Source organism: Panicum virgatum, chromosome 6K (assembly GCF_016808335.1).
Source record: "Panicum virgatum strain AP13 chromosome 6K, P.virgatum_v5, whole genome shotgun sequence".
NCBI classification, from domain to species: Eukaryota; Viridiplantae; Streptophyta; class Magnoliopsida; order Poales; family Poaceae; genus Panicum; species Panicum virgatum.
In genome coordinates this window covers 25,144,492-25,215,761 of record NC_053141.1, presented here as the reverse complement: position 1 = coordinate 25,215,761, position 71,270 = coordinate 25,144,492, and the positions used below count along the sequence as shown (strand labels likewise).

The following is a 71,270-nucleotide window of genomic DNA, read 5'->3' as shown; positions in this document are numbered from 1 at the left end:
TCCTCCTCGATGTTGAAAGGAAACTCTGGATGTTGAATTTCTTCTTCCTCCATTGTTTCCGGTTGGGGGGAAGGATCGGTGGTTGGTTCTATGGGAATTGGTCTTGGGAGTGTAAAATCAACCAACGGAACTTCCTCATGGCTTGAGGATTCTGATGTCGGAAGGGTTTCTGTGAAGGATGTGTTCTCTAGGATACGATCTAAGAGAGCTTCTCCTTCGGCTGTGGTTTTATGTGTGAACGACCTTCCAGCGGAAATGTCAAGCTGTAGGGCAGATTCCTTGCTAAGCCCTAACCAAAAGTGTTAAAGCAACACGTGGTTGGGTATAGACTATCTAGGCCGGCATGAGTAAGCTGTGAGAACCTAACCTAGGCTGCACCTAAGGATTCCTTCTCATCCTGACGAAAGTCGAGAATTTGTTTTCGTAGGGAAGCAGTATGGGAAATGGGAAAGAATGCAAGACAAAACTTGTCTCGTAATTTGTCCCATTCTCCATTCACCTTTCCTACGTTATGGGTGTACCATTGTCTCGCCTTCCCATTGAGAGAGAAGGGAAACAACTTCCACCGAAGTGTTTCTTGAGCCATGCCTGTGATTTACAGACATGAGCACAATTGCTCGAACTCTCGTAGGTGGTGGTAGGGATTTTCATTCTCATATCCCAAGAAGTTTTGTTCCCGAACCATGGCTATAAAGTCGGGGCGGAGCTCAAAGCTGGAAGCTGTGATTGGTTTTGACGATTGTGATGGCTCTATGAACTCACCCTTAGGAGCAGAAAGGTTTTGGATAGACATGTGTTCCATCATGATAGAAGTGGGTGTAAAAGAAGAAAAGATAAAAGAAAGGATACACGGGCAAACTAGGTTCGAAGATAATTACAGCAACCGATACCCGGCAACGGCGCCAGAAATGCTTGTTGGTATTTCTTAACGTTCACAGATAAGATCCGCAAGCGCACGGAAGATACCGTTGTAGCACTTCACCCGGAGAGTATTCAGGGTATCGTAATTTCACAGGGAACGGAGGTGTACTGATCTTCTAGCTAGAATAACCCATGAAAACGAGAAGTAGGAGAGCTTCGGGTAGTGTGGTTTATCTAAGGATAAGAATCTAGGTAAGGTAGACTTAGGTTCGTCTCTCGTTTACTTTGGGCACCGGTCTAACCCAGGTATGTTAGGGCCCTCCGGCTTATTGTTCTACGCCAAACCCGGACAGGGGGGAGTGCACTAACCACGAAGCAGCTTCACAGCAGACCGACGGGGCTGTCACCACCCGCGGTCTACCCCGCAATACTGTGGAGCACGAGGCAAACAAAGGTAATCTAGAGCCTAAACACCACGCTTAAGCCTTCGATTGCTTACTCTAGCGTTGCGCAGGGTTTACCCGTCTTTATCAGGGGCCCTCTACTAGAGTATCCGTTACGAGAATGGACGATGAACCCGTAAACGAGAGAATAACTTAAGAATACTAAACCAAGAGCTTAACAGAAGATGAACTCCGGAAACTTATTCAATTGCTCGTATCCGTTGAAGTACAAGACGAAGAGAGGCCGACACGTCCGGCTCTTCTCCGATCCTCCACCTCGCACACTCCCTACTCTAATGATACAAGTGGAGCACTACTACTACTTTTCCTCCTTGTGTATGAGAATGAGAGGGAATGAGATATGTGAGAGAGTGTGTGGAGGCCCTATTTATATCTTGAAAGGTCGGTTCCCACCATTTTTTTAGATGTGGAAACGTTGATAACCGCCTTTGGGAGGATAAGGGAGAATCACCGGCCAAAGTGCACCTGGACTGGTGCCAGTCCAGGTTCGGCCAAACTAGCGGTTTGGCCGGCCCCCTGGCACTGCCTCTCGCCACCGTCTTTGGCCGGGAGACTGACATGTGGGTCCTCTTCCCTGGTATGTGTGGGCCGAGGTCTTGTACATCGATTTGCTCTGACGAATGGGCCCTTCTTGTAAGTGTGATGCAGGATGAAGTCTTTCGTGTGTTTATGTTGCGTATTGTGCTTGTTTTCTCTTTATTCCGCGTATGGGTGCCTGCAAACCAAGAATCACCAAAACTCGTGGAATTGATTAGAATTAAGCCCTATAACAACTTTTGGTGGTTTGAAAGTTAAGAAAAGATGTAGGAGTTGACGGCTTCATTTCTGACTTAAGGACTGTCAACACATATCATAACCCACAACAACCTAGATTCGGATTTCTACTTTTCGTTACCCACAAGTTTCAAGTTTAAGGTTTGAACAACTAGCCACCAAACTCAAAACTTAGGCAGAGCACAAGGTTGTAACTAGGCATATGAAAGGAACCAACAGAGCAACTATTTATCATCTCAACAAGAAATCTACACATGCTTACTACACATACTGGAAAGCAAGTAAATATTTTTGTATTTTTTTAAGTTTTGCCTATTTTTATTTGATTTTAGTTATGCAAATTTTTATGGATTTTTAGAATTTTGCAAATTATTGTTTGGTTTCATGCAAGGTTTTGAAAGCGGTAAAGATATAGTTTGATACAAATTACCTCTCGTGGGGGTCCACCCCCAAGTTAGCTTCAGGCTCACTGCTGTTGGTTGGGGTTGAACCCAGCCCAACGGTAGTAAGCCCTCCACTCCTCCTGGGTCTACTGCTGTTGTCGCTCCAAATTGTGGATCCTCTTGCCTGTGTATCGCTGCCAGTTTTGTGTTGACTCGATGTGCTGGCCCAGCGACTCATCGATGTTGGTGGTGTGCATGTTCAGCTCGCCTATCTGCCGCGTCAGAGTGGCGAAACCTATGGATGAAGCTGAATGTCTGGCGGAGATCGGGAGTCCACTGGAACTGGAGCTGGTGGACTGGTGCCCTGGGGCCTGCCGTGTCCACTCGGTGGAGCTGGCACTCTGCCATGACGAACCTCCAACCTCATATTGCTGTGGTTGAGGCTGAGGTTGTGGCTGCATGAATTCTTCCCTTCTGGCCCTGCTTCTTGTAACCCTGCCAGGAAGACCTGAAACACTTTGCCTGCGGCTATCCTCTTGTGGGACAAGAGGAGGTTAGCAAATGGTAGTTATACAAGTGATACCCCGTGTTTGGCAACGGGATTTCATTTGTATAACAAAGAGAAAAGAAAACCAAGGAGTCATCCGGGCCTTTCTTGAGTATGTGGCCTTGAACCAAGTACGCCTCATCGATCATAACACAGGGCTCCTCAATGAAGGGAATAGGGTTCCCGTCTAAGATTCCCATGTTTGATGCAATGCGGGTAACCAAAGAAGTGCATTCAATAGGACCCGTCATCCTAAAATTTGTAAACCATTGCTTATCCATTGCTCTTGTGGGAGAGACTCGGATCTTGTTAACCATGGTGTATAATAGCATCAACTCACTGTTCCACACTGGTCGTGGATCATCTCTTGGGAAGAGAGTGATAGCCACCCATTTGTGCATCAAGCGAAGAGTCAGATTTTGAATGTCATTGCACCGAGGTGCAAACTTGCCATGGACAACTTGACCCGAAATCAAACCCCAAAACTCAGGTGCAAACTTCATGCTTGCAACAAGAATGAACAAGAACGAACGAGAACAACTCGATTCGGGTTACATTAGTGAAATGTAAATGAAACTCTTACCCGAAAGTTATTCCTCCAAGTGTGTGGACAATCTTGCAGCAAAGAAATGAGAGAGAGAGAGATTTCTTGCAATCAAACTTGAGCCAAAATCTAATGAAAATCCAAGCAAGAATGTGAGAGGGAGTGTGAGTGGGTGCGTGAGCATGAGAGAGCTCAACACCCCTCTCTCGGCCTCTTTTTAAATGGAACTTGGCGCATGCACCCGAGGAGAAGCCAGGCACAACGGTCATAGAGCCGTTGGAGAAGGTGGGGCCCAGGAGCCGTTGGCCCTGGGTCGGCCGGCCTCAGGGTGGGTCCCCGGGTGCCCCCCTTTGGACAGATGCTTGCTCAACGGTTATAAACTTTGAAATTCTAGTGCATGGCCAAAGTTTGCTCGAAAATGATGTCCAAATTATTTTCCAAAGGATTTTGAAACTCAGAAAATATTTTTGGTATTTTTGTAAAAAGGGAAAAGTGCTAGTAAAATTCCAGCATGCAGAAAATGATTTTGAAAATTTCAAACATGCAGTGGGGAAAACAAATGAGGTAAAAAAAAGAAATTGAAAAGGCGGAGAATGCAAATATGAGATAAACACCAATTTACCTTTGGCAAGGGCGCGTCATTTATAGTCCGATGTGCACGACTTTTCTCCATCATACTTACCATTGGTCGGCTCGTCCTGGAGAACTGGACGAGGCTGAACTCTCAACCTTCCGCCACACCTTCTTTGCTTTCTTCTTTCTTTTAGGTGTGGGGGGTCGGTGTTCTGGCTGGGGTTCTGGTGCACCCCAGAGTGCTTGCCCTTTGCTATCTTGTTGCATCATGAAGCGATGCTCTTTCTTGTGCTTGAACCTGAAAAACATGTCCTCCTTTCTGACACGGAAATGGATTTCTCCCCTTCCGACATCGATCCTTGCCTTGGTGGACCTTAGGAAAGGTCGCCCAAGAATGAGGTCAACTTCGAGGTCGCCCTCCATATCCATTACCACAAAATTGGCAAGGATGAAGGAATCTTGTACTCGTACAAAGATGTGCTTGGCTATCCCTTCGGGATATCGAATGGTTGAAACTGCAAGCTGTACGAGCATGGTTGTTGGGGAAAGAGCAGGATATTGAAGTTCTTCATATATTACCTTGGGCATAATGTTGACGCTCGCCCCCAGATCGCAGAGACATTGCTCGAAGTGTTTGACATAGATCGAGCAGCTGATCATGGGGACCCCTGGATCCTCTTGCACCTACCTGCATGATTAGTGCGTGGTGGCCTCCGGGACGAGTTACACCATCCGGTGGACACCATGCTGACATTTTCAATGGGAGTCTCGGGTTGCCCCGGGACCTTCCCGCTTTCAACAGCAGGTAACGAAGCAGCAATTTGAGCAAGTTGTGTTTCGATCATTTTGTTGAAACTTAATTGATTTTTAAGCATGGAAGACAAAATTTTAAGCTTTACATTTAAACTTTCCAGGGTTTTATCATTGGCCAAAAGCTTTTTATTTATGTTCTCATTGATTTTAGCTTGGCCAAGAACAAGATCTCTTAAGTCAAGATGGCAATGGGTACCCGAAACCCGAGTACCCGACGGGTTTTACCCGATAAAAAGACGGGTATGGAATGAGTTTTCTACCCGTGGGTATATTATTGGGCAAAATCTTGTACCCGTCGGGTATGGCGGGTACGGGTGCGGATGTATACTACCCATACCCGCCTACCCGCGGGTAAGAAATACCCGCACAAAAAAATAAGCCATCTTAAGTGTCTAACTCATTTTAGCCCACATGGCCCATGAATTTGGCCCAAATCCAATTAATCCCTCCTATTATATATATTGTTGAACTCTCCTTCAAATCCTACTCCACACTCACTCCAATTTTAGTTTGAAATGAATTATTTTTCATATGAATATGTGATATTTATATGTAATTCTCGGGTATGTTTTTCGGGTACGGGTTACCCGTCGGGTATAAATTACCCGCCGGGTACGGGTATGGAAACATTTTTCTACCCGTGTACGGGTACGGGTAACCCGACGGGTAAAACTCAGTTCTAGCGGGTACGGGTATGGGTGGCCAATACCCGACGGGTATGTACCCGTTGCCATCTCTACTCTTAAGGGAGGTTGGTTCGAATTAAAATTTGAATTGTAAGAAGGATTGTAGTTATTACCTCCCTGGAATGGTGGACGTGGCTGGTTCCACCCCAAGTCTTCACGGGTTTCGGGGCAGTCATTCTCCGAATGTCCATCATTGCCACAGACTTCGCACGTGAAGTGCGAACCCATGGCGTAGACGGGAGCGTTAATCGGTTGCTTGCTCCCTTCCTCCATCTTCTTGATTAGGAGGTCCAATTTCGCGGCAATCATATCCGTCCCTTTGACAGTATGCATGCCCTTCGTGCGGGGTTGGAGTCATTCATCGCTCCACCCCTGGTTGGAGACCATTTTCTCGACCAATTCTTCGGCTTTGGCGATGGTTAGGTCGAGGAAGGCTCCTCCAGCAGCAGCGTCGATGTTGGCTCTGGATATCATCATGAGCCCATTGTAGAAGCTTTGAAGGACGAGCCACTCGTCCATGCTGTGATGGGGACAGGCCAGAATGTATTCCTGCAGCCTTTCCCAAGCTTCTAGGATGGATTCCATCCCTGTCTACTGGAAACTTGATATCTTCCCGCGCAGGGCATTTGTTTTGCTCAGCGAGAAGAACTTTGCGAGGAATGCCTTGGAGCATTTGGCCCAGGTGTCGATGTCTTTTTCCTTATAAAACCAATGTTTCGCCTTTCCCAGCAGGGAGAAAGGAAACAGACAAAGCTTGATAACATCGGCGGCGACACCCCATATGACTATGGTGTTGCAGAGCTCCAGAAAGTTCTGCAAATGTGCATCAGCATCCTTATTCTGCTTGCCACAGAATGGGCTAGCCTGCACCATGTTGATGAGGCTTGATTTCAGCTCGAAGTTCACGTACCCAACATTGATGCTGGGTCCGGTAGCCACATTGTCAGTGGAGGGGATGGAGAACTTGCAGAGAGTCTTTTCAGCCATAGCCTCAGGAACAAGTGGTGCTTCCTGAATGGGTTCCTCTGCCTAGAGAAGAGCGAGAGGAGGAACGACGCGAGATCGTGCCCTTCTTACGAGCCTCTTTGGATTGTCTGTGTAGTTTTCCGGCAGGGAGAAACCAGTCATACAGTACCCCTGTCTTCTTTCAAATCAAAAATAAAAGAAGACATAAAGTGACATTAGCCTGAAAGAGTAATGACTATATCCTAAGTACAAAGCCTAGATTAATATCAGTACAATAACTTTGTTAACATGTCATCCCTGGCAACGGTGCCAGAAATGCTTGTTGGCATTTCTTAAGTCTATACCGAGTTTGCGAAGACCCCAGCAACGACCTCAGAAATTGCCTGTTGGCGGTCCTTAGTGCAATCACTAGAAATGAGGGCGCTGAACCCATCCTAGCAACTGCACCCAAGGGGTGTCACTCTCGTGGTATAATCTATACGATTACAAATGGATCCGCAAGCGCACGGATATACCGTTATAGCATTTCACCCGGAGAGTAAGGGTATCGTCATTTATTTTGTCCCAAAGGATGGCAGTGGCAAAGATATTGTACTTAACATTAACCATGACATTGTGCCTCAAGAAATAGGCAAAACTCTAACAGGGAAGTCCAGGTAAAGAGATAAGCAAGGGTAATGCGACACAGCACACAACCACACTCCAAGAGGAAGGAATAAAAGAGAGAAACGACAAAACAAAGGACTACTCTATCCTACGTTAAGTCAGCTGGAGCTTAGGCTAGGTTAGATGTCCTAGTGCTTCTATCCAAAGCTGGGATCATGTTAGTACATGGTTAGGACTACAGGTGCCAGGAAAACGAGATAGCGGGGAGAAGGTCCCGCACTGGAGAACGTCCAGTTCCATTACCTCTTCGCATAAACTCCTACACCGAACCCAAACATCGGGGCATTCGCTAAGCGCAACACAACTGTTACACTGGACGGACAGGACTGTCACCACCTGCCGTCTACCCCAGTCACACCGTGGAGCACGGTCATATCCGATGGATCTTGCATACCCGAGCACCTTGCTCGTGCATGAAGTCACTACCCTAGCGTCCTCGGGTCTCCCACCCTTCGAATGGACAAGTAAAACACTAGAGCAAGCCCGAAAGCATAACAAACCTCTATCCGTACCCGGATCATCTGGCCTAACCAAGACCTTAGCATAACTCACGAACGAACTAAGCATGGATTGATAAACTATCAAGATAGTAAAGCAACCATGGCATAACTCTATATTATGAATAGAAGTCTGACAAATCAGATACAAAGCCATACCAGGAGCCAAGGATTGCTCAACGACCCCAAGGATGACTTGCTCGCTAAAGAAGAACTAGCTCCATTACCTAGCTAAGAGAGCAAGAGAGAGGCGAGCCTTCTTGGAATGGTGGAGTGAGAGGTGTGTGTGTGTGTGTGTGTGTGTGTGTGTGTGTGTGTGTGTGTGTGTGTGTGTGTGTGTGTGTGTGTGTGTGTGTGTGAAGAGGGGTGAGAGGGGGCCTATTTATACTAGTGGAGGTCGGTTTCCCGCCAACGCACGTATGGAAGGTGATCAGGAGACTTGGCAGCTACTCCTTGAGACGCACCTGGACGGGAGGCTGGGCAGGTTCGGCCGAACCTGGGGTTCGGCCGACCCCCCCCCCCGGCACCCCTCATCCTTATCCTCCTCTGGCAGGCTGACAGGTGGGCCCTTGTGTCTTCCCTTATGTGCATTATGCGTGGCGCGCCCGTTTGCTCTGCCAGGTGGGCCCTCTTTGTAAGTGGGTGACGCTGGATGTGATATTCTGCGTAGTTGTGTGGAGTCTGTTGCGTGTTTTCTTCTTATTTCGCTCCTGCTCATCTGAAATGTACAAAACTTGAAAACAACTGTGGAGCAAGGTTAGTAATACAAATATGTGAGTAAGGCTTATAGTTTTCCTTTATTATGAGTCTAGTTGACGGTCGGATTTGGCACTTAAGCACCGTCAACAATAATCCGGAAGTTTCGGATTTGTTACACGTGGCACTAACGGCTAGTTGGTTTGAAAATCCGAAAGTTCCGGATTGCTGAATTCGGAAGTTTCGGGTTCTAACTGTCACCTAAAGGCTAGTTTCTTTGGAACTGGCTATTTATACTCTTTAGCCCCCTTTTCGGTGGGCTTCTGTTCTAGGCATTATTATATTGTTTGCTGGTCCTCCCAAGAAGCTCGGTAGCCATAGTTGAGCTCTCCCCAACCTCTCTTTGTGAGATTGTGTGATTCTTGCTAAACCTTTGTGTTGGGTTTGAGAGAGAGATTGCTAGACAGCACAAAAGAGCACAGCAAACCTTGAGCACTTGAGCTTAGCTAAAATTGTGTGTTTCACATTTGTTACTCTTGGAGCGTGGCTCCTAGACGGCCAGGTGTTGCCCATGAGCACACAACGGTTGTGGCGTGTCTCGGGAAGTTTGTACCACCTCTACATCGAGAAAGAACCCTTAGTAACTCGGGTTACTAAGGCAAGGCTAGATAGCTCAAGAAGGAGGTGTTCTTCTTGGGTGCCTCAACGGAGACTAGGATTCACATTTGGTGAACATAGTGAATCTGAACTTCGATGAAACAAATCCTTGTGTCTCCGTTGTTTTACTTTTCATTGTACTCTTTGTGAGTTTTGTGATTTTGGTTGATCTACTCTGTTGGTAGTGTTTCTGTGTGCAGGAACATTGTGAACTTGCCCAATGAGCTTCACTGAGCATACTCTACATTTGGGGTTTGAACTTGTATCCATTTACTCGCACTAGATTTGTTGTGTTCACTTTGCTCTGAGTGAACTCGGAAGTTCTGGTTTGCAAAACTCGGAAGTTCTGAGTTCACCTGCTGTCATACCCAAATCCGAAAGTTTTAGATTTGTAAATCCGGAAGTTCTGAGTTTGGAAGACAGTGAATTTAATTCGCTGCATTTGAGTGAAAATTTTAGGGGCGCCTATTCACCCCCCCCCCCTCTAGGCAACATCACGATCCTTTCACCAATAAACTCCAAGTAAAACCCAAATACTTCACACTAGCATTTAGGTCCTTGTATTTAAATTGAGTTTTAATTTCTAGGAATTTTGAGGAATGATAGCATTTATTCTTAGGTGTGTCTAGCAAAAAAAACTCCCACACAAAAAGTTTTTGAAATCTCGTATTTTTCAAGAATATAACATTCCGTAAAATTACGAGATATTACAGTCTCCCCCCTCACGAGAATCTCGTCCTCGAGATTAAAGGCTTACTAGAGTTTCGAACAAGTGTGGATACTTCTCCTTCAGGTCATCTTCCTTCTCCCAAGTGGCCTCCCGTTCTGTGTGATTGCTCCATGGAACCTTGCAATATGGTATTGTGGTCCTTCTCGTTTCTTTGACTACTCTATCGAGTATCTTCTCGGGATACTCCACGTACTAGAGTGTTCCTTGCAGATCTACTGCTTCTGCAGGAATTGATTCTTCTGGTACTCGAAGACATTTGCGTAACTGTGACACATGGAACACTGCGTGTACTCCGGCAAGCTCTTTTGGCAACTGTAGCTTGTAAACTAAATCTCCAATCCTTTGAATAACCGGGTAGGGTCCGATATACCTCGGGGCAAGCTTCCCTTTCACATGGAACCTCACAAATAATAAATCACTGCTCCAACCAATAAATTATTGGTGGAACTTGTGAACCAGTAACCTAATCGATTTAATCTTCGATCTTGCTTTTCGTTTCTATGACTTTGCTCCCGGTACTGGCCTTTTCAATGTCCTCCTCGATCATTCAACAGCTATAGCTGAAGTGGCACAAAAGACAAGCAAACACAAACATGCAACAAATCAAACCAAATGAGCTCAACAAGAATGGTTGGAAATGATAGATTCTGATTTTATAAGAATTTGAATGTATTTACAAGTATGGATGCTGGTTTACTCCGAAAATAAAAACACGAAATAGATAATTAATTGCTTGCACGTGATGGTCCTGGCAAGATCTTGAACTGGTGGGCTTTGTGGGTTTTTGGGCCCATAGGGTAGTACTTTGGGTTTATAGCTTTACTAATATTTTGGCTGCGCAAGAGGTAATAGAAGAGTAAGAAATAGATCTGGAGCCTGGCACATGCGTTCGAGCTTCTCCGAACATTATCTGCCATGGATGAACTTTTGAAGCTCAAATCGGTGGTGCTAGGAGCAACAATTGGGGCTGGTGAAGGTAGGAGTCAGATCCTCATGGAATTTCGAACCTGTTTTGCTTGGTTAGAAGGTGGGAGAGGAAGAGAGAAAACGGGGAGGGGGGTATTTCCTAAACACATTGCATAGATTTGTAACCATTCATGCACGCTGGCCATTTCCTACACACATTGAATCCACCATTGAAAGATGACTAGGTTTGGCGTGAACTATGGTTTGGCTGAAACACCCTCTATAGAAGCCAAGGCAGGGAACCTCCTTCATATTATCCCAATGACTTCATATTATTCTTCGACTGCACCAATCCGAGCTACATATGCTTCCCCACGTAATTCTTCTTCCTCAGCTCGCCTTGCTCAAGTTCTTGCTCGAATTCTAGGAAAAAATTCCCCTCTCTCTTCTACCTATTGCATTTCATGTTACCTTTTTCATTGTGATGCAAGGACATGTTGTGGTTGTACTACTACCCCCACAATAACAATTTTGTGGTGCGGTCACACCCACAAAAATGATTTTGTGGAGTATCATTACCCACAAAAACAATTTTGTGAAGGCAACCAAACCCTGCAAGGACTAGTAACTCTCAGAACGGCTGACTTGTTGTGCTAATACAATCAGTTTCGAGTTCATTCTTGTGTGTTGTCACACCCGGTTTCAAGAACAAAACCAAATGCATCTCATATGTGTCCCAGGATCAAGTTTACACACATATGATAGATGTCATAAATGAATATATCAAAAATAGTGTCCAAAACGTAGATAAGAGAGAGTAAATAACTTTATTACACTCTGATAAATTATAAGCATTCCACCGATAACCTAAACGAGTACTACAGCAGTGTCTTCTTCCATAGGCAGTCGACTGGTGAACGCACGCCTAGAACTCCTTGAAGTTGTCGTAGTTCTCCACTTCTGTGTTCTCTTCTGAGCAGCAAGTAGGCAAGGGTGAGTACACTTATGGTTGGTACTCAGCAAGCGAGGGAAGAATGCAAGGCTTTCAAGGAAAGGCTGAGGTTTATAGCAGTTAGCATTTTAGTTGGTCAACTTTTATTATCAGGCACCTAATTACTAGGTATAAGTTTATACCAACCCACTTAAGCATAAAGATCATAAAGGATCCAACACATACTAAAGAACCACAAGTTAATTATTCTTCAAGTTCAATTATCATATGAGGGTCTAGGCCGCTCATGATCGTGAGCACGACTGATATATCAGTTTTAAACACTCTACAGTTGTACACTTTGCTCACAAGTCGCGTAAAAGTTCAAAAGAACTTTGGACCCAACCACGCTGTGCTGATCAGGCACAATACCACACTTCTGAGGTGTGATGACATAGGGACGCTACGAGACCTTTACAAAGATTCCCTAGTAAGAAGTAGTCCGCTAAGGTTTCCGAAGCAGTAGTAGAGCATAAACCTCCCTAATGGTCAGAGTGTCTTAGCAAAGCCCACTTCTCAAGAGGACCGGGTTATACCCCATCTACCGCCGCCCCTCTTGCCCTTTCAGTAAGACCGCTTCAAACTAGTCTCTAATTAATCAGCCAAGACCAGAGCCATGTGGTCCTTGTGGTTATACTGTTTTCCTGGGTGGTTCTCCATGTTCCATTTAAAGTCATATGATCTTGTAATTATCCCACAATAATAGCATATAACATGTTTAACATTTCTCAAAAGTTCATTATATTACCATCCCAAGATAAAGTGTCACACCCGGTTTTAAGGACAAAACCGAATGCATAGCTATATGTATGCCAGGATCAAGTTTCATACATATAGAGACATCATAAGTAAACCGGTTTTAAGGACAAAACCGAATGCATAGCTATATGTATGCCAGGATCAAGTTTCATACATATAGAGACATCATAAGTAAATAATCAGTAACAGTATCACATAAAAGAGAATTACAACAAATAAAAGACTATTAGAGTTTACAGCTTTTCCTGGAAACGAAGGCTCCAAACTTCACAGGCAATCGACTGGGGGTTGCGCATGCCTAGAACTCAGCATCATCTTCAAAATCTTTATACACCTTCTCCTTCTTAGAAGCAGTAAGCAAGGGTGAGTACACTTATGGTTGGTACTCAGCAAGGCCACAAGAAATAACCAGAATATGATTTCAATCCATCTTTAAGTTTATTAATCATGTGAGGGTCCAAGCCGCTCTTGACCGTGAGCACGGCTAACCGGTTAGTTTTAACTCTGCAGAGGTCGTACACTTTCACCACAATTCGCGTAAAAGTTCCGAAGAACTTTGAACCCAACCATGCATATGTGCTGATCAGGCACAATACCACACTTCTGAGGTGTGATTGCATAGGGACGCTACGAGGCCTTTACAAAGATTCCCTAACCCATGACAATCCGCTAAGGTTTCAAGCCAAAGCGGTCATAACACTGTCCTAATGAGGTGGTACCTTGCCAAAGGACCATTAAACAATACCAATTGCCCCAAGAGGACAGAGCTATACCCCGTCGATGCATCCCCTCTTACCCTTTCGGTAAGATTGTCACAAGCTAGAGTCTCTAATTAATAAGCCAAGACCAGAGCCATATAGTATTGTGGTTGTACTGTTTTCTTGGGTGGTTCTCCATGTTCCAATTAAATCATCATAACACTCTTGTAAATAAGCATAGATAGAAAGATGGTTAGGGTCACTTGCCATTCTCCAATGAAAAGCTACTCTTACTGCTCTTGCTCACTTGGAATTATTGATTCTTCAATCTTCGAACAACGATCCTTCTACTCGGAGCAATCATCGAGCAAACATACAAAACAAACAACAAGTACAACTAAGAACATTACACCATAACAAAAGAAAGGCTTAAAAAGAACGTACTAAAGGATAGGGGTCACTGCTACGGTTACGAGAGCGCAAGAAACACGGAAAACGGAGCTAGAACGGCGAATCTATGGACTAAACGGTGCTTCAAGGATCTAGTCGCGATTAACTAAAGGGTTAAGGTCTAATAGAAAAGATTTGTGAGACACAACAAAGTGTGCTCACAGAGGATAAAAAGATTATAAAGCTATTGCACACGTTGCAAGGATCACGTGAGCACGAGAATCGATGAAAACAGAGTTAAAACGAAGAAGTTATGGCTAAAATAAGGTTCTAGGGGCTTATCTGCGATAGATTTAAACTTCTAGGGGCTAGTTCTAAAGAAACCAGGGGCTAGATTCGAATTATTCCTAAACTCGAGGGGGTAGCAAGGAAAAATCTAGGGCGCGGCTGAGGTGGACTGCGGGTTCAATTATCTGGAAGATCAGGGGGCTCGGCAAAAAAATTTGGACCAAACTTAAATTACTTTTCAACGCACGCGGACCGCGGGTTGAATAAAGGAAAAAGGAAGGACTCTTTTGCAAATTGGCCATAGTTGACCGGTATCAGCTCTGTTGACTTGGATTGGATCTAATGTGGATCGTCGGATGGGGATCGAACGGCGAAGGGAGGATCGGGCGGAGCGGCGGCGGCGCTGGGCTGCCGGCGGCGAGCTTCTACGGCGGCGCATGGCCGGACTTGGCTGAAATCGGCCGTTTGGACTTGGATTAGGCTCGGGTTTGGACGGGGAGGACAAGAGCGGCGCAGTGAACTCGTCTGGGTGCTCTGTTGGGCGAGAGGAAGACCGGAGGAAGGCGCGCGACGGTGAGGGGTGGCATGGACCGTCGGAGCTCGCTCCGGCGAGCGATCCTGAGCGGGACAGAGGGGAAAAAGGGGTGGAGGAAGGGCCAGCGAGCATCTTTACCACGACGTGAAGCTCCACACAGGTGAAGTCGTCGAGTGGAGACGGCGGAACGGCGGCGCGACGCGGAGCTCCGAGCTCCAATGGCGGCTAGGGTTTGCGCGAGCTAGAGGCGGCGGCTTCCGATCGATAGGGTTCCAAGGGGGGTGCGGGGCTATAAATAGGGGCGGCCGGGGATCCTTGGAGTGCGCGCCAAGGCAAGGAGCGGGGAGGCGTGCAGCGGCCGGACTCCCTGAGTCCGCGTCGCCCACGGGGAGGAAGACGACCCCGACAGGTGGGGCCCGCCTGTCGGCGGCAGAGGGGAAGGGGCGCCGATCTGGGCCAAGAGAGGAAAGTGGGCCGGCGGAAGGGAGGAGTTTGGGCCGCGGGAGAAGAAAAAGAAAGGGAGAGGGAGGTGGGCTGGGCCGGCTGAGCTGAAAAACAAAGGGAGGAAAAAGAAGAGTCTTTGCATTTTTTTGAAACTAATTCAAACAATTCAATTCAAACTCAAATTCAGAGAATTCAAATTTGAACCGAACAACAAACAATAAAACAATGCATTGCAGCATGAATGCAACACACAAAAAAACAACCTTATTTAATTTGGAAAACAACCAATGTTTATTTTCTTTTACACTAAATTTTCTGTAAAGAAAATAAATGTTGGGAAAATTTTAAAATTATAAGAAAATTGTTGCTTTATTTTTAATTTTAATCACATCCTGAAATTCAAAAATTTCAGGGTGTGACATAAAGCATCTAACCATTTCTACCCAACAAAATTTATTAAACCCGGTGTTCAAGTTTTCATGAGTAAGACTAGGTAAATCCTTAATAGGTGTCCCCTTCAAGTTTATGCAAAACAATAATAAAGTAAAGTGAATTAACATGCTATCATTGGGGCAAAATAGAATATGCAGGGGAAGTCCACTTGCCTTCCTTGCCAAACTACTGAGTCTCTTCCTCGTACTGTTGCTTTTGATTTCCCTCGAACAGCGTGTTGTCTACACGTTCCCACAAATAGAAACAAATAGCAAATAAGAAGCAACACAAAAAACAGTAAAAAAAATAGAGAAAGATATGGTGCTAAAGATGTTGTACGCGTTACAAGGATCACGTGAGCGCAAGAATCACTGAAAACGGAGTTAGAACGAGAGAGATATGGCTAAAACAAGGTTTAGGGGCTTATATGTGAAGAAACAGAACTTCCAAGGGCTAAACTTGAAGAAACCGAGGCCTAGAACCTAACTAAAGGCTAGATCCAAGGGCTAGACTGCAAAAGGAAGGGCTATGGATGGCAGGTTCAAAAACCAAAAAGGTTAGGGGTCTAAACAAAAGAAAAAGGACTTTTCACAAATACTTTTGAACTGGACAGGACTGCGGGTTGTTTAGCGGAAACTGCAGGGGCTTCTTTGCAAAACAGATGGGGCCGGCTCGGGTTGACCGGTATTGACTCGGTCTGGACGGATCCAGCCCATGGGATCCATATCTGACGGAGTGGGATAGGGCGGCTCGGCTCACGGCTGGCGACTCGGCTGCGGCTCGGGGCGGCTCTAGACATGAGCGAGCGGCTGGCGGAGGCGGCGGCTCGGGAGGGCGGCACTTGGCGCCGGTGGCGAGCAGAGGCGGCGGCGCCTCGCCAGAGAAGACGAAAACGGCTCTCCGGTGCTCGATCCTCGACGGGGTTGGGCCGAGGAGCTTGCGCGCGCGTCGGGGAGGACGATGTCATCGACGACGGGACCGAGCTAGTCCGGGCGCATGGTGCGCCACGGTGCACTGCGGCGGCAGGCGGCAAACTCACCGGGAGCGGCGCCTTGGTGCTTGACTGCGCAAACGGAGAGGCCGAGGAGGAAGGGGATTCGTCGGCGAACGCGGAGGGAAGGTCGACGAGGCGGTGCAGGGACTGGGGAGGTGCACGCCACTGCAATGTGCGGCATGGCACGACGGCGCTTGCTCTGGCGAACAATTGCCGCGGTGCCGGTGCGGGAGAGGGAGGAGAAAGGAGTCGGTGGCGTTGCCTACTGTTAGCATTTCTCAGCGCAATCACTAGGAATGGTTAGTTCCCAGTAACGGCGCCAAGAAATGCCGGGACGGCCGCCCCATAGCGGTGACACCATGGGATGGCGTGCGGTATGTCTTAACGATTACAGAAGGATCTGCAAGCGCACCAGATATACCGTTGAAGCATTTCACCTGGAAGTATTCAGGGTATCATTATTTATATTTTTCCAAGGGATAACTATAGTGTGTAAAGATGTTTACTAGATACATAACCATAACAATTATGAGATAAGGTGTAAACTGCTGATCATACAGGGATAAGTGATAATAAAGATAATCGAGGGTAATGTGACACACACAAGATCAGCCAACTCTCATGAATAAAGAATAAACAAATACACCTAAGGTTAGTGATAGCATAGGCAAACAAGATCCTAGTATACTATTCATGTTAGCAGAGAAGTTATGTTAGTCACATGCTTAGAGCTGCAGGTGCCGGGAAATTAGGGACATTGGGGAGAATGACCCGTACTGGAGAACGTCCAGTCCGTTTCATCTTTGCATGAACTCCTACACGATACCCAAACGTCGGGGAGTACGCTAACCAGCAACTTCCCGACGGACCGACCGGGCTGTCACCACCTGTGGTCTACCCCAGTCACACCGTGGAGCACCGTCATATCCGAGGGATCCCGCATACCCGGGCACCATGCCCGCATACGAGGTCACTACCCTAGCGCCCCCAGGTCCCCCACCCTTCGGATGGACAGGTAAGACGCTAAGGCAAGCCCAAAAACACAACGAACCGATATCCTTACCCAGATCATCTGATCTAAGCAGGCAACTAATACAACTTGAATAAGAATAGAACTTGGCTAGGCAGGCTAAGAACATAGCAAGATAACCAAGAACGAGCTCTTTATGAATAGCATAACGAGAGTCAGAATACAAAGCCATACCAAAGGCCGAGGATTGCTCGCCGACCCCAAAACGACTGGATTCGCTAAGGAATTGAAGTACTAGCCTAGCTCCAATACCCTAAGGAGTACAAGTCACAATGAGAGAGAGAGAGAGGCTTCTCCAAGTGGTGTGTGTTTGAGAGAGTGGTGAGAGGCCCCTCTTATAGTGCTTGAGGTCGGTTCCCGCCATCTCTTTACATGGAAACATCTATAACCAACCTCTAGAGGATAAGAGCTAATCTCCCGCCAAAATGCATCTGGACGGGATGCCGGGGGGGGGGGGGGGGGGGGGGGGGGGTTCGGCCGAACCACTGGTTCGGCCGGCCCCACCTTGCCGCCTCTGGCCACCGTCCTTCTCTGGGAGACTGCCTGGTGGGCCCTGATGTCAGATAGTCGGTGTTGGGGCTTGGTTGGTCGGTTTGGTCTGTCATGTGGGCCTCTTTTGCTCTTGCTACACAGGACGCGATATTTTGTGACTTCGCCTGCGTATTCTTCGTGTTTTCTTCTTATTCCGAACTTGTGCTCTTGAAAACATAAATTCTCCAAAACAACTATGGAGCTAGGTTAGGAATACAAATATGTGAGTAAGAGGCATGGTTTTCCTTCTTTTGTGAGTATAGTTGACGGTCATATTTTGCACTTAACGACCGTCAACACCTACCACCACGCGGAGCTTCGGCGGCGCTGGGATTCGTCTGGGAGGCGGCGGGGAAAGAGATCGACGGCGGCGGTCGAGCTTGGTGGCGGCAGCGCAGCTCTGCAGAGCTGTGGAGCAGGGGCGAGGGTGAAGGGGAAAAAGGAGGAGCATGTGGGGCTTAGGTGCGCATTTTGTAGGCTGAGGGAGGGGAGCGGAGCGGGCAGCAGTGGAGGGGATGGCGAGCTCGGTGGCCGGTCATAAAGGCCATGGTGGTGGCATCTGTTTGCAGGGGGAAGGGAAGAAACAGAAGGAGGAGGCGAGCGAGCAAGGAACGGCTCCATTGAGCTTTGATGGCGCGCACTGAGGGAGGGGAGGAATGCGCGGGAGCTGAAGCTGGGCGGCCGGCGGGCGCTCGGGTGCTCGAGGAAGGAGGCGAGAGGGCGGCTAGAGGTTGAAGGAGGTTCTGACGCGCGAGACCCAGCTGGCGGTGACAGGGAGAGAGGGAGAGGTGGGATGGGCCGGGTTGGCCTTGTTGGGCCTACTGGGCCGCGCAGGGAAAAGAAAAGAGGGAGGGAGAAGGAGGTGGGTTGGGCTGGAAAGGAAGAGAGAAAGGGAAGTAAGTTTTGTTTTGTTGTTTTTTTTCCTCAACATCATTTGAACAAAAATCATTTGAAATTCAAACACAAATTAAATTTGGGTGTTACATGTGTTCTTATGTGAAGGTATGAAGATGGCGGGCAAGAAGCTCATATGTGTGTTAAAGAAGACGACAAGGTTAAGGTCGAGACAGACGCCCTTACGGTGACTCGAGCACACACCGCTCCTCTGACTACGTCCTGAGTCCCGTGAGGGAGCCCGAAGAACCATAAGATTAGCTGGTCAAGTACCAAGCAAAAGCAGAGCAAGATGAAGGACGACTCTCATCTCGACATTAGGGGCGAACAAGAAACACAAGTGTACAACATTCTTAATAATCGCAAGTTCGCCACACCGAAATCTTCGAACCTAAACTGCTGCAAAAAATAGGTTGGACTAATTTTACAAACATCACTGAGTTCCTTTGCATTTTGGTGGAGGAAAAATGATGGTATTTCTTTCCAGTTCTTTGGAAATGAGAGTATTCTCTTTCTTGGAAAAATCTTATCATACTCCTGGGTTTCCATAAAAAATGCTTAGTTGGTTTCGAAATAGCAACACCTTGTTTTGAGCGACAAATTAAAGTTTTTTGGCAAATTATTTCTGGTGAAACTACTATTGGAAACCCGCATTGCAATTGCATTAAAGACGTATTTTCCTACAGATGATGTTAGGCCTGGACGAGGTAATGAATTTCGAATTCTTTATACCATGGTCAACAAAATTAGAGTTTCCTCTGAAACCCATAATAAGACAATGGGCTAGAAAAAATTGAGAATGGTTAGACCTATTGAGTGCACTTCTCTGATTACTCGCATTGTTGATGGGTGTTGGCGATCGAGTTATTATGATTTTGAGCACTAGTTTTGATTCTACAGGGAGTCTCCAACTTTGTAGCCTCGGAGGAATAAAGCCGATTTGACTAATGTCGGTAACTCACATAACTCTTTACTTCAGCCAGTCGGGGGGAAAGAAGGGGTGGCAGCGCAGCTCTGCTCGGGGCATGGCAGGGGCAACACTCGTCGTAGATCCGGAGTCATACAAAACAGAAAAAAAAAGTAGGGTTCCTATAGAATAGTAAAAGCGATGTTTTACAATCTCAAAAAAAAAAAAGAGCAAGGTTTTACTTATTTGACGAAACAAATTGTAGGAAGCCAAATGTTGGCATTGGAGGATCTATGAAGAATGACCCCAAAAGCAAAATTAGACAAGGAAACAAGATCTTGCCCTGAAACCCTAGTTCCAAGGAGCACGAAATTGTTTTTAATTTCACGTTTTTATTTTACAGTTGTTTAACCTTGATGAATACTCTCCATTTTGTTGCATAATATATTGCACGCTTGGTTGTCTTCAAACAATTTTTCATGACATCGTGCTTACATTAGATTCAACCATGTCCAATTGAAGTTGGGAATTGGCAACTCGTTCATGCATCATGCAGGATACAAAGATACTTGTGGCAGAACCGCCCGAGTGCGTTAACCATCACCATAAAGGTAATCCCGACAAACACACACTTCAAACGGAGTAATCCGACAGTCCGGTCGGGTAGAGTCCCGATGAAATCACATGAGCTGCGATCGAACACAAAGCTTATATAAAACTCACGCGAAGGTGAGTCCAGAAATTACAACATTTCACAAATTTCACATCACAGAGTTCATAACTAAATTATTACAAACCAAGTTTAAAATTCAGAAAGGTACTTGAAGTTCAAAATAAGTAGTTCATCAGAGTTTAACTGCAGTGGAAAATAAACGATAGTCTAGCGACGATGCAAGGCGCCATGATGAAGCTCGTACATGACATCAACCATATCCTCCAAGCTATCACCGAAAACAAAAACCACAAGTAAGGCTGAGTATACTAATACTCAGTAAGACAGCAAGGCTTACCCGACTATGGGTATACATAGCCCACTATCTAGACATGCAAAGCTTTTGGCTTGAGGGGTTTGTTTTGCCAGAAAGCAACTAAGAGTAAGTCCTTACTTTCATATTTTAGCCATAAGATTCAAGTTCAATTAACCATTCTAAGTGAGCAACTATGCACGATGGAAAATAAATATCTTCATCATCCAACAATATTGATCATCGTCATGTTCCACTTCTTACTCTATGTGGCAGAAGTATTAAGCAGTCTCAATAACCATGAGAAGCGGACGATTCAAATCGAGTTTCTTAACCTTGCAAGACAAACCTAACACACACGTTTGAAGCACCGTTGGGTCACCCCAAACAACATTTCCTCTTTCTTCTCGTTTCGCGGGACAGACCTACCGCCCTCGACTACAGAGTACGACGACTCTGCACCCGCCAGGGACCGAAGTCACGACGGTGGAGTGGTATGTCCCACGCCTCGGTCCAATTAGGTATTGAGCTTACCGATTACTATATTCTCGGCATGTGGCTAATACGTTTAAACACTTAACCACTACTACCACACACTGCGGCCTTAGCATTTTTCACTAAACAGACGGGGCCACAATCATCAATAGAAATACCGTACCAAGCCCCGTTCGTGGACCTTATAGTTACAGTATGTTGTAGACATTCAACTCCTATTTTCTTGCGAGTGACAAAATCACTCGATTTCTACTGATTCTATTATCATGGCACTCTAACGAACATAACAACTAGTGTTCAAACATGGGTACCTAGGATTATACAAGTTTCCATCTAACTCCTATAAACTTAATGCACAACACCATATATGTAAATAAAAGTTGCATAAGTTGAAAATAAGGGTTATGCTACAGAGCTTTCCTTCCTGAGCGTAACTAGCCTTGGGCTCTTCTGAACTTTGGTTCGGGTCTTCAGCAACTTTAGTTAGATTTACTTGAGCTTCACGCTGCTCACTCTCGGACTCCAGCACTAGCTCGTACGTACCGTCAGCGAGAGTAGTCGTATCTATATGAAATGCATATGCATGAGTTGTGTGATGGTAACAATTCATGATTAAAACACTATAGAGTTATAAACCAACAAAACTCGAATTTGAAAACAAAACACTTTCACTCTCATTTCATCGGGCAATCATTTATCGAGTATTATCTAACAGGATTTAATTCATAAAAGAACTAGGGGTGGTTTTTCCAACTTTACTAATTCATGCAAAGGTTGCCCTTTTAATTATACATTAGCTTAACATGCATATATCAAAAAATAAAGTTCCTCACAGCCTAATTTTACACAAGGTGCAAAACTTAATTGTTAGTCCACTGTAAAAATTTAAGCCAGTTTCATGGAGCAAAAAAATCATGAAAATTATTTTACACAACTACTGCTGGGCACTAGATTAAATTGTACAGGCCAACACAATGAAATTACTGGTAATAACAATTTAACTGAGAGTTTATGATACTATTATGAAGCTACTCTAAAATTTTTAGATTTAAATAAGCATTACACAAGGCAGGAAAAGTAGAACAATATATAGCTGCATGGATCAAAACTAATTTTCACAGACTGTTATACTAAGTTCCAAAGGCTCAACATTTACAAGCATGGTTATGAACTTAGGGAAAAGCTATATTAAAAATATTAGAATTTTCCAGGAAGATAAACTATTTTTTCTTGATTTAGTGCATTTACTCATGGCATAAAATACTTGAGCATGTTGTGCTGAACTAAACAGTCTCAAACTTTTTCTACACCATTTAGGTAGCATGTAAGAAGTACTGTAAAGGTTTCAACTCAATAATCACAGTGGAACAACTAAGAAAATTAAATCTATTTACTAATAAAATAACACAAGATTGGATAAAACCTATAGCTAGGAGTGTCAACTGGCCACCAAAGTTTTACACAAGACTACCCTGTTAGCATATAGATCACTGACCAAACATGGTAGACATGCAGTGGATGAAACTTGAGATCTAACTAAATGACTAATAAAGTTGTATTCTAGAGCAAAAATTAGTGAGCAAAAACAAAAGCGCATGTAACAAAAGTTGTAGATCTAGTCATAAGGAACTCACAACAGTTGAGTTTGTATTTTTCCGATTTTTCTACGAATTTATATTGATTTTACAAGTTCACTGTTTTTGAAACCAAAAAAGGACTTTTGCAGCTGGACCCTGAAATCCCTGAAAGTATTTGCAGGGAGGTCCCTGGACTGAGGTTGAAGAAGGGGGCGGCCTTTGCCGGCCAAAATTCGGCAGCTCTAGTCGCCGGCGGCGCGGGGGAAGTGGGGGAAAAGCTAGAGGAGACCGAGCTCTACCCGTTTGTGGGCTCGAACGGCGTTGGGGTGACCGGATTTGAGGTCGCCGGCAACACCGTGGAGGCAGCGGGTCTGTGCTGTGGTGGCGGCGCTCCAACGTGGTGGAGGCGACGTGTCCGGGACAGGAAGCATCACGGCGACGAGGGGAACATCACTATGGGTTTGGTTGTGGTCGAGGGAGAGCGGAGGAGGGCGCTCCACAACGAGAGGCGGCAGCGAGAGCTTTTCTGGGCGTAGTGTGTGTGTTGGGGGGGGGTGGGCTCGGTCCCACAGCCAGGACCCATAGCATCATGCATAATTTTTCTTGGTTCATTATGCATGATGCTATGTTTAATTCTCTTGTTAAGCATTTTAATTACCGGGAGTGTCACAATACTGAATTTGATGATATTATTAATATGGTTTCCAGATAGTTAACACATTTACAAAGAGAAAAATCAACAATGGAAATCTTGTACAGAACTAAATTACAATTTACAATCAATGATAATTGATTAAGACATACACGAAGGATATGCAAATAAAAATAAGGTGATAAAATAGCACAGATAATCTAAAGCTACACAAAAACTGCCATGGAAAACAGGTGGAGCTCCAATTGATAGACAAAGCCGTTATGAGGGACTTATCAAAAAAGAAAGCAATATAATGCCACTTCAATTGAACATAGCACCATCATGTCTGAGTTTTGACTTAGTGACCCAAAATCTGTGAGATGCGTCGTTCAGCATCCATAGGTATCTCTCTACCGGGCACATTGACCTTTAGAACACTAAAGTACCTGCACAATGAACATTTTGGACCCAAATGAATACAGTTGAAGTGTTCGAATATAAACAATGATGTGGTAAAGTGAAAAATAATTTTCAGGCTTACTCCTTTGCAGAAAATAAATATTCATGTTCGGCGATGAATCCAAGCAAAGACTGCAAAACTAGTTGTGTAAAACACATTGAAAACTAGAAATAATATATAAGTATAATTTAGATGATGTACCTCGAAAGGCAAATTTAATAACTCATAGAATGTTCGAACACGATCCAATCTCTGTTGGACTGCTTCACTATCTATTGAGGGTATGGCCGCAAGAGCCTGCAGAGATTTAATTTGCATGAGTGACTAGATATATAGTCCTTCCTTTTACTGTCAAAAGGCTGCAGCTGCAGACAGATATAGCATAATACAGAAGATACAAAGAAAAAGCTCACCTGTTCTAGTGCTACCGAGTTCCTGCATATTTGCTGGACTCCTAACAAATTGATTGACTTCATTTGAGCGAGTGCCTAAATGAACATACGAAGAATATGTGCATAAGATTTCTCATTTTACAATACAGCCTTATAGCAAGAACATACAACTACAGCTAAAATAAAACAAACCTTTATTGACGCATTAGCCGCAACACTGGAAATTCCACCAAATACATAATTCCTTTTTGATTCTGTGATGTAAGGAGCCATTTCTTCATCCCGACGTGCGATCTGTTTGCATTGGAAGAACAAGCTTACAATTAACATGATCTTTCACTTGGTTGCCTAGGCACCTAAATCTCATATTTAACTTTTAGTATACTCATCTGATAATCCTCACAACAGCCTACAGTGCAAAATTGACTATTAAGTGAGAACTGCAAGGAAGCCTCAGTTTTTCTTGATTCTATATCGTTGTTCAAGAATAGAAGGCTATATCTCAAGAACTTTCCCCTACAATTCATGAATACAGGAAATACATATACCATAACTTGGTCCTTAATAATGATTGCATATAGATATCTTATGTTGTAAGGGAGATGAATGATTTTAGTGAGGATACCTGAGTTGTAAGGGAGATAATAAAGTCATCAGGATCTTCAGCATCTTGATCTTCGATGTATTCTCTTTTGGTCATTTCCTGTTCAAATTTATGTTGATCAATTTTTTTTGGCACAGAATACATCTAATGGAGTGAGATGCCAAAAGAAGCTTTAGCGCTAATACCTGCATGTGATATATCGCCTCAAGTTGCATTTCCAATCTCAATACTCTGACACAATCAATAGCTAGTCTTCTGTACTCATTAGCCAGAGACGCAAGACCTTTTGGAATTGCATTAGATGAGCGGGAATGTTGACTATGCTGGCTGTGATTTCTGCTCATTGAGGTGGTTGGACATACAAATGATTCCCCGAGCCTGAAATTCCTCAATACCCAAAAGTATTACAAACTCACGCAACAACGAATATCAGGCATCATGAGTATTAGGGATGCCAAGAACAAAATGGATGGCTACTGGCGATAATAGCTGTTTGTTTAGGCCAAAATTGATTCTACTAAATATTTGCATGAGATCTGTAGCGTGTACTTTTCTCCAATTTGGCCCATTATCATGAATGCAGCATTAGTGTGGATCACCTGAGTATACTCAGCCAAAGTAATTTGCCTCCTGAGTTCAGAGCAACTAAAATGGGTTTCACAATGTTAATGTAAAACAATCAGTGTTAGTAAAGTGGGCGTGGCAACCCACCTGTCAGCATTTTACTGAATAAAGCAAAGGGAGCTATATATATAGATGGGTTGACTTGACCTCTTAGGAACCTATCTCTAGAATTAAGGAAACCGATAACAACTCAAACCAATCAAAACTAATCTCTAACAGACCGGACCCATCCTGGTACGGTGTGAACAGTACCGCGCCTGCCCTAGGAAACCTGATTTGGCGCTGCTACTTTGCATGGGCCCTAATGGGTTGGACATGACACTTAAGTCTCCTGGAGCACCTTATTGCATAGGTGATGCTCTAAAAACACTGTAAATAACAGGATTACCTTTCAACTGAATCAGCTAAATATTCCAATGAGTCACTAAGAGAAGCTAACAAGATCAGTTTCTGGTCATCATGGATCAAGTTTTCCTGCAAAGACAAGCACACAAACAGAAGAGTCAAAAGCTGCAACAGTATCTTATAAATTACAAAGTTTCATCAGATTGTCACTGCAAGGCATCACATTGCATGCTATTTTACAATATGTACATACTTCTTTAAAGTTCTAATAAGAAATAGTTGAACAAGATAGCATGCCGGCTTGACCCAAACTAGGACAAGTCATAGGAAATAGTCTCATATAAATTCCTATATTTAGCTGTAACACATATCAACCAGATCTTTACATCTACACTATTATATGTTCTGCAGAAACAATCTAGAATTGTGATAAAAAAATTGCAGCTAACCTATTATAACCTAAATGTCTTACAGAAAAGTATGCAGGATATATCTTGAAAAATGCCCAAATGGTTGGTCAGCGATTCCAATGGATGATCATAGAAATTCAAACAACAACAACATAGTCTTTTTTCCCAAGCAAGTTGGGGTAGGCTAGAGATGAAACCCGAAAAAAATAAGTTCAAGGTTCAGGCACATTGATAGCTAGTCTCCAAGCGCTACTATCCAAAACTATCTCTTTAGAGATATTCCAATCCTTAAGGTCTCTCTTAACCGACTCATCCCACGTCAGTTTAGGTCTACCTCTACCCCTCTTTACATTATCAACCCGCTCAAGAACCCCATTACGCACCGGCGCCTCAGGAGGTCTTTGTTGGACATGTCCAAACCATCTCAGCCGATGCTGGGTAAGTTTCTCCTCAATTAGTGCCACCCCGACCCTATCCCGAATAACTTTGTTCCGGACTCTATCCCTCCTTGTGTACCCGCAAAACCACCGCAACATCCGCATCTCTGCTACACTCAGTTGCTGGACATGCCGTTTTTTTGTAGGCCAACATTCAGCACCGTATAACATCGCCGGACGAATTGCTGTCCTATAGAATTTGCCTTTTAGCTTTTGTGGCACCCTCTTGTCACAAAGGATGCCAGAAGCTTGCCGTCATTTCAACCAGCCAGCTGAAATTCTATACCTAACATCTTCATCAATATCGCCATCCTCCATGTTATCTAGTCGTCCGACTAATCGCGATTAGTCGGGCTTATCGGTCCGGGGACCTCGATAAGGGACTCCGAGTAGGTCTGGGCGACTAATTTCTAGTCGTCCGACTAGTCGTCGATTAGTCGCGATTAGTCGGACCGATTAGGTTGAAAAACGATCAGGCTTGGAGTTATTTTGTGGGCTGTTTGATTTATGGGCCTGGGCCGGTAGTGGGCTACTTCGGTGGCCCATTAGGTTTACGGTATAAATGAGAGACAGAGCACCTCCCAACCGTCCGCCCGCTCTAGAGTCCAGACCGACGCCGTTCGCTCGCCGAATCGGCGCCCCGCCCAAAATCGCGCCCCCCTGGGACCGCCGCCGCCTTCTGCACGTCCGCCCTCCGCCGGCGCAGCTGCGGCCTGCAGCTCCCAACCGTCCGCCCGCTCCAGACCAACGCCGTTCGCTCGCCGAATCGGCGCCCCGCCCAAAATCGCGCCCCCCTTGGACCGCCGCCGCCTTCTGCACGTCCGCCCTCCGCCGGCGCAGCTGCGGCCTGCTGCTGCTGCCGCGGAAGGACCCGACGGCCGGCGACCCTGTTCCTGACTTCCTTCCGCCTCCTGCCTCCGCCTCCGCCTCCACCAGCCTTGGGCGCCGGCGTTCCGCAAGGCTACCACCAGCAGCAGCACCTGAAGATGAGCTCCTCTTCCTCCGACGGTAAGTGTCATGCTTCTTCTCTGTGCTCTCCCCTCCCCTGCTTTACTATCTGCTCGTGCTTCTTCTCTGTGCTCTCCCCTCCCCTGCTTTACTGATTGCTCATGCTCGAGCTCCGTTTCCCCTCTTGCTTGCTATTCTTCTAGCTTGTTTCTCTCCTCTGCTTAGTGGTATGTGTATGTGCAGAAGTGGAACGACGCCACAGAGCTGTGGAAGTGTTGCTGCCTGAGAATGAAGCAGGTGCCACAGGGACAGGGTCATCAGTTGCTGAAACTGCTTGTTCAGCCGCTCCAGATGGCCAATCCTTTGCAGCAAAGGCCATAGCTGCACTACCACCAGATCTTGCGGAGATGGCTCAAGATCCTAAGAGAAAGGCAAGATCTAGTGACCCTGGATGGAAGTATGGGTTCTGGCTAGATGTTCTGAAGAAGGAGATGGTGCAATGCATATTTTGTAAGAAGGTTGTCCCTGCAGGAATCAAAAGGTTTAAGCAGCACCTTGCTGGGGGTTTTGGTGATGCAGTGAAATGTCCAAAAGCTCCAGAGTTGGTTAGGAAAGAGATGCATGCTTACTTGAAGAACTCAAGGACTGTGCTTCTGAATTTGGATGAAGGTGAACAAGGTGAAGCTCAGGAGGGGCAAGAGGGTGGTGAAGCCCAAGAGCAAGATGGTGAAGTTAAACAACAACCTGCAAGAGTTCCCAGTTCTGGGACAAAAATAAAGCAAGCAAAGATTAAAATTGCTCAAACTGCAATCAGTTCCTTCTTGGTTTCCGGTCCAGTAAAGCCACAGACACAGAAGTACTCCAAGTCCGTAAGTTCCATGCTTTGCGATACACCAGAAGTAGTAGCAAAAAGACATAAATCCAAGACCTCTCAGCCAACTCTTGAGCATTGCACAAAGAAAGATAAGGAGGCAAAACAAATTGTTGATGACCATGTTGCTGATTTCTTTTATGAGAATGGTATACCATTCAATGCCATCAACTCAAGAAGCTGGGAGATTATGCTTGAGTCCATTGGCCAATATGGTCATGGGTATCGCTCACCAACATACCATGACATTAGGGGTCCGTTGCTTGAAAGGGCTGTTGAAAGGACAGCAATACTAAGGAAGAAATATGAGGAGGCTTGGAAAGAATATGGTTGCACAATCATGTCGGATGGGTGGACAGATACAAGCCATCGCCATCTCATCAACTTTCTTGCCAATAGTCCAGCAGGGACCTTCTTCCTAGGCTCAGTGAATGCTTCAAGTGAGGTAGCAGATGCAAATATGTTAGCAGATTTGTTGGAGAACCAAATTGACAAAGTTGGGAAAGAATATGTAGTGCAGCTAGTCACTGACAATGGAGCCAATTTCAAGGCAGCGGGAAGGATTTTAATGGAGAGGATCCCACATTTGTTTTGGACACCTTGTGCTACACATTGCTTGAATTTGATGTTGCATGACATTGGAGAGATAAAGGATTTCAACACAGCAATCAATTGGGCAAAAAAACTGTCTAGATTTATCTACAAGCATGGAAGGCTTCTTGATCTTATGAGGGATAAGATAGGTGGAGATCTTGTAAGGCCAGCTGTGACTCGCTTTGCTACTTCATATCTCACATTGGCAAGTATGCATCAGCACAAGAATGGTCTGAAAACTTTATTTGTTAGTGATGAATGGCAGGCTAACACCTTGTCTAAAACTGCTGAAGGACTGCAATGTCAAAAAATTGCCCTTTCATTGCCATTTTGGAACAAAGTGGAAAATTGCCTAAGAGCTTCTCAGCCACTCCTTGTTGCTCTAAGAATAGCTGATGGAGATGAGACACCAGCAGCTCCTGAGATCATGGCAGCAATGGATATTGCAAAGAGCTCCATCAAGGAATCTCTGAAAGACAAACCTAGTTTACTTAATGAAGTAATGGGGTGCTATGAGAAGAGGTGGGAAAATCAAATGGAGCAAAAGTTGTATGGTGCAGCCCTATTCTTGAATCCAGGCAAGTTCTTTGCTATAAGGGAAAATGACAGGAGACAAGCTGCAAGGCTAAGGTCCATGTTCAATGATGTTTTCTGGAAGATGGTCTTGGATGATAATGAACAGACCAAGATTAGTAAGCAAGCTGATGATTACGAAAGGTCTGAAGGTGATTGCTTCTCAAAGCCATTAGCAATAAGAGATAGAGATAAAAAGAATCCTAGTAAGTAATTCTATAATTGTTTGTATTGCAGTTTCTGTTCTTTTACTTCTCCACTTTCTTTGGTATTGGTAATACACTGACTGACTGACATTGTATTTATATTGCAGTTCTTTGGTGGGGATCATATGGTGGCTTAGCATATGAGCTCCAAAGTTTAGCAAAAAGAATCATAAGTCTTTGCTGTTCAGCATCTGGATGTGAGCGTAATTGGAGCGCATTTGCTCATGTAAGTAACTTAGTAGTAAATACTGCTAATAATTGGAGTTTTGTAGCAATATTCCTCACAAACTATTCTGATTTTGTTTTATTTATTTGTGCAGGTCCATACCAAAAAGAGAAACCGATTAGAGCACAAAAGGCTGAACAAGTTGGTGTATGTTAGCTACAACCGGAAGATGGCAAATAGATTTCAAAAAATTAGAGAACTCGGTTCCAAAGGAAAGAGATCGAACCCCCTGCTACTTGAAGAGTTTCAATGGGAGAATGAATGGGTTGATGAAAATTGTGAACCAGTTCACACAGGAGCAGCAGCTGATGATGCTGGCAATACTTTGACTTGGGCTCAAGTGGATGTAGCTAGTGAGGCAACTGAAGCTCTACGGGGTCGTGGCTTGCCTAGGGCTGCTGCTGCTCGTGCTGCTGCTACTGTCAGCCATACTTATGCTAGGAAGAGGAAGCGTCCAAGGAAGCAGCGAGCTACAGATATTGCTGAAGAAGATGACAGTGATCATGAGATGATAGATGCGGCAAATGACCAGCTTGATGGATCTGATTCAGAAGCAATAATGGATCAAGATCAGGAGGATGCAGATTCTGGAGGATGTGCAATAGCTGCGGCCGGAGGCTTCCAATTGAATTCTGATTTGCTTAATTAGATGCATGGCTGATGGCTGTCTTATTTTGTTGTTGACTTGTTGAACTCTTGAATGGTGTTGTGTTGAGCTGACAGCTGAGCACTTCAGCTTTTGTTGTGTGAAGTGTGAACCAATTTATCAACTATGTAATATGTAGTTATATCCTGAACCTATTTAGTTATCAAGTCATGTGCTTTTTAAAAAATATATATTTATTCTTTGCTCTTCTGTTGTACTACACTACTATTATGTTCTTACTATATGGCTTATTCTTTGCTACTTACTTCAGTTCTTTTCTTTGTAATTTCAGATTCAACAGCAAATCAGCGAGGATATGGACTATGGGGGGACAGGAATGCAGAGTTCTGGACAGTTCACAAATCATCTCTCACAAGTAAGTGAAAAATCGACCATCATTGTTGCCTTCGTGCTTGCTTTTTATTAAGTAATATGTAGTACATATATCATATCGGTCCTGGGACACATCGGACGACTAGGCAGACGACTAGGACCGACTAGGCTCGACTAATCGGCCTGGTCGACGACTAATCGCGACTAGTCGTCTTATCGGTCCCATGGCGACTAGGTCCGACTAGACGATTTGAAAACATTGGCCATCCTTTTGTAGCACCGATCCTAAATACCGAAAAGTATCCTTCTGGACCACCACTTGCCCATCTAGACTAACGTCTCCCCCCTCATGCCTAGTCGCGCTGAAATCGTACATCATGTACTCGGTCTTGGTCCAACTAAGTCTGAACTCGCACATCATAGAAATTCAAAAATAAAATAATATATAATTTATCAGTGGAATAAAGAATTGGAAAAGGTATTCAACAAATTTGAAAAATAATAAAAGGTACCTGTTTTATTGGACACATCTCTAATAAGAGATCACTTAGTTCAATCTCTACTTCGGCTGCCTCTGCATCAGTAACATTGTTTTCAGGTTGGCTAGTAGAGTTTTGCAATGAAATGTTTGCTGGTTCAAGGCGCATTAAACTTTCAACATCATTCCTTGAGAGGAGAATATAACTTTGCTTTTCAAGGACAGCCTGCAATTTTCACATACAATAGAAGAACCATGAACTCTGCAGGTGACACAAGAAAACAGTGTACTAGGTTTGATAATGATTGAAGTCGATCTTCAATAATAAATCCAACCACATTCAAAGACTTTTATTCTAAAACTAGAAATAAAAAGATATGCCAGAAACAGGATTATTGGAATATCATAAGCAAAGCTAGCAGAGTTGAAATATGACAGCATGATGTATCTCACTTTTACATTTAGAAAATATATCTATGTCGCTAAATGGGAGAACACCCAAGTATTGAAGATTATTTTCTACTATAATACATTTATAGAAGCTAAACACTCATGAGACTACAAAAGTATTTTTCAAGACAATTATTATGATTTCATGTTTACAGACTAGACAATTATTATGCGAGAACAAAGTGGTGGAAGCTTAGAGGGGAAGCGGCACAAGCGTTTAAGGAAAGGATGCTAGGTGAGGGGCCTTGGGAAGAAGGAGAAGACGCAGATGACATGTGGCTAAAGATGGCAACATGTGTTCGGAAGGTGGCCTCAGAGGTGTTTGGCGTGAGTAGGGGAGGCAAACAGGAGGGGAAAGACACCTGGTGGTGGAACGACGAGGTACAAAGGGCTATTAAGGAGAAGAAGGAGTGTTTCAAGCGCCTCCATCTTGACAAGAGTGCAGCCAACATCGAGGGCTATAAATTAGCGAAGAGAGTTGCATAGCGAGCTGTGAGTGTAGCAAAGGGTAAGGCGTATGATGACCTGTATCAGCGGTTAGGCACGAAAGAAGGGGAGAAGGACATTTATAGGATGGCTAGGATCCGCGAGCGGAAGACAAGGGACATCAACCAAATCAAATGCATTAAGGATGGGACAAATCGACTGCTAGTGAAGGATGAGGAGATCATGGATAGATGGAGAAAGTACTTCGACAAGTTGTTTAATGGAGAGAGTGAGAGCCCTACCCTTGAGTTAGATGACTCTTTTGACGATACCAACAGACGTTTTGTGAGGAGAATTCAGGAGGCAGAGATCGGGGAGGCTTTGAAGAGGATGAAGAGAGGTAAAGCGATGGGCCCTGATGGTATTCCCATTGTGGTGTGGAGATGCCTAGGAGATAGAGCAATAGTATGGTTAACTAAACTTTTTAATCTCATTTTTCGGTCAAACAAGATGCCTGAAGAATGGAGGAGAAGTATATTAGTACCTATCTTCAAAAACAAGGGCGATGTTCAAAGTTGTACTAACTACCGTGGAATTAAGCTGATGAGCAATACGATGAAGCTTTGGGAGAGGGTTATCGAGCATCGCCTAAGAAGAGTGACAAGTGTGACCCAAAATCAATTTGGGTTCATGCCTGGAAGGTCAACCATGGAGGCGATTTTCTTAATACGACAATTGATGGAGAGATATAGGGAGCAGAAGAAGGACTTGCACATGGTCTTCATTGACCTTGAGAAGGCATATGACAAGGTACCGAGAAATGTCATGTGGTGGGCTTTGGAGAAGCACAAAGTCCCAACTAAGTACATTACCCTCATTAAGGATATGTACAAGGATGCGACGACGTTTGTCCGAACATGTGATGGCAACACCACTGACTTTCCTATTAACATAGGCCTACACCAGGGGTCAGCATTGAGTCCTTATTTATTTGCTTTAGTGATGGATGAGGTCACAAGGGATATACAAGGTGAGATCCCTTGGTGTATGCTCTTTGCTGATGATGTGGTGCTAGTTGACGAGAGTAGGGCAGGGGTTAATAGGAAGTTAGAGCTGTGGAGACGCACGTTAGAGTCGAAAGGATTCAGACTTAGTAGGACCAAGACCGAGTACATGATGTGCGATTTCAGCGCGACTAGGCATGAGGGGGGAGACGTTAGTCTAGATGGGCAAGTGGTGGTCCAGAAGGATACTTTTCGGTATTTAGGATCGGTGCTACAAAAGGATGGCGACATTGATGAAGATGTTAGGCATAGAATTTCAGCTGGCTGGTTGAAATGGCGGCAAGCTTCTGGCATCCTTTGTGACAAGAGGGTGCCACAAAAGCTAAAAGGCAAATTCTATAGGACAGCAATTCGTCCGGCGATGTTATACGGTGCTGAATGTTGGCCTACAAAAATGCGACATGTGCAGCAACTGAGTGTAGCAGAGATGCGGATGTTGCGGTGGTTTTGCGGGCACACAAGGAGAGATAGAGTCCGGAACGAAGTTATTCGGGATAGGGTCGGGGTGGCACCAATTGAGGAGAAACTTACTCAGCATCGGCTGAGATGGTTTGGACATGTCCAGCGAAGGCCTCCTGAGGCGTCGGTGCGTAATGGGGTTCTTGAGCGGGTCGATAATGTAAAGAGGGGTAGAGGTAGACCTAAACTGACGTGGGAGGAGTTGGTTAAAAGAGACCTTAAGGATTGGAATATCTCTAAAGAGATAGCTTTGGATAGGAGCGCTTGGAGACTAACTATCAATGTGCCTGAACCTTGAACTTATTTCTTTCGGGTTTCATCTCTAACCTACCCCAACTTGCTTGGGAAAAAAGGCTATGTTGTTGTTGTATTGGAAGTTTCACAACTTTGACCAGGAGGAAGTTGAGAATTGAAAGTATTAAGCAGTCAAAACACCATGAACAGTAAATGTGGGGCACCTACCAACTCGACTGCTAGAGTTGGATGTTCAAGAGTACAGTAGCCATTAGCATTTAATAACAGCAGGATCATTTACATATGCAAACAGCATCAAGGACTTAGATGGCCAAGGTTTGAGTTTTAGGTACAGTTCAGTTTTGTTAAGTTTGGCTTTCTGCATTGTAGATCTTACAGAAAATATTTGGGATGCAATCTCAGAAATTCACCTCAATTTTACAGAAGACCTACATCAGTAGAAGTTTGAAAGCTCAGGTATCTTCTCCACTAGATCAGCCTATAGATCCTTCTTTATCGGTGCAATCCACTTCGAACCATGGAAACGTTTGTGGAAAGCTTGGGCTCCTAATAAATGCAAGATTTTTGTTTGGATTGTCATTCATAATCGCTGCTGGACAGCTGATCACTTACAAAGAAGGGGACTCCCGCACCCAGACCACTGCCCCCTCTGCGACCAAGAAGATGAGACAGCCCAACACATACTCACTTCTTGTGTGTTTGCCCGGCAATTCTGGTTCAGCATTCTGGATCCCTTGAACCTGTCAGGTTTGATATCTACTCGACATTCTAACTCCTTTGCGGAGTGGTGGAGAAAGTCCTGGAGGAAAGTCCGGAAGCAGGATAAGAAAGGTTTCAACTCCCTTGTTATACTGGGAGCTTGGATCCTCTGGAAACACAGAAACTCCTGTGTGTTTGATGGATCTGCTCCAAATCTTCAGGCTGCCCTACAGAGCTTCAAAGATGAATCCCACCTATGGCAAGTGAGAGGTGCGAGGGCCTTGCTGCCCTGGGCCTTGGGTGTTAGTATAGATGGTTTCTTGGTCAGGTCCTAGTTTACCCAGCTTTTTATTTAATAGTCTGTTCTTGTGTTTTCTTGCACCCATGGTTTTCATGGCGTCGCCTAGGCGACGCCAAGGCGTCCAGGCGAGCTCCCAATCGGGGCGTCCCGCCCGCCACGACCTTCCGGTCTATGGCGTCGCCTCGCGCAGGAAGGCGTCGCCAAGGCGTTCGCGCGCACGCCACACGAGCGGAAGGCAATGCGCGCGGAAAAAAAGGGCGTCGGCGACCTGCGCGCGCATGGGAAAAGCGGAATCGCGCGCGCGGGAAGGGAGAGGGGCTGCGGGCGGGCGGGAAATCGCGCGCGCGGGAAGGAAGAGGGGTTGCGGGCGGGTGGGAAATCACGCGCGCGGGCGGGAAATTGTGCGCTACCGCGTATACTCCCGCGCGCAGGGCCCCTGCAGTGCGAATCGACAGAGGAAAGAGACTAGCAGGGAAAGAGAGGAGAGGGCACGCCCCCTTGCAGCTCCAATGGATAGAGGAAAGAGAGGAGAGGGGGAAGAGAGGAGAGGGGGAAGAGAGGAGGGCGGTGGGACCCTGCGCGCGGACCTGGAATTCGGCGGCTGCACGCATCCACAGCTTGCAGCTCTGCCCGTCCACCACACGCCTCCATGGCCGGCAGCTCCACCCGTCCGCCGATTGAAGCCTCCCACTGCAGCTCGGCACCTCTGACCACTGCAGCTCTGCCCTCCATCGATTCGTGGCTGGCTGGCTGCTTCCTCTGCTCTGCCTCTGTTGGGGAGTCCTTCCTTCACGTTAGCTCAGAGCAGAGGTATATCTTCTATACTTCTCTCCCCTTCTTTGCTCTTCCTCTGCTTATGCCGTATTGTACTTGTTGCTGGCTGCTTTGCTCTTCCTCTGCTTATGTCGTATTCTACTTTTTGCTGGCTGCTTTGCTCTTCCTCTGCTTATGCCGTATTCTACTTTTTGCTGACTGCTTGTGCTAGATTGTTATGTGCTACTGCTACCAGTGGTTCAGTGCAACGTGCTCACTGCTCTATTCTGCTTTGTATATAGCTAAGCCATGTCTGCCACATGGGCTCCAAAAATTGCAGCAACAAGGTATGTTTGTGTCACTCAATCTAGATTACTGTATGAGTATGGCGTCGCCTCGCCTCGCGCCATACTCGCCTAGGCGTCCGGAAGGGGGTAGGTCGCCACGCCTCGCCTTACCGCCGTAGAAACCATGCTTGTACCCCACTCATTCTGATCCAAGGTGGGGAGTTGGTTTGTAATTGGATCATTTCTTCTTCTTAAATTAATACACAGATTCACAGCTCTCCTGCGTATTCGAGAATTTTTTTTTACAAAAAGATATGTTAGGACTGGTTAGTTCTGTAAGATTGGGTATAATGCATGGGATATATTGCTTGAGCCCCTTGGGCTGATTATATAGGAGTACATGACTTGGAGGGCAAGTAGCCTCTCCTAGAGATAAAGAAGGCTATCCTGGGATTACAATCAATCCTAAACTAACCATATCTGGAGTTGCCTAATATACTCTAACATCCCCACGCAATCACAATGGGAGCGCGCAAACGATGAGACTGGAGAATAAGCCAAACAGATGACATCCCCCACAGTCGCAACCATCGATGCGTTGCAGATGTTGTGGCTGGAATGGGAGCCAAAGAGGCTTATCAAGCAGATGGTAGCCCTTAGTACCGAAGTAGCCAAGGTCGAGGTGGACGAAGCCGTGGAGGAGGGTGCGGGTCCAAAACGTCGACGAAGGCGCCCGAATACACAAAATTAGTATCTTCTTGCCGACAGGTTCAATAGGACGACGAGCCGACAGCGACGGTAGATGGTGCAGCTAAAGAGCGCGAATGCATCTTCCTTCAGCAACATCAGCATCGGTGTCCGCAAGCGTGCGGCAATAGGCGCGAACTCGGATCGAGAACTAGCTTGACAAGGACCAACAGCATGGTGGTGAAAAAGCGGCGACACCGGCGATGGTGGCTTGATCACGAGCGTCGGCGCTGCAGCCTGGTAAGGGCGCAGCGACAACCTCATCCTCAGGAGTGTCGACGACGATGCAGCGACGAACAGCAGGGCGACGCAATCCGATCAGAGATATTTCCTCCGGGTACTTCCTCCTCAGCCGCTCACTCGCGCTCAAGGCAGCGGTGCGGCGGCACCGGTAGGAGGGGGGCGGGGATCGGGTGAAGCCCAACAGCCCTGCAGCCTGGCGACGGTGTCGGTTAGCGGTGTGGTGGCCCGACAGCCCCAACAGCGCGGTGGCTTGGCGACTCTATGGTCTTCCTCCGCTGCCACGCACTCGCGCTCATGGCAACGGTGCAGCGGCGCTGGTAGGAGGGGGGTGCCTGGCCTGTTGCGCGAAAGGGGTAGCAGATCCAGATGCGAAGCCAGAAGCGACGATGCGGAGGCATGGCAGGCCCAGCGGCAGCCCCATGGCGACACGGTTCCCGACGAGGACGACAGGTGGCGCAGCCATGGAGCTAGTCGGCGACGGGTAAAGGTTGGCCCCTCTGCTACTTGTTGACCACAACAGCGCGACGAATCAGAGGGATCCGCATGCATATCCTACGAGGGCGCTGCCCCCGGCTGAGATCGACCTCCCCGGGGGCAGCACGAGGGCAGGGGAAGCCGGAGGCCTAGGATTAGAACCTAGCCCCTTGATACCATGTAAGATTGGGTATAATGCATGGGATATACCAACCAACAAAACCCAAAAACTTAAGCTGATAGGAAGAGGTGGGCAATTCACTTATACTTCAACACTCCCCCTTGCGTATAGGCTCCGCCAGACCTCAAACGAGGAAATAGGAGTCGACTGCAATAATTTTATTTAATTGCGGCCGCCAGGATTCGAACTCGAGACATCTGGCTTAATACCATATTGAGTTGCATGCACCAACCAATTCAACCCAAAAGCTTAAGCTAATGGGGAGAGATGCACAATTCACTTATATTCCAACAAGTTCCATATCATGGAGGTGGTGGTCCAGATAACATGCCCCTTTAATTATACCTTTTTTTTGAAAAAAATTAATTATACCTTTTTACCTATGTATAACTCTGTCATCCCTCACATCTCTCTCCCCTTACCTATGTGCATATTGCCCATTTATCCCTCAAAATTTCTGTTTCTCTGCTGTCCATTGCTTTTTTTTGCTTCATTAATTAAGCATCAAGTTGCCTTGCTACAAGGTCTCAAGGCTGTCTCAAGGTCTACCTCCTATTATCTTCAACCAAGTTAAATAACTTTTTGAGAAAATTGAATAGGTTCTCTCATCATGGATGCAATACAATCCATTTAAGTTCATTGAAATACCTCCATATATGATGCACGACATCTTTCATGAGTACGTTCTAAAAATGTGCGTACATACTCTACAAGCTCAATCGCATAGTTTGGCATTAATTGAACCCATCCAAGAACCTAAGAGCAAAATAAGGTATTCAAGTAAGCAAATATATCAAAATTTAGAAGAAAACACAAAAAAAATAAAAGAATTTGTTCAAGGCACTACCTCTTTAGCTATTATATCAACAGCTAGAAGCCCTTGTAGCACAGGACGCCCATGTTCCACCGATGAACCATATACTAAGGTTGCATTTACACGTGGTCTAAATGCTGCTGGGCCTGTGAAAAGATGTATTGTAATAAAGTTGTACATATATGCAAGGATGTAAATACACAATAGTAAATTTGCAGTAATGATAACCAAATGTTAACAATGTTTTGGAACTCAAGTGTGCATTTTGTCACAAAGGGGTAGGGTCAGAACACTACTGTAACAAATCATTCACTGTTTAATGGTACAGCTACAACTGCATGCACATATCTAACACCCCGCGTCCCAAAATCTACTTATGGCCTAGTGCATAGCAGCTCTCCGATACTTTCATCCTTGCATCGTTTAAAAGAGTCAACTCAAAGGTGCTGTGTTTGGAGTGACAGTGAACGATTATAGGTGGGCTACCACCCACCTAAACTTCGAAGGTGGTACTAAAATACCACAACAATCAATTAGCCACATGGCCAACAACACCACTACAGATTACTGACGAGCTGGGGTGTTACAACATATTAATATGCTAGTGAAACAAACATAGAATACATATTTCCATAATTTGGAAGCTTGAACAATTTCCAACAATGACTCCAAAAAGGATAGCAATAGAAGTTCCATTCATGTAGTTTTAAGCAACACATGTATACATGAGGTCTGATAAGTTCAATGGATGAGCCACACTATCCTCGTAAATGGACCAGCTGATATGTGAAACAAATGGCACATGTATTGACAGATTCTGGATTCTTAATCCCTATCAATCTATCTTTCAATTCGGGTGCTTAGGTCCTTTTTCTTGTTTTATTTACACTTATCACCTTCCTTAGCATGTGTACCATATCATTAATGCATCAATATGTTTTCAAAATTGACTCGCATATAGAGTATTATAGTCACTAAAAATTCTACAAATATATCTGTGGGCCAGATATAATTTTTGGCCTTTTTGATATCCGGTAACCAATTGATGGTTCAAGTTTGCATAATTTTTTTTTCTCGAACCACGCAGGAGAACTGCGCGTCATTTCATTAAGGTAGAAAAAATACAAAGGTCTAGACAGACCACACCTGGCGCCAATATAAGTGCCGCTTACAAATAATTACATTTTTGCCACAGGTTATGACGGGAACGACCCAAAGACCCCAGGCTTAGGCCAAGGAGGTCAGCGACCTAGACACCTACTCCTGGAGCCTGGAAGCCCCAGCCGAACACCAAAGGCCCCCTTCCATACTAACAGACCTAAGAACATCCTGAACACTTGGCCTCTTCTTCTCAAAAACACAAGCATTACGATGTTTCCACAACTCCAAGCCACCAAGATTATTAAGGAATTAAGGCCCTTGCGAGCTTCTCTTGGAGCTGCAGCAGCAGTTTTCCTCCACCAGTTAGAAAAGCGGGCAGTCCAAGGCTGTGGCGCCAAGTGTAACACACCTAGATGGTGCAAGATTACAGTCCAGACCTCGCGAGCAAAAACGCACTCTATCAACAGATGATTTATTGTTTCCTCCTCTTGATCACATAAAGGGCAAGCCTCCGGATGTGGTAGATTCCTCCTGGCTAGGCGGTCAGCAGTCCAAACCCTGTTATGGAGCACCAACCAGATGAAGAACCTGCAACGTGGTGGGGCCCAGGTTTTCCAAATTCTCTTCCACGGACCGAACTTGATGGATCCCAAAAAGAAAGCCTCATAAGCAGACTTGCTGCTATAGGAACCATGCTGAGTTAGCTTCCACTTGTGATCAGCCACATTTTGTTGTAGGACAACACCATCCACCATATCCCATATGAGAAGGTAATCGACCAACACTTCTACAGTAAGGGCTCCCTTGATGTCAGGGACCCAACTCCTATTTTGCAGGGCCTGAGCTACAGACCTGCTACTAACAGTTCGCTTTGGGACTGTTTTAAACAGGTTAGGGGCTATCTCGGCCAAAGTGTGTCCATCCAGCCACCTATCCTTCCAGAACAGAATTTCCTCCCCATTTCCAACTATAGCATCTACTGCCACATCAAAAAGGGCCTTTGCTTTTAGAGGAACTTCAACAGGAAGACCAGCCCAAGGTCTATCCGGGTTTGTTTTTTGTTCCCACAACCAGCGGATTCTCAGCGCCCAGCCAAAAAGTTCAAGATTGTGAACCCCCAGACCTCCATACTCAAGCGGTCTTTGCACCTTCTCCCAAGCCACCAAACAATTGCCATCATTTGCCTGATCATGACCTTTCCAAAGGAATCCACGCCTTTTCTTGTTAATGGCCTTGAAGAACCATTTTGGTAAGTCCATGGCTATTAGATGATAAATTGGGGCAGTGGTCAGCACCACTTTAACCAAAACCAAGCGTCCCGCCCTGTTGATTAAAGATGCCTTCCATCCAGGGAGATAATCTGCCACTCTATCAACTAGGGGCAGTAGAACCTCTTTAGTTGGTTTGCCAATGGTGAGCGGGAGGCCAAGATAAGTGCAGGGGAAAGCCTTGATGGTGCAGGACAGAATATTTGCTGTGAGGGACAACTCCTCATCAGAACAATGAATCGGGGACACAGAGCTCTTGGACAGATTGGTTCTAAGGCCGGAAACATGTCCAAAGTCCAAACATACTCTGCCATGTAGATTAGTTAAGGTACCAGGTTACTATGATTATAACAAGTTCGGCACTGTATTGTAGGGTCCATGAGGAAACAAGAGTCCAGGCCAAAACCAATGAGGTATTAATGTGCCCTAACAAGAAGCTGACATGCTGAATGTCGGATCAGGTAATTCCCCAAAGAGAAAGGAAGCACCATACTGGGGCACAGGCCCTGAGCACCTGAAAAATGGGTGGCTGACATCAAAGGAGCTCTCACTGTCCAGGTGATAACTGACCGTCTTCAAATCTTGGATTTGGTTGATGGCTTAATTCTGCAGCATATCCCATATCACTATGGATGGAAGCTCATCAGGCTCCTGCACAAGCAAGTCTTCAAATGTTTCATTTGGCTAGCTTCCTTCCTTCAAATGCTTTCTTCCTTGACTCTATCGAATTTGCACCACGGAAACAAATGGAGAAGTTGAGCATAAGTTTTTCATTTGGCTAGCTGTCAATAACCGTTGGTGGACCGCCGACCACCTTGACATGCATGGGTTGCCTCACCTGGCTGTGCGCCCTCACTCTGATCAGGCTGAAGAATCAATTCAGCACATACTGGTCTCATGTGTGTTTACCTGCCAAGTCTGGACTGAAATCTTAGAGGCTGGGGCTGGTCGCAGTAGCCAACAAACTTTTTTTTTACTGAAAATGCAGGAGAGCTGCTTTTCATTTCATTAAGAAAGAAAAAAGAATACAAAGAACCATATTGTTGGAGTATATTGAGCCCATGTGTATATAGGCCCATGTATAGGATCTATATATACCCACCCATCTAGGGTTGGAGGAATACACTGATTATTCCCGTCATTATGGTATCATTAGCCTAGGGTTAGGGTTTCACGTTTCCAGCCGCCTCCTCTGTTTTTCCAGCCGCCTCCTCTGGTGCCCGCCGCCGCCAGCCATGGCCGGCCGGCCGCTGGCGCCGCCGGCCCCCTCCCTTCCCCCCTCTCCTCCTTCCCTCCCCTCCTCTTCCTCTCCCTCCCCTGCTTCCGCTCGCGCAGATCTGGGCGCATGGGCCGCAGCCGCCCGGCCGCCGCCGCCCGGCTTTCCTGCCGCCGCCGCTCGGTCCCCGGCCGCTGCGCTTGTCCATGAGGGCGCGCCGGTCGCGGACATCACCACAGGGGCCGCAGGCCCGGGCGCCGCTGCTGGAGCCGCGAGCGCGAGCGCCGCCGCTGGCGCCGCAGGCACACGGGACCCGCGGGCTCCTCTGCTCCGGGTCTTCCTCTGCTCCAAGCGCCGCGGGAACCGCCTCCACAGGCGCCGCTGCCGCCCCCAGCACCGCTGCAGGGGCCGCTGCCGGCGCAGGGGCCGCGGCAGCAGCCACCTGCCGCCCTGGGGCCCCAGCAGCGCGCCGCCGTCGATCCGGCCGCCCAGCGGGCCGCAGCGCAGCTGCTGCAGGCCACGGGCGCCGATCCAGCAGCCGCCGCTGCGGCCCACCACGCCGCCGTCGCCGCCGGGAAGCAGCCCGCTGACGCCGCGCCCGATCCCGCGTGGTCGGGCCTCGGGATGTCTCCCGCGGATGCGTCGCTCGCCGCCGCCGCCCTACGTGGGCAGCAGGCCGACGCCGCTCTGGCTGCGGCCCTCCTCGCCGCCAAGTCGGAGGCTTCGGTGGCCCAGGAGCGGGTCCGCGTGGCTGCCCTCGTTTGGGAGCGCGAGCGCGCCACGGCCGACGCTCTTGCTCTCCGAGTCGCCGAGGCGGAGCGCTTCTTCCGCGTCTCCTCCGGCCAGCCCGTCGACCCCGAGCACGGCACCTCGTCCTCCCACCAGGCCCCACCCACTGGATCTGGAGCCCGGTACGACCCGACCGACCCCATGGTCGCCCAGCTACACCTCCAGGCCGCCGGCGTCCAGAACATCCGGGCCCTGGTCTCCGTCCTCCTCGATCCTGCGTCGTCCTCCTACGGCCGCTGGCGGGACCAAGTCCTCCTCACCCTTCACCGCTACGCCCTCGACGACCACGTCCTCGTCGACTCGCCGATCGGGGCGCGGGACGTGACGTGGCTGCGCCTCGACAGCGTCGCTCTGTCCTGGATCTTCGGGACCATCTCCCTAGATCTTCAGGACCTCGTCCGGACCCACGGCGGCACCGCGCGGCAGGCCTGGGTGGCGCTCGAGGGCCAGTTCCTCAGCAACGCCGAGTATCGCGCCCTCCAGCTCGACGCCACCTTCCGTACCTTCGTGCAGGGGGACCTCTCCGTCGGCGAGTACTGCCGACAGATGAAGAGCATGGCCGATGCTCTCCACGACCTCGGGGATCCGGTGTCCGATCGAGTCTTGGTGCTCAATGTCCTACGGGGACTGAGCAGCACCTACGACCACCTGAAGGGCTGGATCGCCCGCCAGAGGCCCTTCCCCACCTTCCTGCAGGTCCGGGACGACCTCGCTCTCGAGGAGATCACCAGGGGTCTTGCACCCGGATCGTCCTCGCCCACCCCAGCCGCGCTCGTTGCTACTCCACCGGCCTCCTCAGCTGCTCCTGCCACCTCCCTCGGTGCTCCTCCAGCCGGGCAGACCGGAGGAGGGGGGGCGTGGACGTCGCCGGCGACGGGGTGGTGGTGGTGGCACTAGTGGCCCTGCTTCTGGGAGCACCGGTACGGGTGGGGGCCGTCGGGGCGCGCCGACACCGGCTCCGGCTCCCACACCTGCCCCTGCCGCTGGAGGTACGCCCTGGCCATCCTTCAGCAACCCATGGTCAGGGCGCATCTCGATGTGGCCGTTCCAGGGTCCGGGAGGGGCGCCTCGTCCTCAGCTCCAGCCGGCGGCCATGTTCACTGGCGCTACTCCACTCTTCGCGCCGTCCTGGACCCCGCCCACTTTGTTAGAAGCTCAATTTTCACTCTCATTGAGCTGAGAGGATGACACTCAAGTTGGGGAAGCTTTCTGGGTTTTTCTTCATTCACACTCACAATGCCATGCCTTCCAATGGGAGGGGTGGCCACATATATATACAGCAGGCTGCTGGGCAGCAAATGAAGCCAATAATGCTAGTCTAACACTAGTCCAACTGCTGTCCTAGAGAGGACACTAACTGCTGTCCTAGAGAGGACACTAACTGCTGTCCTGCAGTCCAAGATGCTGCAGGGGTACAAGAGATGCCTGCAGTCCAAGATGCTAAGGACTACAAGATGCTGCAGGGGTACAAGGGACCACAAAGACCAACAGCAAAGACTTATCCATCACGCTCAGCCCAGCCAGCCGCCGACCAGGCCTGGGGGGTGGGATCAGGCCGCTCTGGCGCAGTCCTTCAGCACCATAGGACTGACGCCGCCGACCAGCACCGAGTGGATCGCCGACTCGGGTGCCTCGTTCCACACCACTTCCGATGCTGGTATCCTCTCTTCTGTCCGACCCCCACACCCCTCTTGTCCTTCTTCTATCATGGTTGGTGATGGGTCTTGCCTTACTGTCACCGCCGTGGGTTCTGCTCCTCGTCTTTCTAATGTTCTTGTTGCTCCTCAGATGGTTCACAACCTTCTTTCCATTCGTCAGTTTACTGCTGACAACTCCTGTTCTATTGAATTTGACTCTTCTGGTCTTACTGTGAAGGATTCGACTTCCCGGCGTCCGCTTCTCCGATGTGACAGCCCGGGGCCCCTTTACACTCTTCGGCTTCCTGCTTCCGCTGCTCCACTTTCGGCTTCTTCGTCTACTGCTTTTGCCGTGACGGCTTCTTCCACTACCTGGCACCGCCGGCTTGGACACCCCGGCCGCGACGTTTTGGCTCAGCTTAGTCGTAGTACAGATGTCCCTTGTACTAGGGCTCCTGCTGAGCACCTCTATCATGCGTGCCAGTTAGGTCGTCATGTTAGACTTCCGTTTTCTTCTTCTTCGCATGCTGCGCATACTTTTGATCTCATCCACTGTGACCTGTGGACATCTCCTGTACTCAGCATGTCTGGATATAAATATTACCTGGTCATTGTTGATGATTTTTCTCATTACTCTTGGACTTTCCCTTTGCGCGCCAAGTCTGAGACTTTCTCTACCCTCCTCCACTTCTTTGCCTGGGTGTCCACTCAGTTCGGCCTCACCGTTAAGGCTGTCCAGTGTGACAACGAGCGGGAGTTCGATAACTCTACCTCCCGGTCTTTCTTCCTGTCTCGGGGTGTTCAGCTGCGTATGTCTTATCCGTATACCTCTCCTCAGAACGGCAAGGCTGAGCGGATGATTCGCACGACGAACGACGTCGTGCGCACCCTTCTGATCCAGGCTTCTCTCCCCCCGCGCTTCTGGGCTGAGAGCCTCCACACCGCCACCTACCTGCTCAACCGTCTTCCGTCCACTGCTTCTCCTGCTCCCACTCCACACCACGCTCTTTTTGGTACCCCTCCTCGCTACGACCACCTTCGGGTCTTCGGGTGTGCGTGTTACCCTAACACGTCCGCCACCGCTTCTCACAAGCTGGCGCCCCGCTCGACTCGTTGTGTGTTCCTTGGGTACTCCCCTGACCACAAGGGGTACCGATGCTTTGACCTCACCTCTCGCCGCGTTCTGATCTCCCGACACGTTGTCTTCGACGAGTCGGATTTCCCCTACTCCACCTCTTCCACACCTTCTCCTGATCCCGAGCTGTCGTCCCTGTTTCCGACTGACCCGATGGTCCAGCCACCGTTACCTGTCTGTCCTTTTCCTGCAGGTTTTGCCGGCGCACCGGCACCACTTCCGGTGATCCCTGCTGCACCGAGCGCGGCCCCGGTACCCGCGGTCGGGCCACGCGCGGCCCCGGTGTCTCCCGCTGCACCACGCGCGGCCCCGGTGCCTTCCACTGCCCCTGCGCGGTACGCTCAGCCGGTGCAGGTGTACCGGCGTCGCTCGGCGCCGACCTCGGCGCCGCGGCGGTACGCTGAGCCGGTGCAGGTGTACCAGCGCCGTTCTGCGTCGACACCGGCGCCTCCTCCTGCTCCGGAGGCTCCTGCGACGCCGACACCGAAGCCGTCGCCGCCGCCGCCTCCTCCGGCTCCCTCTCGAGCAGAGCCGGAGGTGTACCACCCGCCAGTCGTCCATCGGGATCCTCGACATATCCATTCCATGGTGACTCGGCGGATGGCGTCCCAGGCCGCGACTCTCTTCGCTACCGAGGGAGAGCCGCGGGTCTCTCCGGTACCCTCCTCTGTCCGCGACGCCTTGGCGGATCCTCACTGGTGTCGCGCGATGGAAGAGGAGTATGCAGCTCTTCTTGCCAACCAGACGTGGGACCTCGTGCCGCGTCCGTCTGGTTGCAATGTGGTGACTGGCAAGTGGATCTGGACGCATAAGCGTCGGGCTGATGGCACACTGGAGCGCTACAAGGCTCGCTGGGTTCTCCGGGGGTTCACTCAGCGGCCTGGTGTGGACTATGATGAGACTTTCAGTCCGGTCATGAAGCCCGCTACGGTGCGCACGGTCCTCTAGCGCTCTCGCGCACTTGGCCTGTGCACCAGCTGGACGTGAAGAATGCTTTTCTTCATGGCACCTTGTCAGAGACTGTTTACTGCTCTCAGGCTGCGGGATTTGTGGACTCGAGTCGTCCGGATATGGTCTGCCGGCTCAACAAGTCTCTCTATGGACTGAAGCAGGCTCCACGGGCTTGGTACTCTCGGTTCGCCACGTTCTTGCTGACACTGGGGTTCACCGAGGCCAAGTCTGACACATCTCTCTTCATCTACCGCCGTGGGGATGAGACGGCATATCTGCTGCTATATGTCGATGACATTGTGCTCACAGCTTCCAGTCAGCAGTTGCTTCAGAGTGTCATCTCCTCTCTGCAACAGGAGTTCGCTATGAAGGATCTTGGTCAGCTCCACCACTTCTTGGCGTCACTGTTGAGCATCGCCCGTCTGGTCTTCTTCTGCACCAGCGGCAGTACGCCCTCGATATTCTGGAGCGGGCTGAGATGACTGATTGCAAGCCCTGCTCCACTCCAGTCGACACTCAGGCGAAGCTGTCTGCTGATCTGGGTGATCCGGTGGCCAACCCTACAGCCTACCGGAGTCTGGCTGGCGCTTTGCAGTACCTCACCTTCACCAGGCCGGACCTCACCTACGCTGTTCAGCAGGTCTGTCTCTACATGCATGATCCCCGGGAGTCACACCTTGCTGCGCTGAAGCGTCTCCTCCGATACGTCCGTGGCACTGTGGACCTCGGCCTGGTACTTCACCGCTCGTCCTCTGCTGAGCTGGTGGTCTACACAGACGCTGACTGGGCTGGTTGCCCGGACACTCGTCGCTCCACCTCCGGCTACGCCGTTTTCCTGGGCGGCAACCTGGTCTCCTGGTCGTCCAAGCGGACGCCGGTTGTCTCCCGCTCCAGTGCCGAGGCGGAGTACCGGGCTGTCGCTAACGGCGTGGCGGAGGCGTCCTGGCTGCGACAGCTCTTGGCGGAGCTCTACAGCCCACTCGCCAAGAGCACGCTCGTCTACTGCGACAACGTCAGCGCCGTGTATCTCTCCACCAACCCCGTCCAGCATCAGCGGACGAAGCACGTGGAGATCGACCTACACTTCGTGCGCGACAGTCGCCATCGGCGATGTTCGGGTACTCCATGTCCTGACTACCTCCCAGTTTGCTGACATCTTCACGAAGGGGCTGCCCTCGTCGACCTTCTCGGAGTTTCGATACAGCCTCAACATAGCCGGTGGCTAGTTGTGGCTGCGGGGGGTATTAGCCCTTTTGTGCTCTACTTGTACTCTCATCTTGTCCAGTCTTGAACACCGCTGCGTCGGTTGTTCAGGCTGCGGGGTGTGTTAGCTTTCTTGTTGTCCAGTCTTGAACACCGCTGCACCGGTAGTTCAGACTGCGGGGGGTGTTGGAGTATGTTGAGCCCATGTGTATAGATGCCCATCTAGAGGCCCATGTATAGGATCTATATATACCCACCCATCTAGGGTTGGAGGAATACACTGATTATTCCCGTCATTACATATGCTCAGTATGCAAATGATAGGAACTCCAGTTCCGCTATGTAGGTTGTACGTGTACGAGGTTGGAGGGCGAAGGCTAGGGGAGCGACCGAGCGAGGATGGCGGCGAGGCGCCATGGTGCTGCATGGTGCAGGGAGAGGGAGAGGAGGCGGCTAGGGCTCCGAGGGGGATTGATAGGAACTCCGGTTCCGCTACATAGGTTGTACTTGTGCAAGGTTGGAGGGCGAGGGCTAGGGGAACAAGTGCGGTGGCAAGGCACCATGGTTTTGCACGGCGCAAGGAGAGGGAGAGGAGGCGGCTAGGGCTCCCAGGGAAGCCGGCAACAATTACTTGCTTCTGCTTGATTTCCAATAACCAATATTTACAAGCTTTATAGTTCCTAGGGTTATCTGAAACTAAGGAACAGCAATAATAGATACTATTGGGCCATTCGGCCCGCTGACCGGCGTGGCCCTCCTAGCCACTTGGCCAGCACCTCGCATAAGTAACGCAGGTCATAACAGCGAAACACTACTTTGATCATTGATGACACACGGGACCACTCAGATTCCGTAAACCCTAAACCCATCAGTGATGTACTATTGCACTACATACTTCATCTATACTATAAAGATCGAAAACAATTGAAAACTTTTCTCATCCAAATCGGGCTCCAGGGAGGTGGAAGGGAGGGTACACCCATAGAAACAGCATATTAGAGGATGTTTCTGTCCAAAACTAATTTTTTTCTCACCCAACGACTCGCCTACCCGCCCGCGTACCTGCTCACCCGTTCACCGGGCCTTCTTCCTTTCCCTCTGCTGCCGGGCAGAGGAGATCGAGGCCGAAGAGGAGACGGACGAGGAGGACGAGAACGAGGAGCGGGAGGAGCCCGAGCATGAGTCCGAGTCTCCTCTGCCACGTCTTCCTTCTCCGAGTCGTGCTTGCTATAATCAGTGCCGCATCTTCGCAGCCTCGCAAGCCCCTGGTCGCAGCTCACGAGCGGGGCTTCGGGGGCAGCGGGACAAATTCCGGCCGATCCAGTTGTACTCAACGGAGATGGTTACCTCCCGGAGGTTCCCCTCGCGGAGACGCACCTGTCCTGCCTCGCCTCGTCACCTATTGGCCGTCGGAGCGCTCCTGCCATGGAGCAGACCGCCGCCGCCGCTACATGCCCCGATTCCGGCCATCCCGAGGATCCCTGCCACCGGCGAGCCACTCAAACGAAATACCCTTGATCTCCTCTCTCTTTCCCCCCACTTTTCGTAGCTCCTAGACCACCAAAGTGCCGCCAAGGAGAGCTGCCATAGATCCTGTATGCCATGGAGGAGCTCTTGCAAAAAGCTCCCTCAAGAACCTTGCAATCTTTTGTTTATTTCTTGTGTCTTGGCATATTTTTTGTTTGATTCGAACTGCCATTTTTCTGCATGTGATATTTAAACACCTATTCCGATATCTTTAAACCTCAACTACTTAATTGATTTTAGCTTTGTTTCTATTGCAATAAATTCATATCGAGATAATGCAATAGGTTCGGATCGAGATAAGCCACGAGATAGCAGTAACGTATATCATGGTACATGTTTTTAGATTAATTTCAATATTAATTTAATTAATATATAATTCAATGCATTTTCAAATTAAAATCTAATTAGATTTTTTAAATTATGTGTGTGTCGCACGTGCATCTATGCTAGTGGAGTAAAAAGATTTCACAAAACTACAACTATTCACACCAAACTTTCACAAATCTACAACTTTTGGGATCAGTTTCACAGGATTAAAATTATTTAGACCCATAGAAATACAGATAATTGTAGTTCTTTCTTCTATGAAACTGGTCCTGGAAGTTGTAGTTTTTTTATAGCTAGGTGCAAATAGTTGTGGTTTTGTAAAATTTACTTCCAGAATAAAGGACCAAAGTAGTAATGCACGTAAAATGGTCAAACTAATAAGGGTAACCATTGCAAATGCATGAATTGGAAATACCATTGCATGAAGTCTGGAACATCAGTTTTATATTGATGGTATTTTCCAGTTTGCATGATCTCAAACAATGGCATCAGCAATTCAACCACAACTGCTAGGTACACTTTGCTCAAGTAAAGAGCAAGAATATCATTCTAGTCATTTTATTTCATATAACCATGCACATATGGGTAATCACACTTCACTATGTATTGGTGGACAGTTAGTGACTTACTGGATATGGCCTGCTGAACACATTTTCGGTAATCTACAAATATTGCTGGCAAGAAGTGCTCCTTCAAAAAGTTATTTACAAAAGCCAATAAGCCATCACTCCTGCACATGTTCAAAAGCAACTGTAAATACAAATAAATATGGTCCAGTAATCTGCCATATTAAAAGGTGAACAACAAAAACAATCATTTTTCAGAAAAATCTGTAGGCCATAAAATACTTTGTAGCTCCAAATCATGCTTATGTTCTTTTAGGTAGCGTCATATGACTATCTTTTGGGAATGAAATCAATTCACATTGAGAATTAGTTACATTATGCTTGTCGTAACTTTCCTGCCATGTATATAAAGGAAACCAGACTCATATCATACTACTCAGGAGTCAGAAGTGCTGGTTTCTTAAAATCTGATCTTATATCTGTTCTGGCATTCTCTGCTCTGTTATGTGCAGCTTAGCATTAGTGACACAGTATAGCAGAATAATCAGTCCTTGTCTCAGCAACTTGATTTGACATTATGACTTAAGGTCGGCGCTTGTGACCACAATTATTCCCAGATTCAAAAAAACATTCCTATTAACAAATAAGCTTCCCAGTAAACAAGCTCCACCAAACTTTCTTCTTTACAAGCAATAAGCTCCCCCATATATGGTTTCCAAACATTCTACATTCTATACGGAGTTTTGGAATGATATAATTAGGGGTGGTAATGGATCATGGCCCTAGTGGTCTCTTCACAATCCAACTTGGCCCTTATATATTTTTAACTCAAAATTGCATAAGATTAGAGCCCGGCCCTTAGATTATCTATGTCAAATTTTAAGGCCCTTTACCACCCCCTAGAAATAATAGGAGAAATTCCTGGAAATCAAGCCATCATTGAATATTTAAGTGGCCTGTCTAAGTTCCATTTGCTATATAAGCCTAGAGAAGGTTACAAGGGTCAAGAGCTAAATGAAGCAATCAAAGATCCTCCTGGGGATTGTGTTTTGTAAAAATCCCTATAAACCATGGAAGAGTGGCTATAAATTACAGGCACAAATGATCCATTATGCCTATTGAAGAACTCTAGAAACAGCTTGGCTAGGCTGCTTGTCGCAGCTTTTATCCAAGCTCTTCATTCTCCAAAAATAATCCCTATAGACTTTGACCAATTTTACTACCGGTCCTGTATACTGTCACTCCTTATACAAATTTTCAATAATAGCTACCCGCACTCAAGTTGAGAAAATTGGACAAGAGACCCTCTGATATAGTAAAAGAAGTGCCCCATTCATAGTAGCACAAACTCACTGCGAGTTCTTTGGTATTCTGTACGGCAGTTTTTGTTCTTAACAAACACCTTAGACTTTGTGTTGTGGGCATGTTACCGGCCCTCCCAATCTTGTAACAGTTTTGTTTTTGGGGGCTCTTTACCCCCTTTTTATTCTTCTTAATATATTGATGCGCAGTTCTCCTGCGCATTCGAGAAAAAAAAAGCTTCGATCGATCACAACTACTTTTTGTAGTGTGGGATTCAGTAGTCTCTTAGAACTAACTAGTTTGGGAAGGAAGAATGATGCAATGGAGAGGAACCAATGGAGCTAAAAGTATGCTCTATATTCACTCACAAAGGTTACATAGACTATGGGGGTACATGTCCTTTTATAGGACTTACAAACCGTCATACACAATGACAACTCACCATTAGCTAAACACTAGCTAGTAGTAAAATCCTAATTGACTTGTACAACCTCAACTTTACAACTAAGCAACAACTAGAAATCTAGAGACACCATGATCCAACTATAATGATCATGTATGCTCCTCAAGGGAGTCAGATTCAATATGACTTTTACTTGCTCAAGAATATAAAATTAACTTCTAACATAGTCCAGCTAGATGGTAGGCACAGTATAAACATGGTCAATAGAACTATAGAAGCACATGATCAACAGATCCACACAATTTTGCAGGTTATCGAAGGCAAAATGAATAGTAGACTTCAAATTCAATACAAGTTGAAGAGATCTGGAACAATACCCAAGTTGCGAGTACTTCTGAGGCAACATCGATCCTATTTTGTTCATAAACTACAATAATAAAATATCTCCATGAGCAACTTAGCATACTGTGAGATGCATGTACAACAGACAAACAAAAGACAGGTCACCTCAAAGACAGGACGGTAAACTGATGCGGCTAGGAAAATTCCTTGGTCAGGTATGACACTTGCTGTTCCATACCCTTCTTGTGGCACATTTGAATTTCTTCGCCATCCTTGACCTGTGGTAGATCAGAATTAAACATACATGACATAATACGAAGTCAATAGCAAGTATGCAAAACCATGTAAAAGCAAAAATAAGGTGCATGACTCATGTTTAAATGAAAAACAAAAGCATAGCAGAAAAATATCTATAACAGCCCAACATATAACCAATAGATACACCCAACAGGAGCATGAAAAGAAACAATATTTCGTCCAGATGATGTAAGCCGGTTAGTATACCTTCATTTGGCACTGAGGTTGCTGCATCAGTAATGCGAAAAGCGAAAGAAAGACCTTCCGATCCATCCCTTCAGGAAGAATGTTATGTCATTCAGTGATGTTAAAAAGCAAAGAAAACTCACCAGCAATTTAAACTGAAACAACCTAATGCAACAAAAAATTTAAGCTTCCAAAAATTACAACTTCAGTGTGAAAAAAAAAAGAGAGCTGCTACAGGCTCACCACATAAGTAATGTAAAACAGATCACCACCCATTGATCAGGAGACTACATAATAATTCACTTACAATACTGCGAATATAAAAGTAAAAATATATGCAACTGATAGGCAAATACTTGCCTCTTTTCCTTCACTGGGTCCTTATTTGCAAGCCTAGCTGTCTGGATAGCTGCATCAGCGGTAGCAGCTTCTGGAGTTGCCCGCAAAATTTCACACAGAAGTTGCTGGCACTCACTCTAACCAAAAAGAAACACAAATGAGAAAAGGAAGGTATAAGACTTCAAAGATACAGTAGCAGGACTACACATTTCATCGCACAAGGACAGACAAAGTTTACAGTATGCTGCCACTACTGATTAACAGACTCATTATATTATACCCTTCCAATAAAAGAGCATGATATTATACCGAATTCCAAAACAGAAATGGGACGCATAGTGTTACATCAAATTTGACAGAAGCAATAGCCGTGGATTGAATATGAAAAGCAGATCACAGTAAAAATGATAGACAAGTAGTACCAAAGGCTACCTGCACAACTGACAGAGAGAACGCAACACTAAAACCACCAGTAGCTTGGGAAGATTCAGAGTCTGGATTCCAGCTTGGATCCCCATATGTGATATGAGGTGTGTTTATGTTGTCAACCTCTGATGTTGATTTTTCTTCAAGAAGATCCCCAACGATAATATGATTCTCTGACAAGTAGAATAATTTTTAATGTTTGCACGATCAATAAGATATACCCTCCCTTCCAAATTGTAGGTCGTTTTGGCAAATCTAGATACATAGTTTTTGCTATGTATCTAGACACGGAGGGAGTACAGATTTGTAGAAATCAAACTAGCTGATACATAGCACCTACCAAGTATGTCTAAAAGACATTCAAATATTGATCTAAGGAGTTGACCAGCTGCACGCTGAGCATCTCCTGCGGGTGCCATAGCTGGCGAAATGGGACTGACAACTAGTTGTGCTGCCATTACAGATGCACCATTCTTTGTTTTCTGCTTGAGCATCTGGAACCGGGGAATGGGTCCATCTGAATGCGACCCATCAGAATTTCTTTTTGCAGCTTTGTCTGTACTGGATTTCGAAGCCTCTTCAGTATAGGCTTTAATCTTTGAAGTGATAACATCATGGATTGTAGGGCGTACTCGTTGGCTGTCATGAAAAATGCTACTAATTAATAAGAAAATCAAAAGTTAAAGTAAGAATCAAAACAGCACAAGCAAAGTTGTCTTGCTCCAAACCACAAAGTGGAGTTCTGAAGCAATATTTCACAACATGTTCTTGTCATGGGTTAAAATGCCACCGTATCAGACTATCAGGTATGACTAAGTCCCCGTTTGGCAGCGCTCTAAACCAGCTTCATGTGCTCTAGCTCCAGCTCCACCCCATTCCTGCTCCAGTCAGCTCCCTGCTTCACAATTGCGTGTTTGGTGGCAGTGGCACTTCTCCCTCTGCTCCAGCTCTAGCTTGACAACCTAGATGAGATCCAAGCCGGCAGCACCTTCCTCCGTCCCTGTCGGCGAGCGGCGTCGTGAAGGCGAGTGATGGATAAGTCTTTGCTGGTTAGTCAGCATTGTACGTCTGCAGCATCTCTTTGCTGCAGCACATGGTCCTTGAGGGACAGTCTGTACTGGTGGTCTGGTGGTCTTTGTGGGGCTGCAGCATCTTTCCTTACTGCAGCACGTAGTGGTCTTGCTGCCCCTAGGACAGCATCTTAGAGGACAGCATATTTGATTGTTTAGTTTTAGCTTTTAGACTAGCATCTTAGACTAGTTTGGCATGTGCCTTGGCTGCCTGCACCTGACTGCCTATAAATATGTACCCACCTCTCCCGTGGAGAGCATGGCATTGTGAGTGTGAATGAAGAAAAACCCAGAAAACTTCCCCAACTTGAGTGTCATCCTCTCAGCTCAATGAGAGTGAAAATTGAGCTTCTAACAGCGAGCAGTGCTTTGCGACCAGCAGACCGGCATGGGACAAGTTGCAGGAGGGGAAGAGCAGTGCAGCTAGCAAGTGGGTTGGATGGGTGGATGAGGATGAGCGGCAGCCAACGGGCAGGCTGGCGACCGGACAGGAGCGGCGACCAGCGAGCAGGTGGATGGGGACGAGCGACCAGCAAGCGGGCGAATGGATGGGGAAAAGCGGCAGCCGGTGAGCAGGGACGAGAGGCCAGCAGATGGTGGGCGGATGGGGAAGAGATTTGGTGATTGAGCTGCGGCAACGTGCAGAGCAAATCAGAATGGGCTCCAGGTTTTTTCTGCTCCCCACCGCACGAGAAAACTGTGGATCGATTTCGCTCACTTCACTGGAGAATCAGGTGCTGGTTTTGGCATTTGGCAGCGCTATGTAGAATCCGGCATGGAGCGGAGCGGAAGGAGCACTGCCAAACAGGGCCTGGACGGCGGCGCGCCCGGCGACAGTCCAGGGGCCCGCGCGCCCGGCGGCGGCCTGGACGGCGACGCGCCCGGCGACGGTCCAGGGGGCCGCGCACCCGGCGGCGGAGGCCGCGCCCCTGGCGGCGGCACGCAGGGCGGAGGCGGCGGCCGCGCCCTTGGCGGCGGCGCGCAGGGCGGTGGCGGCGCTCCTAGCTGGGGTGCGCGCGGCGGCGCCCTCGGCTACCACGGCCTCCAGGCGGTGGTCAGGGACGTCGGTCCCGGCGGTGGGTGGCCCACCCTCACCAAGACCAACTACGTCGAGTGGGCCGCGGTCATGGAGGTGAAGCTCCAGGTGCGGCATATGTGGGAGGCAGTCCGGTACGGCGACGTCGACTACGATGAGGATCAACGGGCGCTGGATGCTCTCATCGCAGCAACCCCGCCGGAGATGCAATTCACGCTTTCCAAGAAGCGAACTGCCAAGGAGGCTTGGGACTCCATCGCTGCGGCACGTATCGGCAGCGACCGCGCCCGCAAGACCACTCTCCAGGCACTTCGCAAGGAGTGGGAGAACCTGGCCTTCAAGCCAGGTGAGGATGTTGATGACTTCGCCCTCCGTCTCAACACTCTGCTGCAGAAGGTGGTGCAGTTCGGCGACGACACCTACGACGAGGAGAGAGCCGTTGAGAAGCTCTTCCGCTGCGTTCCCGAGAGGTACAGGCAGACCGCTCGCTCAATCGAGTCTCTGCTGGACCTCTCCACCATGACGATCGAGGAGGCGATTGGTCGCCTCAAGGTCGACGACAGCGACGAGCCACAACCTCCCTCGGGAGGCATCTCCATCGGTGGGAAGCTTCACCTTACTCAGGAGCAGTGGGAGGCCCGGCGCGGTGACAGGAGGGGGGAGCCCTCTTCCTCGACTGGTGGCCGCAAGCGCGGCAAGCCGCGAAAGGGGCGCGGAGGTGCCCAAGCCGGGGCACGAGGGCGCGCCGACGGTGGCGCCCGCGGAGATGCTCAGGGCGGCGCCGCCGATAGGCCCAAGGCGGCACGAGACGAGTTGTGGCAGGCCCGACCACTGGGCCAGGGACTGCCCGCAGCGGAGGCGTGGGGGCCAAGCCCACGTCGCGGAGGCCCAGCCGGATGACGAGCCGGCTCTGTTCCTACTCCACGGGGACATGGAGCCGCATCCGACGGCACCGCCTGCCACCGCTCTACTCCACCTCGACGAGCCGCATGCCCGAGTCCTCGGCAACGGCTCCGACGACGACAGGGTCGATGGCTGGTACCTCGACTCCGGCGCCACGCACCACATGACCAGGCGGCGGGAGTTCTTCTCCGACCTGGACGTCGACGTAGGTGGCTCCGTCAGGTTCGGGGACTCCTCCGCCGTGGAGATCAAGGGCGTGGGCTCCGTGATCTTCACCGCCAAGTTCGGAGAGCACCGGATGCTCACCGGAGTCTACTACATCCCGGCGCTGCGGAACTCCATCATCAGCCTTGGGCAGCTCGATGAGAGCGGCTCCCGCGTGGTGATCGACAGCGGGGTCCTCCGCATCTGGGACTACCGTCGCCAGCTTCTCGCCAGGGTGGTTCGAGGGAAGAACCGCGTCTACATCCTCGACGTCGGGGTGGCCCAGCCTCTTTGTCTTGCAGCTCGCAGGGACGACGAGGCATGGCAGTGGCACGAGCGCTTTGGGCACCTCCACTTTGAGGCCCTGAAGCGGCTCGGCGCCAAGGAGATGGTGTGAGGCCTCCCATGCCTCGACCACGTGGAGCAGCTCTGCGACGTCTGCGTGTTGACGAAGCAAAAGCGGCACTCTTTCCCCCAACAGGCGAGCTTCCGAGCCAAGGAGCGGCTCGAGCTCGTACACGGGGACTTGTGTGGTCCGGTGACACCGGTCACACCAGGAGGACGGCGCTACTTCCTGCTGCTCGTCGACGACCTCTCCCGCTTCATGTGGGTGATGATCCTCGGCAGCAAGGGAGAGGCTGCGGACGCCATCAGGCGTGCTCAGGCTGCTGTGGAGGCGGAGAGCGGCCGCAAGTTGCGCGTGCTGCGCACCGACAACGGCGGCGAGTTCACGGCGGCCGAGTTCACGGCGTACTGCGCGGATGAGGGCATCCAGCGCCACTACTCCGCGCCGTACAGCCCGCAACAGAACGGCGTCGTCGAGCGGCGCAACCAGACAGTTGTGGGGATGGCCCGGGCCCTCAAGCAGAGGGGGATGCCGGCTGTCATCTGGGGAGAGGCGGTGGTGACGGCCGTCTACATCCTCAACCGCTCGCCCACCAAGGCACTCGACGGCATGACGCCGTATAAGGCTTGGCATGGGCATAAGCCGGCGGTCTCCCACCTGCGGGTCTTCGGCTGCCTCGCGTTCGCCAAGGAGCTTGGCCACATCGGCAAGCTCGACGACAGGAGCACTCCGGGAGTGTTCATTGGCTACGCGGAGGCTTCGAAGGCCTACCACATTCTCGACCCGGAGACACAGCGTGTGCGCACGGCGCGCGACGTTGTGTTCGACGAAGGGCGAGGATGGGCGTGGGACAAGGCGGTGGACGACGGCTCGGCTCCGACGTACGACGACTTCACCGTCGAGTATGTCCACTTCGAGGGAGCTGGGGGAGTAGGCAGCTCTTCTTCGCCGAGCGTGCCTACCCCGGTCCCCGAGCCTCCACCGACTCTGGCGCCCGACACACCGGCGGCACCACGCTCTTCAGCTGCGACTCCGGCTGCGCCGAGTTCCTCGGCTGCACCACCACAGCCGGCGACGCCGCGCACTCCAGCACCGACAGCCACTCCTCCGGGCACGCCTACTCCAGCACCTGCTCACAGCCCGGTGGAGTTCGCTACTCCGCTCTCTCACGACGAGGAGCGCATCGACGCGTACCACGACGGTGAGCCGCTGCGGTACCGTACGATGGAGGACCTTCTCGGCGATCAGCCGGTGCCGGGACTAGTGCCTCACGACCTGGAGGCGCAGTTGCACCTCGCGTGCGACGACGGCGAGCCTCGGTCTTTTGCAGAGGCCGAGGGACACGCGGCATGGCGTGCCGCGATGCAGTCGGAGATGGACGCGGTTGAGAAGAACCGCACTTGGGAGCTTGCTGATCTCCCTCGCGGTCACCGCGCGATCAACCTTAAGTGGGTGTTCAAGCTGAAGAGGGATGAGGCCGGCACCGTCGTCAAGCACAAGGCTCGCCTGGTGGCACGAGGTTTCGTGTAGCAGGAGGGAGTCGACTTCGACGATGCCTTCGCTCCCGTGGCACGGATGGAGTCCGTGCGACTCCTCCTTGCGCTAGCTGCCCAGGAGGGCTGGCGTGTCCATCACATGGACGTCAAGTCGGCGTTTCTCAACGGCGACTTGAAGGAGGTCTACGTGCACCAGCCGACGGGGTTTGCGATCCCCGGCAAGGAGGGTAAGGTGCTACGTCTGCGCAAGGCCCTCTATGGCTTGCGGCAGGCCCCGAGGGTGTGGAACGCCAAGCTGGACTCCACGCTCAAGGGGATGGGCTTCGAGCAAAGCCCGCACGAGGCGGCCATCTACCGGCGGGGCAAAGGAGGCAATGCCCTGCTGGTGGGTGTCTACGTCGACGACTTGGTGATCACCGGCACCAAGGATGCGGAGGTGGGGGCTTCTCTCCTACCTGGGGATCGAGGTGCACTAGGACGACTCCGGGATCACACTTCGACAGACCGCCTACGCCAAGCGCGTCGTCGAGCTCGCTGGGCTCACCGACTGCAACCCAGCTCTCACTGTGATGGAGGAGAGGCTAAAGCTGAGCCGTGACAGCACGGCAGAGGTGGACGCTACTCAGTACCGGCGCCTTGTGGGGAGCCTCCGCTACCTCGCCCACACACGGCCGGACTTGGCGTTCTCCGTCGGCTACGTTAGTCGGTTCATGCAGCGACCGACGACGGAGCACCAGCAGGCCGTGAAGAGGATCATCCGCTATGTTGCGGGGACTCTCGACCACGGTCTCCACTACCCGAGGTGCCCTGGAGCGGCACACTTCGTCGGGTACAGCGACAGCGACCACGCCGGCGACATCGACACCAGCAAGAGCACGAGCGGGATCCTCTTCTTCCTCGGCAATTGCCTCGTTAGCTGGCAGTCGGTCAAGCAGCAGGTGGTGGCCTTGTCCAGCTGCGAGGCCGAGTACATAGCGGCCTCCACCGCGTCGACTCAGGCACTCTGGCTCGCTCGACTGCTTGGTGATCTCCTCGGCAGAGACACTGGAGCAATGGAGCTCAGGGTGGACAGCAAGTCCGCTCTTGCGCTGGCCAAGAATCTCGTGTTCCATGAGAGGAGCAAGCACATCCGGGTCAGGTATCACTTCATCCGAAGCTGCTTGGAGGAAGGAACCATCAAGGCGAGCTACATCAACACCAAGGATCAGCTTGCGGATCTGCTCACCAAACCCCTTGGGAGGATCAAGTTCCTTGAGCTTTGCTCCAGGACTGGGATGGTCCAATCTTCCCACAAGACGACGCACAAGACTTAGGGGGAGAATGATGGATAAGTCTTTGCTGGTTAGTCAGCATTGTACCTCTGCAGCATCTCTTTGCTGCAGCACATGGTCCTTGAGGGACAGTTTGTACTGGTGGTCTTGCGGTCTTTGTGGGGCTGCAGCATCTTTCCTTACTGCAGCACATAGTGGTCTTGCTGCCCCTAGGACAGCATCTTAGAGGACAGCATATTTGACTGTTTAGTTTTAGCTTTTAGACTAGCATCTTAGACTAGTTTGGCATGTGCCTTGGCTGCCTGCACCTGACTGCCTATAAATATGTACCCACCTCTCCCGTGGAGAGCATGGCATTGTGAGTGTGAATGAAGAAAAACCCAGAAAACTTCCCCAACTTGAGTGTCATCCTCTCAGCTCAATGAGAGTGAAAATTGAGCTTCTAACAGCGAGCAGTGCTTTGCGACCAGCAGACCGGCATGGGACAAGTTGCAGGAGGGGAAGAGCAGTGCAGCTAGCAAGTGGGTTGGATGGGTGGATGAGGATGAGCGGCAGCCAACGGGCAGGCTGGCGACCGGACAGGAGCGGCGACCAGCGAGCAGGTGGATGGGGATGAGCGACCAGCAAGCGGGCGAATGGATGGGGAAAAGCGGCAGCCGGTGAGCAGGGACGAGAGGCCAGCAGATGGTGGGCGGATGGGGAAGAGATTTGGTGATTGAGCTGCGGCAACGTGCAGAGCAAATCAGAATGGGCTCCAGGTTTTTTCTGCTCCCCACCGCACGAGAAAACTGTGGATCGATTTCGCTCACTTCACTGGAGAATCAGGTGCTGGTTTTGGCATTTGGCAGCGCTCTGTAGAATCCGGCATGGAGCGGAGCGGAAGGAGCACTGCCAAACAGGGCCTAATTATATTTACAAGGAAGGAAGGACAGCTTGCTCTGGTAAGATGCCCCTTTTTACTTTTGTCAGAATCCTACTAGACATCCAATCTTTGTAGATATTTTCCAGGATTAAGTACAAATAAGGATGATCTTGTTCCATGGAATTATGAAGTTTGCCCAGTATATCTATGAAAACTATGTGTTAAATACAGATCTTATTCAGTAAGAAAAATAGAAAACAAATAGGATGAGAAGTACCATATCACAGCTCCTGCAGCTGCGATCTTTCCAAGCATTGATAAACATTGTACCAATGTTCTCAAGTATTTCACATTAAGGGGGGCATCTGCCTTGATCATTGAATCCTAAAGATACATTACCAACAAATAAATATAAGTGAGGCAATTTGACGGGAAAAAATTACACCACATAGATTGAGAAACAAGAGCATACAATGAACTCATCTGGTGCAGCACAGGAAAGAAAAATTGGGATTTCACGAGAAATACTTTTTGAATCTTTACGAGTGCGTCCATCACTTTCACGCATGTCTAAGCTACTATCATCATCCGGTCCATCAAATGAAGAGCTGAAAAAAAAATCAGATGACATAAATTGTATTTAATGTATTCATTTCATTTATGAATAGGACTACGATTACTTGATTCTGATATTGCTAAACAATTTTTGTAACATAATTCATGGAAACAAAGACCATGCAATAGTTGTCTACAATAACTTTATGCACCTGTTTGTAGGCATGATATTGTGCTGAGATTAGCTAGATGTGAGCTGAAGTGTTTGGAGGATCAATCACCTTGAATAAGCATTACTATGAAGCATAATAATGTTCAGATCAGGCATGCATCCGACAACTTTCCATAGATAACTCTAGTTGCAAACAAAGCAACTAGAGAACTTCTACCGTGGATTTTAAAATATACTTTTATGACCAAAGAAAATTGTAATTCAATAAAATCATTTTGAGCCACAAATAATGTGTTTTCATATAACCACTCTATACATTAACGATTTGCAGGTTTTTGGTCATTGGTCACCTTTAAAATGTTTCAATTGCAGAGGAACTCACCAGAGAGTGCAATGCATTGAAACCCGGCACAGGATCAAGTCAACAAAAGGCATAATCTTTTTTTACTTTATGAAGGCGATGAATACTTGGAAGCAGGAGAGGAAGTTGAACATACCCTCCATCAACAGAACTAGTTTTTGGAAACCCATCTGCAGTCACCAGTCCATCAATGTGATTGTCACCTTTAATTGACCTAGTTCTCCTTGAAAGAGGTTGCATGCTGTTTACTACGCGCCCAGCAGCTGTAGAAGCTGGTACTTCCTCATTGTCAACCATGCTCAAAGTCACAGAGCTGCAAGAGAAAATCTTGGAAAGTGAAAAAACTGTTAATTGCAGATGAAATTACAGCAGTCAGTTGCTTGACATATATCAGTTACACTACCAAAGGAGTTAACAAGAAATCATATTGAAATGAGATTTTCAGTGCAGAACACATACACCAGAGACAACATCATTATAATGAAAGAAAGTATGAGATATGCCACAGAAAAGCATGTAAACTACTAAAAAAGAAATGGCTACAGAAATAACTGAGATCAACAAAGCAGACCAAAAGAAATAAAACCATACCTATATTCTCCATTGTTATACAAATGGCCATGCAACTCTTCCAAAATTTTGTAGAATAGTACACCTCGCAGCTTTGTTAGATCAGAACGAACATCTTGAAGAGCACCTACCTTTAAATTTTTGTTAGTGTAATATTGCTATGATGGAAGAAGATAAGAAGGATATCTGCTAGCTCATGTCAATCTACACAGTCATCTTGAGCTACATAAGGACAACTAAACCCAAATGGCATACAATAATGACCTTAACTAATAAAACATTTAGAATATGTTCCTTGATGCCGTCATTACTTTGGAACAAAATGTGTAAATGATCAAATCTATTTAAACACCACAAATGGTGCCGATATAAACTTTACCAAAGTCATGAATATATGTCCATAAAATTTCTAGTTTACTAACTTCAACACTTGCAATCCTCATCTTTTTATCAGTTCTAACTAATAAGACTACCTAGGTACCCAGCACATTTATCCATTCAGCTAGGTGAACTGCAAATCAGGCTAAGCCACAAAATGAAATGTTCTTCACAGCAAATTTGTATCCTAGACATTTGCTAAGTTGGATGTCCATGTTGATGAATTTTGCCTACACAGACAATGATTAAACTAACATATCAACATAAATATTGAGGAACCTTTTGACTTCTTGTACCGAACATAGCTACAAACAATGCAACTACAGTACAAGTGCAGTTCAGCATTTTGTTGGATTAATGAAGGGCATACAATAGATGAACATCTTAACTAAAAGGTATGTGCAAGCTAAACATAAGGTAACCCTAGCCCAAACTTTCAGAAAGCGGAAGTACAAAACAAATTATGATTGGATGTCACAACTAACCGCTTGAAGGCCTTCTCGCTCTAGCATCACCATTGATTGGACATGCAATTGCACTGCAGCATACAGCTGTTTCTCTGCCATTAAGTTTTCAATTCGGGCAGGGACCTGTGATATTGACCATGTTAGTCGAGAAAATAACACCCTGAAATTTGGGTTATAGTTAAGGTTGAAAGTAGAAGGAAGAACACAAATGGTTTAAAATTTAAATAACTCAAGCTGAAATAATTTGGTTGAGGATAGTTCTACTTGTTCTTGATTTTTCTCCCAGATGTTTACCTCCTAACTTTTGCAGGTGAGCCTGAGCTTTCACCACACTTTTGCACGAGGCATTATAATTAAGGTGAGGCATGTGCATTCGAGAAAAAAAATAATGCGGCACTATATGTGGCTGATCTCAAACTTTAGTCGTGCTTTTATAAAAGATTTTACATGAAAGTTAAATTTCTTTCTTGAGCCAAGCTTGGACATCAGAACCTTCGGCTGAGCCAAGGTCAAGTCCATTTCTAATCTCAAAATCTGACTCCAGCTCGCCTTGAACCAAGCAGGACCTACATCTCAATGAGTGCATGCATTATGCTGAAAAGTGGCTTTCAAGGCCCAAGTGTCCTCTCTGACCCTAGAATTTGTGTTCATCTAATTGGAAAAATTAACCAAGTGCATCCAAATGTGTCACTATTCATATTTATTGCTCTCAACATATGGTCAAATTAAACTACTTTGCACTTCACTGACCAAATTCAACTTAGAATATTTTAATGGTTTAGCTTTTGGGATTTTCCCTGATCTAACAGAAGGGAAACAAAAATGTAATCCATTAACTGTGGGATTCTGCAATGACCCTTGGAGAAAGTGGATCCAACACATACAACATATTTACAGCATTTAACCTACTTAGATTGTGTAAATCCGAGGAGGGCAAGGTCTTCAGCATGAAATTTACTGGCATCATATAATTTAATTTATAATGGCACAATGCACGATCACCCAGACACTAGACTTTTTTTCCTTCCCATAAATGACTAAAATTAGTCATCTTAATTTCTTAATGTCAACATTTTGGCTGGTAAATACTAAGTACAGACAGAATATGTACTATATGAAAGATGTAGGGCAATACAGAGCTCCACAGCAAGACATTTCCATAGCACATGTTGTATGCATAAAGTTAGTTTCTATTTTATAACAAAATTGATTTCTCAAAAAAAGAAAAAGAAAGTTTCTAACCCAATTGATTTCTAAGAAGTTTCTAACCTAATTGGTTTCTGAAAAAAAAACTATTCCAATTGAAATGTAACTGAATTGTTGCCTCTAAAATATGTAAAATTTCTTGAGTTCCAGGTGGTCCCAAATGGCTTCAGCGAAGGTGTTTTGCTACACTATTTTTTAACATGTTTCATAAAAGTATGTTCTTGTAGATCGATCAGCTAGGGTAGCATATATGGTGTATACCTTGGCTGAAACAAGCCATTAATTATGTTTTCAATGAAAAATATTTGATTGTGGCTTCTAATTAAAAAGTCACTCAGTTAAGTGCATGTCTATATTTACGTTTGTCCATGTCAACTTAACTATGAGTTTATGACAGGCAATGTCCGAATACCATACGACATAATCTTGTCACCAGGAGCACACAGATTAGAAGCGATGAAGCTTATGAACTGACCTTTGCAACATCCTCAACCTGATCCAAAAGGGAAAGGACATGGCGTAGTGTGAGTGACCGGTACCACAGCTGGCCGAGGTGATTATTCTTCCTGCCAAGCAGCTTCTTGGCCTCCGCCATCTCTCCCTTGAGTCCAGTAATGCTATCTGCAGACTCACTGAATAACCGCAGGATCTGTCGCCCCAGCACATAGAGAAGAAAAGGAAATTAAACCCGATAGCTCCACATGCCATGTTGACCTAAGGTGCACACAACCACTGAAGGGCTCGCTGGGTAAAACGAAGGAAAAAGACCCATGGTGAGCGGACTGAAAGGAACCTGGGAGTAATTCTGGATGGCTTTGTTGAAGCCGTGGTGGTAGGCGTGCACGACTTCGTCAACGACGTCCTCAATGAGATCGCTCTGCTCTTTGAGGAACTGGATCTCGCCCTCGCGGTCCTTGGAGGTTAGGATGTGCACAACGTGCGGCAGGGAGTCGAACCGCGCGGCCGCCCACCCCTCGTCGATCCGCGACAATCCTTCCTTGAGGTACTGCGCCCCGCAGACGACGAAAATTAGAATTTCCGGTACCAATTACTGTTCAGCATCGCATCCGACGCGAGGAACGACGGTAGGGAGGCGAAGGGAAAGGGAAACTTACGGATTTGTCGACCGGAATGGGGAGGCCATCGAAGATGCCGCGGCGGCCGCGGCTCATCGTGCCGGCGACAAGGGGCGGCCTCGCGGAGGAGGTGCTGAGATCTGGGCCAAATCGGGGTCCGGAGTTGGTACCCCGTGTCGCACTTGTAATAAAATTAAAAAGCAGCTAGCTTCGGCCTGCAGCGGCGGCGCGTCGATCCAGTGGACGGCAACGGTGGAGGACGGCGGTCCGCAGCGGCAACGCGTCAAGCCCGGGTCCGGCGGCGAACCGAAAGCCGCGGCGGAGGGTGGAGCGGCACGCGCGCGCGAGGGAGCCCAGGAGGAAGGGTCGGATGTCGAAGAAGGGCCACAGCCGAGGAGAAGTCGGACTCAGATTGGGTGACACGCCGGCTTGACATTTCGTCCATCACAGCCGCTCGAAACGAATCCAACAGCTCCCGGTTGTCCGCCCGCATAGGAGCCGTTTTCTTCGTCTTCACCGGCTAACACAGGCTTGACGGCGTCCAATCTGCGCGTCTGGGCGTCGCCCTGCCGCCGCGCTCGCCGAATCCCATGCAGGAGAGGCGAGGGCGCTCCGCCGGCGGGTCGTCGCAGGAGGCGGGCTCGTCGCCGCGAGTGGGGAGGCGGGCGGCCACCGCACGCGTGGAGGCATGCTCGCCGCCCCTCCCGTCGGTCCGTCGTGAGCGGAGAGGACACGACGAGCGTCGAGACGGCGGCGAGGCGGAGGAGAATGAGGCCGTCGCGGCCGTGCCTGGCGGCGAGGTCGCGGAGGGAGACATGCGGGAGGGAGACGACGAGTGGAGGTGGTCGATGCTCCGCGAGCACAACGGCAGCAAGCACCGGTGCGTGGTCAACCGGACCGACGCGCCCTTTGGCTCGGCGGCCGGCATTCTGCTCGTCGCGGCGGTCCTCATCGCGAGGCTATCCTGGGCCACCCCGAAGAGCAAAGGAAAGGCGACGCACGAGGCGCGCATGCAGCATGCTCTCGAAGCGCAACCTCTTCTACCGGGCGTGCCCAGGGTTAACCATTTCGTTTTCCGGTCAAATCCCGGTGTTTAGCGGAAACGGAATTCCGTTCCGAAATTTCGATAAATTTCGGCGAATTTCGTTGAATTTCGGTCGAAATTTGTTGAATTTTAAATTTGAAAACGAAATATACCGAAAAATACCGAAATTTCGAATCCCGGTAACTAGCGGAAACGAAAAAATTTCTGAAATTTCGGCGAAATTTCGCCGAAATTGTTAACCCTGGGCGTGCCTCATGGACGCCGGCGCCGTGTCGTGGCTGCTCCACTTGCTCTCCTCCGCAGACGCGACTGTGCAGAGCCCCGCCTAGACTGTCTTTCAGTTATTCGAACATTTGGGTGCTCCTGTCATCTTCATCAAATTTCTTGTTACTTGGGCTCTGATTTGCACCTTAATTCTGTTAATTCACCGTATGCATATTTCTCATCTTTATTAATGAACTTTGTGCATCCAAAGAAACCACAATTTCAATCAAGCTCAAAACAATTGACAAAAGCTGCACATCTTTATGCATAACTTTATGTGTACTGAATATCTGAATATCTGATATTCAGCAAGTGCATACTGAAACCAAACCTGTCTCTGAACTTAGTGTGGCAGAACCACCTAAATTATCCCGGCTCAAGTGCGCTGGCCATCACCATAAAAGCAACACCGACACAAACGCACTTCAAACGGAACAATTCTTGGTCTGTCGGGTAACGTCCCGATACAACCACCAGTTCTCGGATCGAACAAGCATACCCCGCACGAAGGCGAGTCCAGAGATATTACAACCACGTGTTTTACAAACACAAGCTCAGTAGTGATTACAAACCAATTCAAACCCTTATTACAGAACCAAACTTAGTAAAACAGTTGTACAAACCATAACTGTAAGTTCAGAGTTTGAAAAGCAGCGGAAATAGAACACGACGGCTACAACACGTCACAAAAGTATACCAAGCTAGCCCAAACAAGGTATCACTCGTCAGGGTCATTGCCGGCCGAAGACGGATCCCATTCTACGGACCAGCCAGGAGGCAAAGAGCATGGCCAAGACAAACTAGCGATCTGTTCCTCAAAACTCATACCTGAAAAAGGGTTTCAACAGCAAGGCTGAGTATTCTAATACTCAGCAAGACTTAACCGTCAACGGGTATACATAGCCCACCTAACTAGACTATGCAGGGTTCTGTGAAGCTCTGGTTTTCCTTTTACTGAAAAGCAATAAAGAGTATGTCCTTATTTTCAAATTTTAGCTTCCAAGATTCTAGTTGATTAACCATTCTATGTAAGCAACTACTATTCAATCATGGTAGATCTTTAAGCAAACATCAAGATTGATCATAATAATGTTGCTCTTATTACTCTGTGTGACAAAGAGATCAAGCAGTCCCAAACCGTGAGAAGCGAACGATTCGAATCGAATTTGTTAACCTGGCCAGGCAGACCTAACACACACGTTTGGAACACCGTCGGGTCGTTCCCAAACAACCGTTTACATTTCTTTCCGGCTTGTGGATAGGGTCACTCTCCCCGACTACAGGGCACCAAGGTCCAACCTCGTCCCTTGTAGCCGCATTGTTGATCAACAATAACATATAAAAACCTATCTCTAAAGAGAGAGTGATAGGTATATCCACTCCCCGGTCCAATCGGCTACTAGGCTTACCGCGTACCATATTTACGGCATGTGGCTAGTACGTTCAAAAACTTAACCAGCACTACCACACACCGCGACCTTAGCAAGTTCATCAACACAGACGGGGTCTCACACAAGGTCATGATACCGATCACGACCCCGTCCGTCGTCCTTATATTGATAGCAGAAAGTAAACAAGCAATTCCTATAGAGCTCGCGAGTGACCGGCAATTACTCGACTTTTACCAGTCCTATAAGCTTAGCAATTGTTCGAACTCAGGTCTATTGTTCAGTACATAGGTTCCTAGGATCATGCATCTAGGGTTTCAATTCAAATCCTAAGAACAATAAATGATAATAATTTGAAATATAGGTTATGTCCGGGGCTTGCCTTCTCGGTAATCGCTAACTATTTCAGCCTGGGGCTCTTCCGAACTTTGGTTCGGGGCTTCAGTTAGTACAACAGCGTTCACTTGGGCTTCGGGATCACCTCCTTCGGAATCCGGGATCAGCTCGTACGTCCCGTCCGCTAGAGCAGTCGTATCTATATGTGATGCAGAAGGTGAAATTACAAACACACTCATTTCACGATAAAGTTGTAGTCTACAAATAGTAACACAGCTTAGCATATGGGCAATCATTTATAGAGTAGATAACTAACATTTCTAACTACACAAGGCATCATGATCAACAGCACAAAAGAAACTTACTAACTTCATTAGACAAGTTGTAGTGGTACCTATAGCATGCAAGTCATGGTTTGCTAATAAATGCCTAACTCAGCACACATTCAGTAGTAAATTCATCAAAAATTACATCAAACAGGAGGTAAACAAAGTGATCTACCCTGCAAATTTCATACCAAAACATGCAGCCATTTAATCAGAACAATTCATTTATTCAGACAACTCCTAGAACAAGATTGAATTATATAGGTAAGACCAGAGCAATCTAGAAGCTAGAAATTTAATAGGAGGTCGACAGAGAGCTAACTTAGCTACTGTAAATTTTTCAAGATTTAATCTACAAAGAATTTATTCTGAGAAAATAAACAAAACTGACAACAAACTAATAAGATTCATTTGTAGCTTCTGTTCTAATCATGAACTGGTGTTCAAATTTTACATATAGTAACGTATGACTAAAACAAGGCTCTACAAAAATTACCAGGATTTTCTAAGCAAGGAAACTATTTAACATGATTAAAACTCACTTAAAAAGTATTAAATCAAAGAAATAGCTAAACATGAGAACTGACAACAAAATTTTTATAGTAACACTAGAGTCACATGAACATCTCACCATAAAAATTTCACAGCAAGACATGGTTTCAATCATCAGTTAAGAAAAAGATAAAAACAACTAGCATTTAAACACTAGTAACACAAATCTATTTTTACCGCAAAAACTCCCAACTAACACCCAACATATTATAATTCTACTGCAAAGATCTCTTCAAGAGGATTCCAAAACATCAAGATTTGCATTTTTCTGATTTTTCTCTGAATTTCTATGGAATTTCAAAGCTTTCAACAAAAATAACAAAGAAGTCCCTGAAGACACTATTCACTTGAGTCACGGGCTTCGCAGACAGCCCCCTGGGTTTTTGTTTCTTTCAACCCGAGGTCCCTGGCCGTGGTCAGAGGAAGGGCGCGGGTTTGACCGGCCAAATCCGGCGACGGTGATCGCCGGCGGCGAGGGTGGAGGGGCGTGGGAGATTCACCAGACCCGTGCGCACCTGTAGATGCCCGGGATTGAGGTCGGCGTGGCCTGTAGCGGCGGCGCGACGAGAGCAGGCGGGTCGGCGGAGGAGGAGAACGGCGGAGGCTGCGCTCCAGTGAGTTCTGGGTGAGGAGGAGGGGTGGGTGAGTTGCGCGAGGTTGAGGTGGAGCTGATGGAGGGGTCAGCGCGAGAGGATGGGCTACGAAGAGGCGGGTCGACGGCGGCGTCAAGCTCGCCGGCGTTCGGGCGGAGCGGCGGCGGCGTTCTGGGGTCTAGGGTTGGGGAAATGGCGAAAGGACGAGGGGAACGGGTTGCGGGGGTTCTTGTAGTGCTTCTGCGCGCGAGAAATCGAGCTCTGGGGCTCTGTCTTGGCCGAGCCACGGCGACGGCGAGGTGGCGGCCGGCGGGGGTTTTCTGGGCACGTGGCATGGCTTAAGGACTCCAGCGCGAAGGGTAGAGGGCAGTGGAAGCTTGGGCGCGACGCGTGGAGAAGCTAGCAGGCAGGAGGTGGTCTCCCGGCCGTTCCACAGCGGCGGGCGGCAGCGCCGCTGTCTGCCGGCGGCGTGGAGCAGAGTAAACAGGCAGGCAGGCTGGAGGAAGGAGAAAACGGACTGATTTGCAATTTCAGAAATTTCAGGGACCTTACTTTAAACCAGCAATAACTTTTAATCTATGGCTCAAATGAAAAAGTGCCCAACATGAAAGTTGTTCAATTTTTCAAGATCTACAACTTTGATGTTGTGCAAAAATTTATTTGATCCAATGTTAAGGAGTTATTTTTGAAAACATAAAGAGAATTTGAATTCAAAGGACTTTTGTCTTTTTCAATGCAAAATCACTTTAAATCTAGGCTGAAATAAAAGATTTCCTGCCAAGTAATGATTACACTACATTTTGCAAATAAGCCCTCCACAAAAACTATAATCACACAACCTATTCAAATAAAACTATACAGTTGACCTTAGAACAATTCATAATTACACAAAGGTCCTTAAAATTTTAAAATAGGCCCTTGCTCAAACAATTTCACACATGAAGCACAGGAAATAAATGTAGTTTTATTATGCAGACACCGAGGGTGTCACACTTAGCGCCAAAGCTGGATTGTTGTCCTATTCGCGAGAAATCTAGTGCTGATTAGCAGAGATTGCAATGCCCATGATCATTTATTCACTTCAACTTACCATCAGTTATATATGCAGCAAGACACAAAGCAAAATTAGTAGTTGATAGCTAGCAGGTAGT

General features: G+C 47.8%; 2 protein-coding genes across 4 annotated transcripts; one reads left to right on the top strand and one right to left on the bottom strand.

Moving 5' to 3' along the window:
* Positions 1 to 23,357: 23,357 nt before the first annotated feature.
* Positions 23,358 to 65,984, bottom strand: LOC120712093 (exocyst complex component SEC8-like). 3 transcript variants are annotated; one of them, XM_039997809.1, is made up of 26 exons: positions 65,655 to 65,982; positions 65,333 to 65,545; positions 65,015 to 65,188; positions 63,352 to 63,456; positions 62,510 to 62,619; positions 62,055 to 62,231; positions 61,303 to 61,438; positions 61,108 to 61,214; positions 53,983 to 54,281; positions 53,649 to 53,815; positions 53,238 to 53,353; positions 52,899 to 52,966; positions 52,560 to 52,672; positions 52,430 to 52,479; positions 50,411 to 50,511; positions 38,661 to 38,773; positions 38,462 to 38,569; positions 31,509 to 31,700; positions 25,796 to 25,881; positions 24,969 to 25,161; positions 24,805 to 24,882; positions 24,372 to 24,473; positions 24,201 to 24,275; positions 23,989 to 24,084; positions 23,869 to 23,918; positions 23,358 to 23,773 (listed from the first exon to the last, which is right to left on the bottom strand). In XM_039997809.1, exons 1-26 carry the CDS (start codon positions 65,709 to 65,711, stop codon positions 23,686 to 23,688), a joined length of 3,174 nt encoding a protein of 1,057 aa, XP_039853743.1. In that variant the 5' UTR covers positions 65,712 to 65,982; the 3' UTR covers positions 23,358 to 23,685. The 3 variants fall into 3 exon arrangements, with proteins under 3 accessions (XP_039853743.1, XP_039853744.1, XP_039853745.1); XM_039997810.1 differs by lacking the exon at positions 38,462 to 38,569 and having other exon boundaries at positions 65,655 to 65,983; XM_039997811.1 differs by lacking the exons at positions 23,358 to 23,773; positions 23,869 to 23,918; positions 23,989 to 24,084; positions 24,201 to 24,275; positions 24,372 to 24,473 and adding an exon at positions 24,501 to 24,695 and having other exon boundaries at positions 65,655 to 65,984.
* On the top strand, positions 29,090 to 31,350 carry LOC120712094. Its single transcript, XM_039997812.1, has 3 exons — positions 29,090 to 29,791; positions 29,899 to 30,017; positions 30,112 to 31,350. Exons 1-3 carry the CDS (start codon positions 29,146 to 29,148, stop codon positions 30,664 to 30,666), a joined length of 1,320 nt encoding a protein of 439 aa, XP_039853746.1. The 5' UTR covers positions 29,090 to 29,145; the 3' UTR covers positions 30,667 to 31,350.
* Positions 65,985 to 71,270: the final 5,286 nt, after the last annotated feature.

What these genes read in the sequence shown, in the direction of transcription:
- LOC120712093 (XM_039997809.1), bottom strand. Translation starts at nt 65,711, where the DNA reads ATGAGCCGCGGCCGCCGCGGCATCTTCGATGGCCTCCCCATTCCGGTC. An exon ending in AGCGAGAAGGCCTTCAAGCG is followed by an intron (nt 62,620 to 63,351) that starts GTTAGTTGTGAC and finishes AAAAATTTAAAG; the next exon opens with GTAGGTGCTCTTCAAGATGT. An exon ending in TTTACCGTCCTGTCTTTGAG is followed by an intron (nt 52,480 to 52,559) that starts GTGACCTGTCTT and finishes TTATTATTGTAG; the next exon opens with TTTATGAACAAAATAGGATC.
- LOC120712094 (XM_039997812.1), top strand. Translation starts at nt 29,146, where the DNA reads ATGAGGGATAAGATAGGTGGAGATCTTGTAAGGCCAGCTGTGACTCGC. An exon ending in TAGAGATAAAAAGAATCCTA is followed by an intron (nt 29,792 to 29,898) that starts GTAAGTAATTCT and finishes TTTATATTGCAG; the next exon opens with TTCTTTGGTGGGGATCATAT. An exon ending in ATTGGAGCGCATTTGCTCAT is followed by an intron (nt 30,018 to 30,111) that starts GTAAGTAACTTA and finishes TTATTTGTGCAG; the next exon opens with GTCCATACCAAAAAGAGAAA.